The sequence below is a fragment of the Melitaea cinxia genome, chromosome 9 (assembly GCF_905220565.1).
Source record: "Melitaea cinxia chromosome 9, ilMelCinx1.1, whole genome shotgun sequence".
In the NCBI taxonomy this organism is placed as follows: domain Eukaryota; kingdom Metazoa; phylum Arthropoda; class Insecta; order Lepidoptera; family Nymphalidae; genus Melitaea; species Melitaea cinxia.
This window is the reverse complement of record NC_059402.1, coordinates 9714245-9786333: the sequence shown is the minus strand read 5'-3', so window position 1 is coordinate 9786333 and position 72089 is coordinate 9714245. Positions and strand designations below refer to the sequence as shown.

Below are 72089 nucleotides of genomic sequence, written 5' to 3'. Positions count from 1 at the left end.
GAGTTTGATGGCGTGGTGTCGCAGAATTTTGTGCATTAGCAGGATTTTACATTTTAAAGTCAACCCTTGTTCATGAGAATCATTTCTGTTAAGCATTTCTTTTTAATACAAAGGCATTAATACGGCATACTGAAACACTTTTAGGTGTCGTAGGGGAGTTTTTAGGTTGTTTGTGATTTTCTTTAAAAGAAGTCCTTCATGGCCATTATTTATTTTTTAAAAAAAGAAAATTTCTTATACTTATTTTCTATGAAAATTAATTGTCTGGCAACAAAATTCTTCATGCGTTCTGTCGCACGCGCAGTCTTTGGGTCTGTCAAACGTCAAGGATTGGTCGTAGTGTCATTCATTATTTTATTTTCGGTAATCCACTCGAGATGTGATCACCTAAAGTTATTTTTTTTTTGTTCGTTGGGTGAGTTTGTTTTATTTAAATAATTATTTGAATTCTTTAAACAATAATCGTTTGTACTAATTGCTTTCTTTCCTTTGTTTCTAGGCGTGAGCCCATATTTCTTAAATTTTAATATTCATAATGGCGTCTCCATAAATATGACTGCCATCATGTTAAAATGCAATCGTCTTATCCGGTGAGATTTGAATCTATTTTATCGGTTGATGTTTTTCTATGGGTTAAATAATTCTTTCCTAATATTGTTTATTTTTTTTATCCCGCAGCTTATTAAAAATTATATAAATGTTCCTTCCATATTGATAACAAAATAACCCTCATCTGAACTCACATGCCTATATAATAATAATAATAATAATAAAGCCTTTTTTATTTCCATGCACATTACATTGGGTTCAAGTAAAAATTAACAAAAAAAAAAGAAAAAAGGTGTGTTTAGGGCATGGCTCTTTCTCTGGATATAGGCCTCCTCCAACTGTTTCCACAATTTTCCAATCCAATCTTCACCGGCTACGTTTTTTATTTCATCGACCCATCGATCTTTAGGTCTTCCTCTGTTCCTTTTTCCGCTGGGTCCCTTCCATTTAGTGACTCGTTTAGTCCATCTTTTGTCTGTACTACGGGCGATGTGACCAGCCCATCTCCATTTAAGCTGTTGTGCGTGACATTCTGCGTTTATTAATTTTGTTTTCTTACGAATATCTTCGCTCTTGATTCTATCGCTAAGCTTAATTCCTAACGTACTTCTTTCTATAGCACGCTGACATGAACGAATTTTATGTTTAGTTCTCTCATGGAAAACCCAAGTCTGTGCTCCATATGACAGACATGGTAACAGACAGGAATCTACAACTTTCTTTTTCAGTTTTAATGGAAGTTTTGATTTTAGGATTTCTTTGAAGCTCCAGTATTTCCTCCAAGTTATGTTGATACGACGCTCTATTTCGTCTTCATGTCGCGATTTCTCTCTCACATGCCTATGCTGTGATATAATTTTTTAATAATACTGGAAGCATACTTATTCATTACATCTATTGATTCATGCCATCATTCTGTAATACTCCAAAATATGGGATGTCGGTGAAGTTCATCATGATCCAAGAGATCCAATCATTGTGACGCTGGCAAACGGATGGAACAGATAATATATATAGTAATTTAAAAAAAATAGCAAGTAGTGTATAAATTTGGTATTCTAAATTATAATTGAATTTGGTAAATGTTTCTTTTTAGTTAAATTTAGTATATTAAGTATCTGTTTGGAAAAATAATTTATAGTAGAACCACCCTCTTTTTTTGTAGCTTAACTACATTTCACCTTTTCTTTAGTTATAATAAATAATTAGTAAATCTGTGTTATGTATTTTTATTCTAAATGCATCATTCGTTAGTCGGAGTAATATCTTGGCGCCCTATTTAAAATAAATTTTAGATATTTATTCCGCTCCAGGATTTAGAAGACCTCACGTCCCTGTGATACTAAATTTGAAATTAATATGTATGTCTCATAGCTAATCCGGTCATATTTTAATGATCCAACGGGAAGCGCTGCAACGCCTAACCGTGAGTCGTTATAATACAACGAAATGGTTCTCTTAAATGTTATAGTAGACTATATAAATAAAAATGAATAACTTATGAATAGCTCGACCAATTCGACTAATTTCTTTTTGTATATTCCTTAAGGCCCACGGAAGGTTTTGATACTATATAAAAAAATAAACAATAAATAAGAAAAACAAAATTTTTACTATTAAATTTTGACAGAAAGAAGTCTATCCGCGCAGCTAGTTATAAATAACATTGTGTTTATGAAATAATTATGGTATTTACTGTTATTGTGACAGCGAACGCAACAATGACATTAGAGATTGAAACAAACGAAAATAATATCTGCTTCAGAGACCAAAAAATAAGAATGAATGTACTTATTAAAGTAACTTAAACATTATTAAACATCGAAAAAAATACACTTATCTGGTTTATGAGTTACGTTTTTACTATATAATTTTCCAGGTCCTAATCACAAGGCATGTAATAATTTATCGATCAACGAGAAAGTACTTCAAATAATATTGCGTGATTTCGTGTTCTTCTTTGAATTTTGATTAAATAAACGAATCTAAATGTACATTATATTGTAAATAATCGTAGTTAAGATCGTATCGTTATATTTCTGTGTGACTTGTGAGTTAATCGATACAATTCCAAGCAGTGGACGCTATTGTAAATGGGCGGAAGTAAAACACACTATAACAATTACCCAATCCGTAAGTCGAGACTAATTTACGTAGCGATAAAGTCATATTTTAAATATAGCAAACGTATGAAAATGATTTGTGAGAATAATTGTGTTTGCAGGCCAACGAAGAAAAACCGACTTCAATTATATAGACAAGTAATACAACGTAGGTAGACGAAAAAATAGTCAAGTAAGTACGCATTATCAAAGATTACTCCAAAAGTTGTAATCAGATCTCGATGAAATTTAAATGTGACCACATGATTAACATCGGCTTTCGATTAAATTAAAAATCATCAAAATCGGTACACCCAGTAAAAAGTTATGCAGATTTTTGAGAGTTCCCCTCGATTTCTCTGGGATTCCATCATTAGATCCTGGTTTCCTTATCATAAGTACCAAACTAGGGATATCTCCTTTCTAACAAAAAAGAATTATCAAAATCGCTTTATAAACGACGGAGTTATCCCCGAACATGCATAAACAAAATATACGGTCGAATTAAGTAACCTCCTCCCTTTTTAGAAGTCAGTTAAAAAAGAGGATGTATGAGGAGGAGTTTTTAGAAATAAATTGGAGTCAGAGATCTTAGGGAACGTTCATGAGAATTGCAAAGAAACGTGAACCGTTATTTAAGATTTTAAATTTAAATATATATAAACTCATAATTACACTTTTTTTTTCATTTTTCACACGCGGCAAATAAGCGTACGGTACAAGGTAAGGCACAGGAACACAACACAACGCAGTATTATTTAGCTGTAATCTTCATTAAGGTCGACAAACTTGCCCAGACGGGCTACTTCAAATATGTTTGTTTTTAAATAATGAGTTTGTAAATTTATTGATATGTTGTTTCATCCGAACACCGTCAGTACCTCAAAAGGTAAAATATCCCTATGAATTTTTATATGGGTGGCAAATGTTTACTCTTTCAAATATGCATGGCGACCGATACTTTGGAACGCAAAATAATTTTGGAATATAAATCTTGTTTGAGTTTGTTGTAAAGAATCGGCTAAAAGAATTCTGGTGATATTCATTACAAAGAGTTTCTTACTTTTCTCTCTCTTGATATTTTTTATGTAGATTTTATTCAATCGAATTCTGATCCGTACTATCTATTACGAGTTACCACAATAAATAAATCCTGTTAATAGTGCTTGATAGAAACATATAAACCTAACTAAGGCTTAAGACAAATCGAATTTGAACCAAATAAGCTTGGCTTGTCAAATAAGTGGCCCGTAGAAGTAACTTTATTTTCTTTAAAAGTGTATGAGCCTTTTTTTTCTATTCATCTCATCTATTCTCTTTATATTTGTGTTTATATAGTAGGCATATAACAAACTAGACCGATGCAATCGCACTGGTAATTAAGGCTCATAATATACTAATACCCAGTGTAGACTTATATCGTTTTCATATATTTCATTCGTCTTATGATTTGAAATCGACTAAAAAAAACGTTACGAGAAATGGATGAATAAAAAAAAAAAAAAAACATACGCGAATGAAAACGAAAAGGTTTTCGGTGGCATTACTTTCGTCGATTGTGTAACGACTTAATGATCTTTTTCAATACGTTGAAGAGGGTTCACTTTTTAAATTTTAAGAACGTCCATAATAAAAATTTTTTATCGTTAACAACAAAAATGAATCGACAAACATAATTTCCGAAGGACTGCGCCAAATTGGACTATTTTTCTATGTCCGTTATTATCAAGACCAGAATGGTACAAAATAAAATAAAATAAAAGTGTGTGTGTCAGCTCCGACACACGGCAGGATTTTACTTCTTCAAATCGATTGGTTAAATAGGCACAAAAAGGCTTACTAGTTTAAGAAAAAGATTAATACCATATCAAATGATAAATAATCAACTCACATAATGCCATCTATCGGAACCCAATAGGCTTTTGATAGATGGAGTTATGAGAAAATCTGTCGAAGATCGTGGCTTTACAAAAACGTAACGAGGTCATTCGTTCAGTAGATTTTACTCTCATATTTTTTCATACCTTTATTTATTTATTTATTTTTTATTACACTAGGTCGGCAAACAAGCGTACTATGGTAAGCGATTACCGTAGCTTATAGATACCTGCAACACCAGATGCATCGCAAGCGCGTTGCCGACCCAATCCCCAAGCTCCTGGGGGGAGCTCTGGTCACCTTACTCACCAACAGGAACACAAAACTGCTTGAAAACAGTATTACTTTGCTGTGATCTTCTGTAAGGTCGAGGTACTACTCCAGTCGGGCTGCTCCATATTTTGAGCAGGAAATTCCTACTGTGCCCTACCTCAGTTAGCTTTATGAAAATAACTCTTAAGGAGTAAACTTGAAAAATCCTATCTAACACAAAAACAATTGAATCATTTTTAAACCAAGTACAAAAAGGATGTTTTTATAGAAAATTAATATTTTGGACTATATTTAACTAATCTATAAAAAAAACATGCCAGGAAACGTTGGCTATTTATACAGGTATAATTTTACAATCATGGATGGTCGCAGTCGAATGCCCATCAGTTACGCAATTAAAGCGTATGAAACGGTCTCGTCCTCGGAGATTTGCATACAGATACACCATTACAGTGGCATGGTTTTATAGCTCAAGCTTGACATGTGCTATGAATGTTAACTTTTTTTGTAAATAAATCAAAAACCAAGAATTCAAAAACTTATTTAAATCCGTTACACTTTAATCGCAATTGCATCATTCGTTTTTGGTTATAAATTTCTTAAACTGATTATAATATGTAAAATAATATTGTTTTTTTTTTTATATTTATAAAGAATATGTTTGTACGAAAAAAGAACTCATAAATTTTATAACATACCTCCATATACACTCGCAATGTGTCGGTAAATTTTCAGTCATATACTCGTACAAAGTGATGTCTTTTGACTTGGTATTATTAATTTTGGGTAGATCAGCTATGTTATGGAAATAAAAGAGTTCTGAGTGTAATTATATTATAATTAATTTAATATAATAATAAAGTTAGATAAATGGGTACTTAGTGGTAAAACTCACTGCCATAGCTGGCAAAATATCTATAGATATATTTGTTAAGCGTCCTACAAACCTACGATTATATTACATTAGTTTTAATTAATAATCTCCTTTGTTTTTTTCAGTTCACGTTTTGACAGCTCAACACTTTTGTCTTGACGACTTGAATATATAATTCACTTTGGAAGTAAAAAATAAATAAAATAAATTAAAAATGTTAATGTGTGCGTGGAGACAAAAAATATACACAAAAACCGAAAACGTGAATCTCCTCAACAAAACCGTGTATCAAAGGATACTTTTAATTTCGAGTAATGGTTTGACTGTTTCCCGGGAGAAAAGCAAAATACTGTTGAGGCGAAAATCTAAAAATCAAACGAATAAAGTCACCAGTTCATTTACTGTGTAAAAATAAAAATAAAATATATATTTAATTTTATTGAATAAAGACCACCGAAAAAGGTAATCTTCTAATCGCATTAAAGGACATGTAATAAATTTACGTTAGTCTAACTTTGATCATGAATATACAAAAATTGTGGAAAGAGAGCCATCAGAGGGAGATGTTATCGATTAACTGACCGTTCGGAAGCTCAGCCCCTCGGAGCATGAATGGACCGGCCCCTTTGTAATCAAAACAGTAATCAAACGATATGAAGGGGGGGTGGGATATAACTTTATTAGAATTTTAAATAGAGAGTAAATTCAAAGTACAATTGAAACATTGATTTTAGTCTTTATTTAAAAAAGTATATAATATTTCCTATGTATTTTTTTTTGTAAGTATTAATAATCCGGCCCTGTATATTATTGAAATAGGAACAAAAATGAGTTTCCCCTAGTCTATTATTCTCATTGAATTCGTGTTCCGTATAGCGTTCAATAAATTTGAAGTCACATTCGATTCAAATAAGTTATACCATTTCAATTTTGCGTTTTAATATTTTGATGAAACCGATATTATTGTGCGATTTGAAATATTGAAAATTTATTGTTCAAAATATATGTGTATTCATATGTACTGCCAGGTTTATTATTTGAATAAAGCTGTAGTGTACTTTTGCTGTAGTTTTTAAAGTATTGTAAGAAGACTAGTTGTGTTTGAAGACTATCTCGTCTTCTAACTATATTAAAGTCAAAAGAATCAAACTAAATAAAATTACACTATTACTCAAATTTTCTGTGGTCGGAAGTACGCTATATTTTTTTCCATTTAGAAGACTTCTAAAAAAATAGACTATACAAATAGAGACTACACCACATCGATAGCTATTTTAATTCATTATTTTACCAAAAAAAACGCCAAACATTTATAGCGTTAATGTTAAATAAGTTCGGTTTTACATACGTCATATTATACAGTCGTTTGACTGATATTCATTGCCGTTATATACATTTTTTTTTACGGTCTTAGTCTCATATTTTTTTTTCAGTTCGGTCGCCCAACCAAATGTTAAGCCTGCCGTAAGGAACTTCGTTCCAAAAAATTAAGGTCAAGAACGTTTTTTTTTTCTTTGTTTTAAATATGTGTAAAGGCAGTAAACATCTACCAATTAGCAAAGGGGTATTAAAATGAGTGTTCACGCGACGTTTCGCGCTTTCGTAATCTGGACAACGCTCGCCAGCCAACCAATTATCTACGTGAAATAGTGTCCTTATTAGAGCTCTTCCTTTGTACCGGCTTAAACAGGATTACGCCGGCGTAAGTAGCCGTTTGTATACCGAAATTCGTTGAAATAATTTTAACTTTGTTATTGTTTATGTTTGTGTGCGGTGACTTTAATGTGATCCTACATAAGACGATAATTTTACACACTACTTAACTCTATAATTGGGATAAATGAAACTATTTTATTTTTCTTACTTTTCATTAAGTCTCCCTTAATGAACGTTGCTATCAATGGTGTGTCTAAGTTTATGGTACTTAACATTTTTTAATATCATATCAAAAATCGACCGTTCCAGTGGGGATCGAAATTGCATCTCCGACTGACCGTGTCGGTGCTGTAGCCAATTAAGTTATGGAACGATGTACCCGTTAGATCGAAACTTTTGATATGATGATTTTTATATTCGGTCTAAGCGACTTATGCTTATGGTACTTGTATTACATGCTTTTAGACATAATAGTACCAACTATTGTTCATAAATTTTAAAAGGAATTAAACGACAGTGAATCAGACGGTTCTGATTGCACTGTTAGTAAAATGTTACATGTTCGTAGAAAAGTAAAACACCATTGACGAATAGTGACAAATGACGCAATAGCTGACAAGAATTATAGGCGATGTGTAACGGAATCGCTTCGCGAGGTTGATAGTTAGTATGACGATCGCAATTTGTTTCAGTCCGGCGTCATGCGGGCGCTACGTGTCTCTGCGAAACGGTTGACTAAACAGTTTAAAAATACTGTGACGGATTTAGTATGATTTTTTAATGACTTAAGATATTTCTTTATATATATCTTTAAGATTTCCATACATCCGTTGTTCAATAATAATCGGCCTGCAATCACGAATGTCGATGTGTTTATTGGTAAAAAAAAAAACATAAATATGAATATCAATTGGTTGTTACTCAAAACATAGGCACATATTTATTTTTTTTATTTTTTAATAGAAAACTGAGTGTTTATTTAAAATATTTTATAATTTATTTAAAAAAAAACCTTATTTCAATAATTTTGTGGTATGTCAATAAAAAGTAAACATCGTATTTGTTCAAATGAAGGAAACATACTCGGTAGGGCTACATAAGAAGAGAAAATAATTTAAGAAAGTATCGTCCTTTTTTATTGTAAGAATTCTTTGAATATATTGCCAAGAGGACAAAAGGTAAATAAAAGATTCGTAGCCGTACGTAAATAACATCCTACCTTGCCTTAATTTTTTCTGCGGTGAGGGAATCTCTTCTAATAGTTCCCGAATGGCTCTTTATTTTAAGGGTTTATGTGATATACGAAAATGTTTTCTCAAAATGATCCTTCCTTAGTATTGACATAGATAATGTACTCTTAATCCTGTGAAACACGTTCGCCGGGCGGGCTCCAGGGAGGTTTTCTAAAACAAAGACATAAGAGGAGATTAGAGGCGATATATACGTACTTATCAGACGGCCTCGGAAATATCTTAACGGCACGGTGTAGATAAATAAAGAAGAAAATATTTTCTCAATCCTTTTATCTCTGTATACACTTAATCGTTTTTATTTTTTATAAATAAAACTCGTTGTTAACAAACAAAATGTAATGTGAAAAAAATAACTCTTTTAATTATGTATAGATTATTAAAATTTACCTATCATAGTTTGAAGTTTATAAAATGTATTTAAGCAAGTGTGTCAAGACAAGATATTTAATTAAAGATAACCTACTTGGCGAACTTCGTCTTAGTCACGTACTAAAATTACTATATCAAATAACTTTTATAATTCTATAAAATATTGTTTATTAGCAATAATATTCTAACATTTTATGTACATTACTACAAAAACATGAAAAATCATTAAAAAAAATTGAGTTCATATACATTTACTATAAATCTTATAAAATATTTACTGTATTAATAGTACTAATTTCAGAACGTAGGAATAGTTTTAGCAATTTAGTTACATCAAAATGTAAGTTTCCAAATATGAAAATATGTGCAGACAGCAAACAAGTGAAATACTGTGAACAAAAGCATCTCTCTTAGAGTCTGCAATTCTCGCACACAAGGTCCATTGTAATGACAGACAGATAGACGAGAAAAAATCTTGCATAATTCACGCCTGAGCCAGACAGGACGTAGAAATGACGAATATTTTATAATAACCTTTATGTTGTTTGTACGAAGAGTGATGTGTTTTTGTTGTTTAATGTATTGTCTTTTCATTTGCTTATATTGTTTAGCCTTAACACCATGTGGCATTGTAAAAACAGAGCGTCACTCTAGTCCCTTTAATCCAGAGGCACTTTACCCTTCGTTCATTTGCATAAGTCCCGTCCGTTACAAGATGGGTTGTTCACTTTAATAAGACCCAAATGTCTATTCACTTAGATTATTCAGTATTTAAAGTATCAATTGGGGTATTAATTAGTGAATGTTTTATATGAACGTACTTTCTCTATCAGTAGATTAACTATACTGTTACGGTCGCGTAGTATAAATTGGTTTTGAAATTTACAGGAAAGAAATTAATATAAAGATTTTCAAAGAGTAAGATTTAATTAAATAACGAAATTACATTTTCAAAAACGGGTCTAATAAGTTCGAAATATTTTTAGTAAAACGCTTACATAATTATTTAATACGTCAAAATGAAGTTAACTTAAGTAGGTACCTATATAATTTATAAGTATTATTTTAAACGACCACTTTGTTTTATTGTGTAACAAAAATATAATTTATGAAGAAAGTATAAGATTAGATTATATAAGTACACATACATAGTACATAGATAGTACATACATAGTACATACATAGTACATACATAGTACATAGTAAAGTACTTAACACAAAAACAACACATTTTACACTTGTCTCAAAACAATAGAGCGGAAGAAAAATATGAATGAAGGAAGTCAATTGAAACAACTATTGAAGCTACAGTAATGTTCAATGTTTCAACGTAAAACATAAGACGGCGATACAAAAATGGCTACAATTGGCAAAAAAGCGGAGTCAAGCCACAAGTTTACCCAATAAATATTCCTAACTGCTGTTTCGTAAGGAAGCGAATGCTCGAAAACACAATGATGGCCGCCAACATAATACAATACTGCTCAAAACAAGTGAGGCATGTCCAACATATTCTATTTGTTGAGAAAATTGCGGTTGCAAGGTTTATTACCTTGTTAAGTTTATTCCCTTTTGTATATTGTTTATTACGAAGCTTAGATTGAAAATGCCGTAAATATATTTTAAATCTAAATATGATACATTTCTTTTGTATTTTCTGAAAATAGACATAACTAAAAATACATATCTGTTTTCGACAGTACGTATTAGTAGTATTAAAAATGTTTGAATTTAAATAAATAATATATTTATTTTATATTTAGTATTAACATTGCACCCGTGCGAAGCCGGGGTGGATCGCTAGTAAATAATATATACGACGGCCTCGTCAATATTTGCTAACAATGAGTGCAACAGACGTGAGCTCATCAAAGAACTCAGACTCAGCTTCAGTGCGCAGAAGTGCATACGTTTTACAAACTTCGAAATAAAGCAACTTCATTTTGTTCTAATTTAAAAATTAAATAATATTGATATACTACGGCTTTAAGTACCTATATAAAACAAGATGAAAATGGAGAGAAATTGTTTGTAGTACAAAAAAAAATTGTCGTCATTTTGAAACTTAAACAATAAAATCTAAGAACGTATCAGAAATTGATTACCTTACATAGTCTAGTCAACAAGTTCAAAAACGTGTTAAATTGAGACAAAGCTCTTAAAAATAAGAGTCACAGGTCATTCGATCTGGAATGACGTGTAGAAAGTTGGGTCGGAAATATCTTCTAGCATGCAAATAATTGCAAAAGCTATTAATAAATTAAGTTGCAAAAAAAAGAAATCTTGGTTTTTATTAATAACTAAACTATTTCTATTACAGGGATTTTAAAAGATTCTTAAAGAGAAGGAATTTTTCACCACAAAAAGTCCTAAAATAAATTTAATTTAACGCTGAAAATAGGTCTCCGTGCGGCTATTAAGGCACAAAAAAATTTTAGTACTAAATATTAATTTACAAATTCCCGTTAGAAAAAAAATCCCCTTTTCAACAAATACGGCTATTGTTAATTTAAAAAAAAAATTATGGCCTCCGTTTTCTTTGAAGTTTTCGCTTTTAAATAAATATAATATATAAGAATATTCTAATACGATTACGTTGCTAAAGTTTTTAAAATCGTGGCTTTTGTTTATAATAATTTTTTAAGCTAACAAAAAATGAAAGGCAATTCATTAAAAAATTATCGCTTTATCTTTATTTGGCACGTTTTTTGAACGGTTGCTTAGACGAACAATATAAAAATAACTTAGTAACACATTTTTTGACAAATAAGATAAATTGCTAATATAAAAGACATGACTCTCCAGTCAGCGACGAAAGTTTGCGAAGAATAATGACAATCTATTTTTCTTCCTCGCTCATATAATTTGGATCATGTGGCTGAGCACACGATTAGGTAATAAGAATTCGAGAACAAATTTCTTTATTTGTAAAATATACTGTAAATAAATTATGAAATAGAATACAGTCAGGTCAGAACTATTACTATTATACATTTTTTTTGCATTGAAAACAGTTGAATGAGAGTTGGTTTGCAAACTTTGTGTTTCATGAAAATATGTACGTTAAGAACTGTAGTAATTTAGACTTGCTTTTTATAAACTTATTTATTTTAAACATGGATATTATTATTTGGCCTGAATTTTGACTCAAAGGAGCCTAATTGTGCTGCGTATAATTAGGCTGTTGAAGAATGGCACGTCGAAAGTAATTAGACCTATTTAGCGAAGCTATTATACACATGATGTGAAAAGGTCCTTGATGTTTAAAATACATAATTATTTAGAGACAAGTTACATAAAAATTACACAGATTACCTAAACTTTTTTTAAATAAAATATAAAGCTACAAAAGTCTTATCGCCTTTGTCGAATTGGTTATAGCTTCACATTAACTACAATTAATTTATTGAAAACATTTATAATTTTAATTTTTAAAATGACGATTGGAAACGCTTTTAAAGTTTACTTGAACAAATTAATTTTTGATTTTGGTTTCTTGATTTTTTGCACTGGTAAATAAATACCTTTAAGATTTTTATTTATTAACAAACATTATTTCCTGTTGTAATTATAAATGTTTTAAGCTGTAAATTTTGTATGAAACCTGATAAAACACATAATTGTTTAACTGAACCCGATCGTATCCTGTGTAGCCAAATTATTTTGTCCGGAACCTTAAGGTATTTGGTACCATTAATTTCATAGTTATTGTTAATTATTTATTATACGTGGTGGATTAATCTTTGATTCGTCTCTTACATGGATAAAGAGGAATATGCTTAGCTGTGGAATGTTACAAACTGAATTATCATAATTATTATTTATTATAGTAACTAGATTCATCATTACAGCCTATACAGTCCATTGCTGGACATAGGCCAAGTTTACGCCAAAACTAACGTTAACTCATGTGTTTTGCCCATAGTCACCACGCTGGGCAGGCGGGTTGGTGACCGCAGTACTGGCTTTGTCGCACCGAAGACGCTGCTGTCTGTCTTCGGCCTGTATATTTCAAAGCCAGCAGTTGGATGGTTATCCCGCCACCGGTCGGCTTTTTAAGTTCCAAGGTGATAACGGAACTGTGCTATCCCTTAGTCGCCTCTTACGACACCCACGGGAAGAGAGGGGGTGGCTATATTCTTTAGTACCATAGCCACACAGTACATAGATACACAGCACATATATAGTATCTAGATTACCTTTTAGGTAACATCCGCACTAAAGTTTATGACAAATGAAAACATACAGCTTACATCCCCAGGCAGGTGCCTCCTCTAAGTCGAAAATGATATATTGCAACCTAAATCTATTTCAGTAAACAATCGATCTATGACACAAAAATTATTTTAATTTGAATTGATTTTTATATCATTATATAATTCTCGTGTCACAGTTTTCGTTGCCATACTCCTCCTAAACGGCTTGACCGATTTTGATGAAATTTTTTGTGCTTATCCGGTATCTATGAGAATCGGCAAAACATCTATTTTTCATCCCCCTAAATGTTAGGGGTAGTCCACGCCTAAATTTTTTTTTTATTTTTTAGACAAAATTTTTAATTTCTATTTTTTTATGATACAACATTAAAAAATACATACAACCCTAAATTTTTACCCTTCTACCACCAACCCCTATTTTAAAATAGCGTTTAGCGGCAAGACAACGTTTGCCGGGTCAGCTAGTATCATTATAGATTACTTATGGTTATTATGTATTTTATGTTAAGCCCGGCGAGCGTAAGTTTAGGCGTGGTACACTCAGATCAAGATAAGTCGATCAACTTATTAATACCGAAGTTATTATGCTCTGTGCGTCTGAGTAGCTGCAGTGGAAAATTGATTGTCATCGCTAACGTCGACGACCACCTGGTGAACTGTGTGGAAAGGGTTGAAGTTGTTCGCGAGTATGTTACGCCCTTACTTAATATAACCGTTATAATTTGAATAAAGTTATTTTATTTTATTTTTGTTTGTTCCTGCTTAGTATCATCTCATTTTTAACCGACTTAAAAAAGGAGGAGGTTACTCAATTCGACCTATATTCAATATATATTATATATAATTCGATATATATTTTATGTATGTTCGGGGATAACTTCGTCGTTTATGAACTAATTTTAATAATTCTTTTTTTGTTGGAAAGGAGATATCCTAAGTATGGTACCATGATAAGGAAACCAGGATGTGATGATGGGATTCCAGAGAAATCGAGGGAAACCCTTGAAACTCCGTATAACTTTTTACTGGGTATACCGATTTTGATAATTTTTAATTCAATCGAAAGCCGATGTTTATCATGTGATCACATCTAAATTTCATCGAGATCTGATCTTTGATAATGCCTATTTACTTGACTATTTTTTCGTCTACCTACGTTGTATTACTTGTCGATGTAATTGAAGTCGGTTTTTTTCGTTTGCCAGCAAACACAATTATAAGGCTACTAATTTCAAAATGTCGGTCAAAGAAAACCAAAGTATTTTATCCGATAGTAATAATGATATTTACAAACAACTTTCCTCTAAAGCTTTTAACTTGAATTTTACGGATTACCCGTAATGTAATCTTTAGTAACTGTTTTATCAGCGACTCACTATTTTAACATCGTTTGACGAGCAGACACTGTCATTTTCTCCTCGAAGTCTTCGTTTACAAATTCGTAAAATGTTCAAAGATCTTGTTAGTGGATCCTGCAAACATCACAACCAGACTCACATCACTTTGATAAAAAGTAACCAGACATCTCATAACTAGACATCAGAGACGTGAATTATATTCAACAAAAAAGGACCGCCAAACTTAATACGTTGTTACCAATGCATTCATTATTTATGATGGGAACATGCCATATTCGTCTGTGATAACTTCATAAGGTCTCAAGATTAATACGTCATTTCATCAGTTTGATACAGTAAAAGTAGTATTTTGGTGTTATTATGTCTGTTGGAAGAAAAAATACTTTATGGTCAACCTCTTTTCTTATTTTTGGTCAAAACTGACGAGTATCCTTAAGCAATAACTTTAAGTTCAAATTGTTAATTTGGTTTATTCTATTAAATAGTGACATAATTACATTTCACATGATCAAATATCAATTTAATATTTAATCATTTAAGTAATAAAAATAATAATGTATAAAAACCACACGATTACAATCAGGATATGCTATACTCACCTGGTGATGCGTGTTACACATTCTAACCTTACGCACGAAGGCTTAACTAAAAAAAAAAAAAAAAAACAAAGATTTTAAATCAAGCGTACGACTCAATAACTTTCTCAGCTAGCAATCTGATTGTCAGGATTGGTCCACATAAGGGATTCAAGTTATGGCTCTCATAGTAGAATTGCAGTTTACCCTCTATTATCCACTCTTGCCCGAAAGGACTCGGGGGTATTTAGGAAATTTGCATGTCAATACTATTGGGAGCGAATCAAGTAAGAAAGTTTTGGGACTGACTTTATTCGCTAGTTAAAATATTACTCACAACTTTTCAGTTTTCCCTGTAGAGTTGAATAGTTTTTTCAAAAAGACGGAGATGCAAAAATATTCATATTTAAATATAATTACTAAACAAGTAGAGCTTTTTCCTCAACTCACATACGTTGCCTTTGAGGAAGTTATCAAGATGTAATTTAAGACAATAATACTGATTACTATTTTGATTTTGATACTTAAAACGGATAATTCGTTTATTTAGATAGTTGCATTAGAGTAGTACTTAACAATAAAAACAACACTAATTAGGCCTAAACTGATAAACAAAGTTATAAAATTCTTCGAAAAACACTTTATTCTTACTTATAAATACCTTATATACATTGACCTTGATTTGAAGTATCTTTAATTTTATATCCGCAGTCACAAAAACTTGAGAAAGTTTGACATAGTCCTTATCCATTATTAAATTCAAGGCAAGCTTAAGAGAAACGCAACTATCATGGAAGTCAAGTTTTCCACTCAACTATCTTTTAACGAGCGAAATGAATATAATTCAAGAGTGTTTTATGTTCGGGCACCAAGTTTCATCTGCGGTTGCTTTTGAATAATGTTCCACATTAATAAACAGGGTCGGTTTCACTGCAGTAAGACTGTAAGAAGATATAATTAATTATGTCGCTCAGATAGGGACATCTAAAGCGACAGAAACTATCACTTAGGACTTATATCGTGACAGACGCGCCGAGACACCAACCCTGACATTGGTTGCTAGTAATAATTAGTCTGAATTTTTCTTATGTTACATTTTTTTTATTTTTTATTTAACACCTAATTTCGAAATTCTCTGTTCTAACAGTAACAGTAATTTTCAACACTTGTTAAAGAAAAAAAAAAAGAAAAAAAAACATTACGTGGTTTTAATACGTCATAATGAACGTTTTAATTTTAAAAAGTAGACCAAGGAAATGAAATACATTATTCCACTAAACTACAACTAAAGATAGCACTGACTTTTACAAGCATTATATAAGATTTTTATTTTATATTCTGGTATATTATAATAATATGGAACAACGCCTGCAATTCCATTGCACATGGTATGCTACAAAGGATATTACGACGGCTGTTGTGCCTAGTGTATTGTTTTTCATAATTTTAAGCTAGTGTGTTGTTCGTTTGTTCTGTAATAGCAAAAACTAGGAGTAATATTTCAACACAATGCCTCATTTTTGATATTTATTTTTAATAAAGACAAATGGGGTTTGTTTTTAATTGAAATCGCATTACGAAAATAAATGAAGACGTTATAAAAAATTTATTTGAAACCTTAACAGTATTTACGTAATAAAATTCTATGCCAAGTAGTAATTTTTAATTATAAAATTGCTTGTCTTATTACTTCATTTAATCTCATTAGAAACCTGAACCAAATTGGGAAAACGTAAAGGATTTTATTTTTAAGTTTAAGAAAAACATAATAAGTTCATGTTTGTATGTATATAATGTTATGTAAAATAAAAAAGGCAGGTTTAATTTACGCAAGTACACAGATAATACGTCTTTTTTTTAAAGTTAACTTATTTCTTGATTTAAGGTCGTATCTACTTGATTAGGCAAGAATAATTTATATAATTTATTTGGCTAAAGATTTTGTTATAATAAAATTTTAATAAGTTTAGACAGTTACGTTGAATTCAGTTTTTTTTTTTTTTTTTTTTAAATCTTTATTTGTATAATGTAAGAGGCTTTGGTCGCTTAGCGACTATGTCAGCCCCATTGATCATAACAAAATCACTATACTCTTAAACTAACCAATTTTAAAAACATCCAATACACCTTAATCGCCAGTGCCGACGTAGGATCAGAAAGGATAGCATTACAAATTCCCACACATCTAAAGTCAATACCAATTTCCTTTTCCAAGCCTCTGCGTTCGGCTCCGACCCGAGCACACTCCACTAAAGCGTGGTATACATCTTCTCGCGTGTTACATACTGTACAGTTAGGAGACTGAACAATTTTCATCATGAACCTGAATGCATTTAATGGGACGTGCCCAGATCGAAGTCTTAAACTAGTAACCAACATTTGTTGACTTAATTTTGCATCATAAAACCAGGGTATCTTGGGCGGATCGTTTTGAATTGTTTTATACCATATACCCTTTTCAACCGATCTTTTGTTAAAATACTCTTTCCAGTTTTCTAAACACTTAATTTTAATTTCTCTCAAAAAATTGGTAAAAAAAGGTACATGGTTCACAGATATACCGTCCACAATCCCCATTTTTGCACCCATATCTGCCGCATCATTGCCAATCAAATTTATATGAGATGGGATCCACTGAAATTTAACATCCTTACCATAATCTTTTAAATTCAAAAATGTTTCCAATATACAATAAGCTACAGGCAGTCCTCGTTTACCTGAGGTGCACCGAGCTATATGTTGTAGGGCACTTTTAGAATCACTAAGTATAACAAATTTATTACCTTCGCACGAATAAATGTAGGATAAACATTCAGATATTGCAACTAATTCCGCTTCTAAAATTGAAATGTTGCTATTTAGCTTAAATTTTGCAGTTATATTAGCTTGTGAATCGTAAAATGAAGCCCCAATTCCATTATTATCCTTAGACCCATCCGTATAAATTTGATAGCAATCAGAATATTTTCGTTGAATAGTATTTAAAGATTTTTTTAATAATTTATCAGAGCTGTGGAATCTTTTAGATCCGTGTACGTCATCAATACATAAACATAAATGTGTCCTTATATCTATATTAGTAACCCAGGTTGGCAAAGAATACATTTCTAAGATTGGTGATTTTTGTACAGTAACATCAGACAACTCATTGAATAGAACAGAAAGCAAAGGTTTTCTTTTATTAATCCAATACCGAGAATTTTCACACACTGAAGCTAGTTTAGAAATTATTGCTATGGAATCCCCATTTTCGACAGACATAGATTTTAATAAAAATTTATAAGCCAGATAATTTCTTCGAAATAATAATGGCGGTAAACCTAATTCTGATTCCATGACGTGTATGGGACTACTTTTTATAAAACCACCTATAACTCTCATTGCCCGATTTTGGATCTTGTCTAATTTTACTAGATTACTTAGAGGACTGGTATTTAACAGAAAACTTCCATAATCTAACCTACTTCGTATAATTGAGATGTATAATTGTCTTAAATGCACAGGATGAACACCCCAAGATGCCCCAGCTAATACATTAAAAACATTTAAGAACCTACTTAACTTATTACATGTTTCTTTAATTTGTTTTCCCCATCTTAATGACTTATCCACCCAAATACCCAAATATTTAACCTCCTGTACATTTTCAAGATTGACATCTTCCATAGAAACCTTAACCTGTTGATGTAATCGACGCCTCGTAAACAAACATAACTTACTTTTATTTGGCGATAATTCTAATCCTAAATCTCTTAACATTATGGATAAGCTATTTAAAGCATTTTGTAATAAAGTCGTCATGAATCTTAAGTTTCGACCTGAGACATACAACACAAAATCGTCCGCATACTGAGAAATATAAACATCTTTAATATTTCTACAAATATCACGAGTTGCGATGTTGAACAAAATCGGGGACATGGGATCTCCCTGTGCCAGACCCTTGCAAGTCCATCTTGTGATGGATTTATTTGTTCCTGATTCATATATAGTTATATGCCTTTCCTTCAGATACATCCAAATATACCTGCATATAGACGACCCAACTTCCAACTCATCAAGTTTACGCGTAACCTGCACGATGTCAACATTATTATATGCATTGTTTACGTCAACAAAACATCCTAATGTTTCCTGTTTAGTTGAAAATCCTATTTGAATTTGAGAAACTAACCTGACCAAATTATCTAAGCTTGATTGTGTCCGTCTAAATCCTACCGTTTTATTAGTCAACAATCTATTCCTTTCTATATACCACTCAAGACGTTTTGTTATGATATTATGTAGTATTTTAGCCATACAGGATATAAGTGAAATAGGTCTCATAGAAGACGAACTATTTGCGTCACAACCAGGTTTCGGGATTAGAACAATCTTAATGTCTCTCCATTGCGGTGGTATATGTCCTTCAAATAATATTCTATTTAATACATTTATTAATATTTGTTTATTGGGAAAATGATATATCATAGAATACGAAATAGCATCTATACCTGGAGCAGTATCTTTCATTTTTAAAGTGTTTGTTAGTTCTTGAACGGTAATAGGTAACTCTAATTGCTGATTATTCGATTGAAATAAAGGTGTTATAGGTATAACATAATCTGGTGTTAACTGTTTTAATAACATACAAGCTTTTTCCCAATCTAAATTATTTTTAACGCTCTTATAACCCTTAAGCCATCGCATTTTTTCCCACATTTCACGACTAGTGGCTACATGTGAAATACCATCGCAAAATTGATGAAACGACTTAGTAATAGACTTTCGGATGAGTTTTTGAGCACACGAAACCTTTTGTCGAAAATTTATCAAATTATTAGGTGTAGGATTTCTTCTTAGTTGTGCTAACGCACGCCTTCGTTTAGCCACAGCTTGTGATAATTCGGCTGACCAGTAGGGTTTTGGTCTAAATTTAGAAGTGGGTTTTTCATAAATATTTGTAATAGGTATTGATTCATCGGCGGCCAAGTTAATAAGGTTTATAAATTTATTGTAAATTTCTAAAATATCACCCGTAATATTAAAATTTTGTAATTTTTCTTGTAAAATACTTTTATATTTTTGCCAGTCAGCTCGTTTAAAGTTACGCTTTATAATATGATTCCCCGTATATAACGCCATATCTGTACTCATTCAAACCATTAAATGATCACTACCCAAGCTTTCATTTAATATAGTCCAATCGAAACGAAGAGCAATATCTGAAGTAGCAAATGAGATATCAGGTGAACTTTTCTGCCAATTATTTAGTACAAATTTAATTCTGGTTGAATCGCCATTATTAAGGGAAACATAATTATATTCAATCGAGGCATCATATATTTGTAAACCCCTACTATTATTTTTAGTTGACCAATTAGAGTGATGCCCATTGAAATCCCCCCCTAAAATTGTTTTACTAGACCATTTAGAAAACAAATCTTTCCAGTCTTGGCCAGATGTACTAACGTTCGGTGGACAATATATTGCAATTACATTCTCTAGATAACAACAATTAAATATTTTAATATGTAGTGCTTGTATGTATCGATTAGGTAAAATAATATTATTACACTGCGCTTTAATAGATTTATGAACAACTATCGCGATCCCTCCATATGAGTCATCACGATCCTGTCTATATATATTATACGCATCAATTTTTAAACTGCAATTTGGTTCTAACCAAGTCTCCGATAATATACATATATGAATTTTTTCCTGAATTAAAATATTTTCAAAAGCATTTAATTTCGGTCTTAAACTTTGGGCATTCCATTGTAATAATTTCACTTTAATAATTTTGGTGTTATCCATTAATAAACTTACTTATAAACTCTAAAATGCAATTAACATATGGCCAATCAGAAATATTACCAACTACGACAAGTATTAAATATTCAAATACACATTTAACACAGTTATGAACTTTTTCACCTAAAGTAAAGTTTTTAATAAACAATATATCTTTTAAGCGTAATATGAGCTCGCTAAACTGAACCTTACGATCGTTGTTTATATTATTACTATGCGCGTCGGTGTCATCAGATGATCGCTGTGGAATGTGGTCCGGTTGGTTGCATCTATCCTGCTCTAATTGGTTTATATTGCTACTCGTATCGCGTTTATTGTTGTTATTACTCGACGATGACTTAGGCCGCTTTGGAGTAAACAATTGTGAGAATTCCGGTAATAGTGGAGTATATTTATGATTCGTATTTTCATCACATGGCAGATTCATAAAACTGTTTGAAGTAGTGATATCTTGATTTTCCACCGAATTTTTCATGGTTTGGTGTGGCTCTGCTATTGACTCCGGGCGCACATATAAGCTGCATGCTCTTTTATAAGAACAATTAAACTCTGCCATCAATTCTCTTAGTCTCTTTTCTCTCAAATAAACAGGACATATTCTGTTCAATGCCATATGATCACCATTACAGTTAACACACTTATATTGCATAGTTTCGCAATTTTCATGAGAACCACAGCATTTAGGACAGACGATCACGCGTGATGCACATCTAGCTTTAGGGTGACCGAACTTCCAGCATCTTGAACATTGTGTGGCAGGAAAAATATATGGCTCAACCCTAACTCGTAAATTATCAATGTAAATATATGCTGGCAAGTAAGAGCATTTAAAGTCAATACGCGCCACTTCACTCGGTATCCATTCACCAGCCTCGTTTCTTCGTTTTAACCGTTTAAAAGACAAAACCTGCACATTATTAGGGCACTTAATTGCTTCTAAAGCCTGGTCCTCAGTCAACTCAAGATCCACATGTTTTATAATTCCATGCGATACGTTTACATCCATCTCCCGATGTACTCTCCATCCTCTTTTTTCAAATTCCGAACAATTGATAACTTTAGTCGCATAATCCTCGTTAGGAACTTCCATCTTAATTCTATATGGGTTAATATATTTGATCTTAATTATGTCGATAAAGTTAAGAGCTGTAAATAACTTAGCAATCGCAAACTGTTTTGGCAATTTTTCTTTACTCGAAATTATAACTTCAATCTTAATTTGTCCCTGTTTCTTAATCTTTTTTTCCACCTTTGTCCATCCTATATCATCTTCCTCTCTCGTTCGCTTTGATGGTCTGTCTGTACTTAAATTCTCTTTCTCCTTACCACTATCCTGACATTGTTTACTACCTCTATAAAAAAGTGCTCCTGTTTTTCTTTATTTTTCTCCGTCGAAATTGGTGATCCCCAATCACGTAATTCTTCTTCCTCACTCATGTCAACATATTTCACTTCCTGATCACACTCAGTCTCATTCATTCTTAAACTTCAGCGGCAACCTGTTAAACAGGTGCGCGAATAAAACTAACTTAACTCACTTATTATCTACGATACTTATGATCGGCCGGCGCGTGCGACATACACGAGTATCGCGACGAGACTGTGAATTCAGTTTAAATATTGAAAGGATTTCAAGGGAACCTTTTATTTCAATTTCAAAGTATATGTAAGGAACTAAATTATACAGACAACATCTTATAATAAACATAGTTACTCTACAACTACTAAATTTAAGATCCTAAAAAGAGAGCTAGCTATAACTGTCTTGTAAATGTCAACTGAAAATGAACCCCGTGGTGCCATTATGAAAATAATTTCATCAATGATGCAAATCTTAGACGAATAAAAATACCAATGATATTTCACGCTAATGGTTTCGATTTTAATAGAAAGTCAATTTGTCTTCCTCTTGACAAGAAAAATAGAAATCGAACGTCTCTCTCATTTTTTTTTCACAGATCACATTCATTTATTACGATGCGTTTCCATTGTCAGGGGTTGTCGTGCGGACAGTTCCTCCCTCAGATCATTATCAACGCTTATTTTATCATTAATTTATCACTGTCCGACAAATTATCTGTTTAAAGAACCAACATCCAATTTGGCAGGAGATAAATTGTAAATCAGCAGATAAATTGTGAGCCTTTTTTATGTGCAGTACGAACAAAATCCTCGTTAATGGCACATGGTAATGCTTTGTTTTTGTTAAACTTTTTCGTTAATTAACATTAGCGTAATTACAGTGATTAATTAAAGTGTATAAGACATTAAACCGTTAATATATGAGATTGTCGCTGTTGTTTACTTACGACTAAAAAATTTACAAAAATAGCTTGAACGGTTATAGGAAATGTTAATTTATTATTTAGCCATCTCTACTTATAATTGCGTCATGTAAAAGGGTGTTAATAAAATTGTACACAAATTGAACATAAAAGAAATTGTTGCAAAATTAATATTATGATATTAAGTATTCAATAATGGTTTTGTTAATTATTTAAAGTTGGAAATAGAAAACAATCAATGTACATGTGTAATAATCGATAAACAGTACAAACGTAACTTAGTAACGTAAATAATAATATATAATATATGCAACAAGTTAAATGGTTAAAACTACAAACTATAATTATATTGGTATAAACTATAAAAACAAGTATTTTACTAGTTTTCTAATCGACTCCGGCGTTGTGCGAAACCAATCGAACTAACTATTCGAATGCACCGAACGGCAAACTATTGCAACGGTTTATCATTTCAACGTATAATCCGCGTCGCTTTTATGATGGAATTGCAAATTTAAACCCTTTGTAAGCACTTTGCATTTGAAAACACAAATTCGCTTTTACGGTAATTTGCATGCTGTGTCACAGTTGCGGCGACTTCCGAAATGCAGCACCAAAATTGTACACATTGTGCTCTTTATTAATATTATATGCAAACACCATTATTCTAAAGCGTCTGCTTTGAATTCTGTGTCAGGTTCGTTAAATTAATCTATTCGTTTAATAAAATGTAAGCCCGTCTCTGTATGAAATATTAAAACAAATATGTGTGTATAAAAGCAATGTTACAGTTCATAAAATAAAATTTTGACTGTTTTTAATTACTATTTAACTGATATCGAAAAAACGAAAAAAAACTATTGTAAAATAATAAGATGTCAAACATTGACAAAAATAGTGAAAACAACACAGATTATTTGTTTTTTTTTTTTGCAATATGTACAGTATCGACGATAAATAGTTTTTACTAATATCTTAATAAAAAATATTTTAATTCAGTATTTTATTAGGCAAACCGGTCAAAGAAAAAATTACGCTCAGCACGATTTTAACATAACATTTTAAGTCATATAAATTAGCCGAAACGCTATAATGCGTAAACTTTCCTCTCTTTTCTAAGAGAATAAGACAATTCTTCAACATCACAAGCGAAGAAACATGTAACCATGTCGGTAAAATGAGATGTTACAGTACAGTGCATACAAGGTCTGTTAATGTAGGTATGATGTAATGGCGTATCCATTAGCACCCAATTTGTTAATGTTACACTTGTAGACGTATGCGAATACGTAGCTAATCTGTATAATTATTTATATAAGACAGTTATGTTTTCTATATTAAATAAAAATTGTGACAATTTGCTAGTGACTAAATACTAGCGAAATTATGAAGTGAAAAATGCGAAGAGAAATAAATAATGTTAATTTTATGGATTATTTTTATATACTTACATGTGTAATAATATAGATACATATCGCCTCCTCACGAACTGCATTTGAGCTTGTATTGAACAAAACAACATTGCGCGCTGGCTTGTTCCATCTTTATGCCCTACATTAAATATTACAAATACCGAATATATACATAGCAATTATGAAAGGAATGACGCTATAAAGACTGTTAGCTTTGTTTAAATATATGTTTTTACTAGTATGAATAAATAAATGAAGGTTAGTACATTTCATAGTATCAATTTCGATGTTGTAGTTATTAAATGGAATTTAATGTTTTGAAAGTACGTTATTCAAGCCTTGTCAATTTTGTTATTAGGTAAATTTAATTTCTAAATTAAACATTTATTGGAACCACTTTTGTAAAAACAAATTCGTAATTTGGGATAATATTTGACTTTATTTATTAAACAATTATTTATGATTTTTGGAAGTTATTTTGTATTTTGCAAAATAATCTACGCGAGTATATAATGTTCACAAAATTAATTGATGATTACGGCATTTGGAGTGGAAACACTCAAACAGAAGGGGCCAGAAGCCTCTTCAAAGTGTTCTCAAATAACCATATTGCGTCCACTGTGAACCGAAAAGCTTGCAGTTACCGCGCTGCCAATGAACCAGGTCAGCAAACAACGAGGTAAATCCAGTACTTTTTGGAACTTTACTGCAGTGATTTCCATGAGCCTTATAGCCTTAGTCTTTAGATAGCCTTACTTATTGCAAATAATATGTTAATTTTTGTCAGTCACTTCGTTCACGCTAAAGCTTTATATTTATAGTTGAAAAATCATACGTGGTTTATCCCATAGGTAAATCTGTCCGAAACAAAATCATAAATTTTTAAGCGAGAAAACTTTGTCCTGTGTTTTTACAAATTAAATTATGTAACCTATCTCTAAGTCATATTTACATCTGTGCAATTGATCTTGCGTGATTTAGTAGCATTCATTCATCTAAAATTTCATAAATTTTTTTAATTTATAAATGTCTCCATTTTTTTTACATTTTTCATTTATTAAACTTTTTGTATAATACGTATAGTATTCAAATGTTTTATAGGTAGATATTAATTTGAAAGCATTTCGTACGTTTATTTCTTTCATTCGAAATCCATGTGATCAAATTCAACTAATTTGTTCAAGTTCCGTTATGATTAATTGTTATATTTTAAATAAAAAAGTGGTTTTTACAAAATAAAATAAATAAATACGATCCTAATATGTAAAAATCGTTATTAAAGTAAGCGTTTAACACAAAAAGCTAACGCGGTCGTTTAAAGTACCAGCAAATTATATTTACCCGGCACTAAAACGGCAAGAATGTCAATAACGTTACTCGATAACATTCTCCGTATTAGAAAAATAAATCAAACCATGTAACGCTTGCTCAAACATTACTCTGTCAAAACAGCTAGGCAGGGACACAATCGACCCTTAGTAAGTGGGGCAATCCATTCAGCCCTTGCCGACATGTAGAGACCATAAATAATATTGCACACCTGTAACTAGTTGATTGTGTGTAGATAAAGAAATTTAATATACGCATACATTCACTTGATTTACGACGTGGGAATGTGAACGAATTCAATGTTTTATCGTGACTGCGAAATATTTAGTAACGCTACTTTATTCTTAAATATTATCAGAAAATTTATCAAAATGATATTTTTCTCTATCTCAAGTACATATTTTTTTAAATGATAATAAGCGAAGTAAGATTATTATCGCTTGTAAATACCTCTAAGCTAGGTAATGTAGACCCCTCGAGCTACAAGCTTGCCGTTGGTTGAATGGAAAAATCTTATCTTTTTATGTTAACCGAAAATAAATTACGCTACATTCATTTTTAATAAAAACGAGGTAAAAATATTTCTCTTTAATAATACCCTATTTCATAGTTAAGCTTTTTATATAATAAACATAAAAATATAATAAAAATAAAAATATAATAAAAATATTTCATCTATTATGTCTCTTGCCATTATATTGTTCAAGGACGTGATCATTTACGTCTGAAATTGTAATCAACTCAATGAACTGCGACAATATTTGAATATTCTAGATAATTGAGAAATCCCCGATTCACGTTTTTTTTTTAAAGTTTTCTTCGAACATTTGTAATAACATAGTTCTTTCATATTTAAAATTTGCTTTATTATATGAATTAAGAAAATTATAGACACAAGGTATAATTTTTTTTTTTTTTTTTTAAATAACGCAAATGGTGGTTTGAGTGGTGTGCGCGATTAATAGACTTCGAGGTGATTTCAATTCGGGATATTTAATAAACGTAATTTTTATGTCCTGGGTAAAGCGTCTAAAGCGTGTCGCAAAGCGTATAACACAAAGTCCTGTTTTTTTATCATAGCCATTACTCGCAGACAAATTATCCGCAGTGGAGCAGCATAGTCGATTCAGTTTCAACTTTACTCTTAAATAGAGAAAAGGCCTATGCCCAGTAGTAGGACATTTACATACGAATCGACTAGCCCGTTGTCGCAGTTTGTAGTGTACCTGCTTTCTGCTCCGAGGGTTGTGGATTTGATTCCCACTCCGAGTCTGGGTGCATACTTTAGGACAAGACGACCGTGTATGTATTGTGTAGATAGTTATAATTACGACTCGTCCATCCGCTCTAGATTAAAATAAATAGAATAAGATACATAAAAGTTACAACAATAGTTTATTAAAAATTATACATATTTACAATTCACAACTTAAGAATTAAATATTTATAGATAGTTTTGGTATAAATCATGTCCGCGTGGAATTCTGTCAAGAATGCTGGCAGCATTTCCCCGTTGAATCGCTATGCCGATTCTCTGGGCAAAAAATGCACCAGCCCTCTTGTCACCATTGGAGGCAATAAGGCGAAGAGTTATATCATTTAAAAAATTTTTAGCACTGCTACTCCAAGGTCCAAGTGTTTCGACTGCAAACGGCACAAAGATGTAATTTGGAATTAGTGACGAATATTTGTGCCGTTTAGTCGTTTGAGCTTTTTCCGCTGCGGCTCCCGCTTTTAAGGCTGTTTCCCTGACATGAGACGGAGCAAGTGTGTCAACGCAGGTTGCGTCCCACAAAAGCGTCCGTTCCCTTTCCCAGGGAACCAACGTCAATCGATCAGGTCTCTTGCCATCATTGCGACTAATTCCAGTAGGCTCGATAAGAGCAGGAACGTCGATGGTGGCAAGAGCTCTTTTTATGGTATTGTTTAGGGAACCGTGGCAGGAAAACTTACCTGAACTCTTGTTACAGAAAAGGCCGTGTAGTCCAAAAGAATCGACCTATTTTCCGCACGGACATCTGTGTTCAAAGCACAGTGGAGCTCCCAACCGGAGACCGAGGGCAATTCTAAAACTTTCATTGTCTAAAAGTGTCCCAAGATTTTTTGACGGCATTGCGTGTAACCAGTGACCTGAATAAAAGCCTGGCACGGTTTTTGTCAATGTTTTCAATAAATATTTTAATTTTATTATCCAAAATTGGCTGTATGCCTTCATCAAAAAGTGGTGCACCTAGAAGACTTACATACATAAAATAAGATAAATAATATAATAATATTATACATAAAATAAGACTCATAGAACAAGCAAGAGACGCAAACTCAGCTTCTGGTCCCCCCCCCCCCCCCCCCGACATCCGCTGGGCCGAGACTGTGCAAGTTTTTAAAAAATGAAAACGCTATCCGTGAGCGGTACAGTTTAATAAAGTTTGTCAAATAATCCAAGGCCTAAGAAATTGTAGCTATATCTTATATACAGTCTTAAATAAAATCTGTTTACCTATGTCATAAACATTAAAACCGTACTTTATTAAATATGCAAATCCTCCATAAGCCAAGCCACGATACAGTCCATTGGTAGCGCAACAGGCGTAATGGAAAAGTTAATTTTAATCGAGCCAGCTTTACTACGCATCAGTTGGTCCTGCGATTAATGGGGATTAACTATGGTTAATTGTTTTCGGGGAGTCGGGTCACTAAAGTCCCTTATAATTTGTCATGAACGATCATCTATCTGTCTGTCACTGAATCACGTCTACCCAGACGTTAAACTATAACAAATGAAACGAGAATAATCTGTTACGTAACAAATTGTGACAAGTTAGTAGAAACATTAACTTTGAAATACATTAAATAAAATGTTTTATTTCTTATAGTTGTGTTAATAAAGGAAATTCCGCTACGTTGCTATAACATACGTTGCTATAACTATAAAGCTACGTTGCTATAACTATAAAGCTACGTTGCTATAACTATAAAGCTACGTTGCTTTATAATTCCGTAGCAGGCGAGTGATTTTTTTTTGGTGGCTGATGTGATGTTTATTTTTATACCATTATAATATATTAGTCGTTGATTTATAAGCGCACTTAGCTTTGACAGTATGTATCTCTTTTACCTTCTAATGAGGAATAAGCATCCTCGCCTCAATTACAACAGATATACAAACAGACAGCTGATGGATAACGCAAAACGTACTTTATACGCTAATAGGGAAACTGCTATAATTATCAAATAAAATTATAAAATACCTACAAATATTTTTAAGAGGTACAGAAATTGGTATGAGTTGGGTATGGCAGAAGAAACATGAAAGCAGAATAAATGCAGTTGAGATGAGAGCGTTAAGAAGTATGATAGGAGTTAAACCGAGTGGCAGGATAAAAAATAGTGAGATAAGGAAACTTTGTGGTCTGAACAAAAAGTTTAAAATTTAGAGTCAGTCAGTCAGTTAGTCAGTCAGTCAGTCAGTTCAGCCTATTGCAGTCCACTGCTGGACATAGGTCTCCGCAAGTTCGTGCCAGACATCCCGGTTTTCTGCAATCCTCATCCAGCCTACACCGGCAATCTTACGTAGATCGTCGGTCCAACGGGCCGGACGACGTCCCACGCTACGTTTGCTAAGACGCGGATCCATCTGCTCCAACGGCCATCAGTCCAGCGACACAGATGACCAGCCCACTGCCACTTCAACTTGCTAATTCTGTGGGCTACGTCAGTTCTTCGAAGTGAAGACTCGACGAAGCCTGCCAAACGCCGCCTAACTCAACCTAATCCTCCTATTGACCTCCTTCTCAAAGTTGTTGCGGTCTAGTTGGATAAAATTAAAATTTAAAGATGCTAAGTTATTTGATGAGTAGTTACGCTTAATGTATGCTTATGTTTTTTTTTATTATATTTTCACATAACACATATCAAGATTTTCATGTGAAATAAAACTGCTTCTAGGTGTTCTCAATTGCCTTTATTTTCACAACTTCATTCAACCAAGCCGTTGTTACCAAGAATGCACCACTTTTCTCTTAACACGTATTTTTATAATTCGAACAAAGTCAATTAATGTCTAAATAAATATTCAAATACATTAATTGCCAAATAACATATTCAAATACATTTCTCTATATAATATTACTATCAAATTAATTTAAACTGAATTTAACACTTAGATATCTAAAACAACTAAATCAAATTATAAAATTAATACATTTTCAGTAGACCATTAATATCTTTTTTTTTTAAATAGCCTGCTTTAAAAAATACTGAAATCACAAATTGATAGTTTATTTAAAATAGCGTGATACAACCTTGTGAATTTAATACACATCTGGTAGACTTTTAACAGTTTTTATGATTAGATTTAATAAATACATTTAATTTTGATGTTGTGCTCCGTTGTCATTGAAATCAATTTATAAATATGTACTATGTTGTAAATTTGTAATTAATGTTTTTATACGTCGATTTACGTTTTTTACCATCTCTAAATAAATAATAATTTTAGTGTATCTTGTTTCAGGTATTAAGTGATAATGAAAACGTCTTAGACATGAAATTGTGATGTTGTGACAAATGTGCTGTTTTTATGGACCAAAAATGAGTTTAATAAAAAGTTTTTACGATATATCAAATAACAGAACTATATTGTTTATGATAGTGTTACTATATTTAAAACTCTGCAGTCCTCAAGATGTAAGTGGTGATTTCAATGACGAGAACTTAGAATCTGATATAAATATGGTTGTGGCAGTTAAAAAAGCGAAGTTTGCTAGAAACGTAGCAAATCCTTGTAGATTAAGTGAACTTCTATGTGATACGGGGCAGTGTATATCATTGGATAAGTATTGTAATGGAGAGGACGATTGTGGCGATAAGAGTGATGAGCCGAAATCGTGTTCACGTAAGTAATATATTTATTACATTTATTTTGATCAATAGTAATTAGATTTAAATACTATGAGAACTACATACCTTTTCTAGGTTATTGTTTAAAGTTTCATACATTCGAAATTATTTGTTCCTATATAATTATCCTTTCTAACATAATTTTTCTACAAATTAAAATACTAACCGTGGGATTTTAACCTACATACTAAAGTAAAAGGGCAGTGAAAATTTAGCAAACGCTGCAATATGAGTTTTAATTGGATGACAATAAGTAAAATTGTTAGTGCAAAAAGAAACACCTATCCTTAATACGTATTACGTATCATCACCTATCCTCATTTACTCTGTGTGGTTACGGCATTAACAATATAGCCACCCCCACTCTTCCTATGGGTGTCATATAGGCGATTAAGGGATAACACAGTTCCCCTACCACCTTCGAATTTAAAAAGCTGACCGGTGGCGGAATAACCATCCAACTGCTGGCTTTGAAATACACAGGTTGAAGACGGGCAGCAGCGTCTTCGGCGCGACAAAGCCAGCCCTGCGGTCACTAACCAGCCTGCCCAGCGTGGTGACTATGGGCAAAACACATGAGTTCACTCCATTTTTGGCACGAACTTGTGAAGGACTATGTCCAGCAGTGGACTGTTATACGCTGATATAATAAAGATGATGATGATGATCCTTATTACTAGGGTGTTGATTAAAAATGGGGTACAAATTTAATTATTTTAGTTAGTGAAGAAAGTAAGTAGAGAGTGCTTAAATTTAGACTTAGAATTAAATACATATAAATACACCCATAAGTACTCACGTATTACATTCCGAAATTAGTTCAGAAAGAAAAGAAAGTTATTTTTTAAATCATAATACCAAATAGCTTTTAAAAGCCAATGCATACAAACAGATAATTTTAATACTCTATATTTTTAATATCTTGCAAGGATTTCAATTATATTAAACGTGGAGACATTAATACCTTTTATTAAAATATGATGAATAGATAATTAATATAATAACAGATTTTTTACCATTTAACAATAACACCACTCTATTTAAGTAATAGAATATTCTGACACTAGCTTACTCCTTACTTTGTTCTTGCCCGGTGCCAATAGGCCTATATAAATAGACTCAGAGGCGGCAATAACTGATGCCTTCGGTCTTCTTTTTCGGTTATTTCCCTGTGAGTGAGCACCGGACCTTTATTTATTAAACTTAAGAAAGGGCATGTGACAGTAATAAGAATCAAATATCGATGTCGATTAAGGAACTGTCAGACTTATAGATATTGTCTTTGGGTCTTATAAAATGTTTTCTAGACCTTTTATAATTTAATCAACTATCACAATGACTTAAGAAAAGGTTTCTAGTAAATGTGATGAATTTTTGGATTGAATTAGACAAACATATTGAAAACTAGCTGTGCCCGCGATTTCGTCCGCGTGGAATTTAACAAAAAACTTATTGTTCAGTTCGCAGTGTTATTAAATAAATCAAGTTCTAAAATAAAAGTAGCCTACGTTACTTCTTATTACATCATATATCGAGATAAGCAGGAATAAACAAACAAATTTTTTAAAATGTTATATTGGTATATATGTGTGAATTTAGTTAAAAGCGGTTATTTTAATGTTACAAACATACACTCCAATTTAATTTATTTTTATCGATGAAAATACGTAAAATAAACCCATGGATCTTTTTAAAGAGAAACTAGAGCAATTCGATCAAAAACTCGAGCCACAGAGAGTTGAACTGTACTGTGTACTAATTCGAATAAACAAATATAAACAAAAGTTTTTTCCAAAACTACTGAGTTTTGAATTTTAATGCTAACTCCCAATGTGTTTTTTTTTTAAATATTAATTGAACACTGAATATTATACATCACTCTTTGTCTATACATACATAATTATTTGGGTATATACACTCACATGTGACTGTCACGCAGTGAATGTAATGTCGCTGAATATTTTATGCATTGTTGAATACAAGAAATATAATTTCGTAAAATTACAAAGTAAAATTAAAAATTGTGACTAAAGTACCTATGACATTTCTTAATTGTGTTAAAGTATGTAACGATAAAAGTTGAAACTTCATTTTAAGTAAGTTTAACTTCTTCACATTAGTAACATACACGGTAAATTTAAAATTAAACCAATAAATCATTGCAATGTTTTAACAAACATAATAACAATACCATTATAATTTAAAAGCTATGCAATTTGCATAAAATAATATTAAAATTAAAAACTATACTAAATGTAATTTAAAATAAAACTTTGTTTTAAAAGTTTTGTTTTTCACAGTACCAAAGGTTTTAAATTCACGTGAGACCAGAAACTTTAAAGCTTTAGAGCTTTCGCTGTATGAGAAATTCAGTATAATTGGTTTAAAATTGTTTAAATTTGCATAAATGTTTAAAACAAGACACCACGTCAAAAAAATATTCCAATGTTCATATTCTTTATATGCAAAACGACGCGCTGGCGCAGCGGTCAAAGCAGTGGCTGTTGCGCTGGCTGTCGTGGGTTCAGTTCCCACTCACGACATTTGTATTGACCATATAGAGATTAGTCATGGTCTGGGCGTTGTGTTTGTGCATTGTGTGTGTTTCTGGACCCCCAAAACAGGAAAAAATCCTACTGGGGGATCCGTTGAATGTGAAGCGTTGAGTGTGAGTGTGAAAGTATTAAGTTAATAGGTAATTTAATTTAAACATAATCTTTATTGCAACAAAGGGGTATCATGTAGTATTTGAAACTTATTTTTATTTGAAAACATTGTCAATAGAGATATGTGATATGAATTATACTTTTCTAAATACACATTTCTCAAAAACAATTCCTAATGAAGGTAAATTTATAGCTTCGAAGTTTATTCAAATTACGACTAAAAGGTCGAATTAAAATTTAAATTTGCTTGCACGATTAGTTTAAGTTTTGAGGTGTTAATTTAAAACCTTTTTCGGGAAAACTCTTGACGTTGAAAAATACACAATATATTTATAGCAAATTGAAGATTGAAATGATCGTGTTAAATCTGTAAATTAGTTTTTGTAATTCTATTTGTTGTTACTTTAATTTTTGTTGCGTTTATTTACGTTTCGCCTGCATTGTACACAAAACTTCTATTTGTTTTTTGGACGCAGTAATGGACAATTTTAGCTACTTCGATTTTTAATTATGGTCCATTAAGAAAACTTTTGATAAGTAAGTTCACAGGTTACCTAATTGATAAAGGTTTTGTTTGCGTATAGTCCGCTCTGCTGTGTGGTTATGGCAGTAAAGAATATAGCCACGCCCTCTCTTCCCGTGGGTATCGTAAGAGGCGACTAAGGGATAACACAGTTCCACTACCACCTTTGAACTTAAAAAACCCACCGATGGCGGGATTATCCATCCAACTGCCGACTTTAAAATACACAGGCCGAACACGGGCAGCAGCGTCTTCGGTGCGACAAAGCCAGCCCTGGGGTCACCAACCCGCCTGCCCAGCGTAGTGACTATGGGAAACACACATGAGTTCACGCCATTTTTGGCGCTAACTTGTGGAGACCTATGTCCAGCAGTGAACTGCGATAAGCTGAAGTAATAGTCCGTTCTTAACGGTTAAGTAATTAGGATCATATATATACACACAGATATAATTAGGAAATTGTGCGTGTTACTTAATATTATGCACAGACATCCTTTGTTCTTGGCTTATTACTTGAATGCAATATTCATAAATGTTTACCAAATGTTTGCCAAAATACATTGGATTAAATTTTTCCGGACCTGTTAAAGTTAAGAAATTATAATTATTTCTTGGCATTGTTTAAGATATTTGTTGAATAATCGATGCTGTACTGAACACATAAAAACTTGGATACGATCCACAAAATTACTTTTAGTATCTTTCGATAGTTTGTAGAATTGGAAAGTAAAATTCCGAATTATATGAACAATATTGGCACTAGTTAACTGCTTTAAATTTTAATGCTTTTAGATAATAAATAATAATAGGTATAGTAAATTTTTCTGCTAATAAATAAAAAAATAAATAATCCTTGTGTATGTTCATTGAAACAAAATGGTTTTGTTTCGTATTGAATGACGTTGACTTAAGTAGAAGTTATATCTTATGACAAATGATTGGGCTTTATGTAGATGTTTTGTGTATTTCGGGACTTCTGACAGAATATTTTAATTTCTTAGGAACCACTGAGTAAACAAAATCAAAGAAACGCTTAGTATTTTTTTTGTCTTTGATTCGGATTAGCTCGTTGGCGCAGTTTGTAGTGGTGCTTTCTATTCCGCGGGCTGCGGGTTCGATTCCCGCCTGAGTCTGGGTATAATATGTCTATTCATATATTTATATATGAATTATTTCTATGTCTATTTATAAAAAAAAAACATTTAGATATAACAGTCAGCTGCTACCTGTAACACAAGTATTAAGTTGCTTACCATAGGAACAGACGACCGTGTCTGTATAAGATATTTATTATTTATTTAATTTTTTTTTTTGTAAGTTCGTAAAGTTTTATATCGCACTGACCCACTGTAGTTTTTAAGTTACCATGTACATTAATTATTGGTTTGGATATTAATTATTGTATAAGATTAATTTGCAGTATAATATTTGTTTACTATAACACTATACGTCCAAGAAAATACATAATACAAAAGAATAATAACCCAATTATGTTTCTACAACAAACAGAAAATACATAATATATCCAATGATTGAGCAACTAATCAAGTAATATTATAAGATAGTAGAATATATAAAGGTTATCTACATTTTTGTATACACATATGTAGGTACGTATATTTAAACAGTGGTGAACTTAACAAGTAAGTGGTAGAAAACTCTACCATTTTAATTTCTTTAGTCACTTTCTATATCTAACGTTATAGCTTTAAAACACCTAATTAAGAACAGACTTCGACGCTTTTTTGCAGCTTTTTAATGCGTTTTTACGTCAAAAACGTCCGGAATGATAATTGTCTTACACAAAAGACCGCGCAGATGTCCTTACAAAGGGGATTGAAAGAACTAGATTATTCTCGGTTTTCACGATTCTCGTGAGGGGACAACGTCGTTTGCAAAGATGGCGGACGCAACAGCCTCACTTCATTATCTTTCGTCGTTTGATATTCCTTTAAATTCTATACAAACCTGGAATATATTTTATAAAATAAACAAATTTTTCCTTTTTACAATCACTGCTATAATACAAAGAGGAAATATTTTTTTTTTTTTTTTTCTGTTTACGTATATTTAAATGTACTATTATGTGTTATCATTAAAAATATAATATTGTTTATCATTATCAATATAGTTGTTGATATAGTTTACGAAATGGATATATTGTTTGAGATGTCAATACGAAAGAAAAGATGAGTCCAATATACAAGTTCGTTATCATTTCATATTAAATACGTTATAATTTTATTTTACTACACTAGCGTAGATTACACGACAGATATTTCAAAATTTAATTATTGAAAATTCAATATAAAACGTACCATTATTTCATACGATTCAAAATTATGTGTCATATAAAAGTGTAATAACGGTTGTATACATAAAAGTTAATTTAGCGAAATGCTTTTAATGAAAAAACAGCTATGGAAATATTTATATTAAATATAAATCAATTAAATCTGCTTTTCATAAAAAAATATTTACAGAATTAAAGGTCACACTTTTTATTAAGAAATTTATTTTTTTATTTTTCTGACGCAACCATAATTAAGTCACTTGTGTTGATGGAACTGTCGCAATAATGGAAAGGAAATTGCTCATTCGTGTCTTTCTCAGCAATTCACTATTCACACACTCGTTACGTTTTTTTATAGAAATAATTTTAGTAAATTTATTTCAACTTTTGATAAAAAAGTCTATAAGAAAGAATTATATTACATTTTATATTAGTATTATCTCAATTGTATAAAAAAAGGTCGCCGTTGTGTGTCTGAGCTCTTCAAATAAAGATTTAAAAATATGTTTTTCTAGTTCTAAAAACTTTATTATCAAAAATGTTATATTACTATATTCTAAATATATTACGTACTTTTTACAATGATACTTGATATAAAAGTAAATACTCGGATATAGTAAAAATATTTAAAAATATTTCTAATATTTGGACAAATAAATATAACTCAGACCTAACACTCAAAAGAAATATGAAACTCGAAGTATATTTTCTAAGTCACGTTTGAAAGTCCACACGATTATTTTATTAACTGATAACTGTCGAAGACCCTTTGCCCAAACGCGGCCTTATGTAATAAAAACTTTTCTTTTGCATGTCTGTTCATATTGATAATATAAAAGTTTGAATCCCTTGGCATTCAAAGAAAGAATGGAATTTAGGAAAATATTGAATTAATGAAACTATACAATGCTTGTCACATCGTAAGAATGTAATAAATATTATTTAACTTGTAAATATAATTCAAATATTTTCACTTTATATAAACCGTGAAAAAATCCAATAAACACGAACTCTTAACATGAAAAATCCATAAAGCAAACGATTCATAATGAAATCCCTCATCAATTTAAACTCAAAAACTCAGGTGAACTATAAACCTTCTTTAATTACGGTGGTAGGTAAATGCGAGTTTTCGTTTTTATCGTTCCCACGTACGTAGTCATTAGCCAGAAATGTGGCTACAATTAACAAAAAAGTCGCCCACCGTTTAATAAGGTGTTAAGTTTACCGTTTCGTTCCGAAGCAATATAATCTGTCACGACATCCTTTTACGTGCTTAATTGTTGCTAAATGAACGGTTTTGTGTGTTTAGAAGCCTTAAAATTAGAGGTTGAGTGTGTAGTAAGAATACTAACACGTAGTTTACTTGTTTTAACTCAAAACTGTTAGTTATTTATTGTGTACTAAGCTATACACTGCGCGCGTTGCTACGCTTTTTTGGTCGTACTAATTCAAAAACCTTTGTGGGCTTATGCACAATACTTTGCTGAAGATCATGACAAGAACAAATGCATAGTTTACGATTCTATTAAAGACATACAGACAGACATTCATTTTTATATGTATATATTGATTTTTTTTTGAATATATTATGTTTTATTAATAATCTATAGTGTCTTATTTTATCTGAACGTGTTTTTTTAGTTTTATAATGTGTAATCAATATCATAACAAAAGAAATAAATACTATTATTAACACCCAGACAAATTTCATTAAATAAAAGTACCCATATTTGACGCTATTCCTGATTTAGAATTCCTTTTTGAAATATTTTATTAATGTACACAACTAAAATGTCTGAGGGCTCCAAAGATGTTTACGCTTTTATTGTTCTTCGTATACTTTTTATTTTTTATAATATATTTTTTATGTCAAAACAATTCTACAATATGTTGTAAGTTATAGGATTGTACAAACAAGTGTGATAAGAATGAACTATATTACAAAACGATTTTTAGGCCCATATAAATAACTTTAAGATATCGAAATAAATCTGGAATGAAAAATTATTCTCCTGCAAAATTTGGCGGTTGGCGCCAAGGTTGGCGGTTATTCCTTAAAATGAGTAACTATCGCTATCAGGTGTACATGCTAACATTCGGGACCGACAGCTTAACGTGCTCTCCGAGGCATGGTGGGCAAACCTACACAGGCTAACAACCAGACGGGAAATAAATATTTGTATAAGCACACATACCCACTCCGAGCAGGAATCGTACCCACGACCGTCGGTGTTTAGGCGCCGCTGACACGACACACGCACCATTACACCAGAGCAGAGTCAATCGGAACCTTAACGTAATTACATTATATTTTAATATAACATAAGTTTCAAATTTCAAGCATTCTTTTCTATTTCCCAAAAAAGTTGTAAAAATTATATTAGTACGTTACAAATGTACTTTTTTTTCTTACTTCTGTACAAGCGTACAAACCACCTGATGGTAAACGATACCGTAACTTATACACGCGTGCAACATCAGAAGCAGCGCAAGTGCGTTGTCGACCCTACTCCCAATCCCCCTAGTAGCTCTTGTTACCTTACTCACCACAGGAACAGAACACTGCTTGAAATCAGTGTTATTTTGCTGTGACCTTCTGTAAGGTCAAGGTACTTTCCCAGTTGGGCTGCTCCAAGTTTTGAGTAATATATTTTCTACTGTGCCCTACCTCAGATAAAACAATAATTATGTCGGTATCTGTGCTGTCGTATGCTATTAGCAAGAGATTTATAAATAACAGATGAACCGATCACGCCACCTAGCACATCGTTCGATATTCACCTACCCTCACTCATTCTATTACTCGAGTCATTCTGACGTGTATAAAACGATCGGTGCAACCACAGCTCCGCACTCGTTGTATCCTGCTAGTAGCTTAACCTAGACTCTTTCAATAATTAATTTGTGAAAACGAATGAATTGTTACACATTATATCACGATCTATAGTTTGGCTAGGTGGGGCGGACCACTCTTGTAGCGAAGGTGAGCGTTGATGTGCATCTCAAAGAGGACCTCCTTAAACCTACACCTGGGTCGCAATTCCTAGGATCTGCTCTGAGTTTCTCCCTCTGTCATACGATGGATCCGGCACCCGCACGGTGTATCCATCGAATGCTAAGAAGTTCATCACCCCCCCCCCCGTTGACTAATGACTACTTTGTGTTACCTTAAATTGTAATTAACCAGTCCGCCCTCATTCTCATCGCTTTAAATATAAACTGAAGCTTTGAAGAATTATCTTAGCCCTAAAAAACCTTAGTTGGTTTCATGCGATAAAAATAGAAGGCAAAAGAAAGGTAGGCTACTCTCAATCTTATTATAAATGTATTGAATCTTTCTGAAAAAAAAGGCTTTGAGACTTATGTGCTTTGTTACCTTAAAACTTGAAAATAGAATGGAATGGAATGGTCTCTAAGTCGTCATAACTCTCGACATAAGTGCCTTTGTCTTTGTAAGACTTGAAAAGTTTACATAAGAGGGACAGTTATTTTTATTGACTTTTTTAAAATACAGTACAAGCTTCTTTCAAAGTAATTAAAATATAATTGTAGCCTTTTTATAAACCTTCTTGTATTCAAACTTAAAATAAGTACTATCAACTAATTTTATGTCAAAATTACATGCCTAATAAGAATAAGTTTTGTAAAAGTCAAATGCCATTAACATCACACGTCATTTATACTAATATTATAAAGCCGAAGAGTTTGTTTGTTTGTTTGAACTCGCTAAACTTAGTAACTGCTGGTCCGTTTTAAAAAATTATTTCATTGTTAGATAGCCCATTTATCGAAAAAGGCTATATATCATCACGCTAAGATCAATAGGAGCGGAGCACCAATGAAGAATCTTTCAAAATCGGGTTTTTTTTTCAAGTAACCATAATACGCGGATGAAATCGCTAGTAGTAAGCTAGTTATATATTAAATTTAAAGAACTTGTTACAAAACACACTTATCCTAAGACTCCCAATGGCTAATTTCAAAGTAAATTTATTTACTGAAAAAAGTAAGTACTTACTATTTTAGTAGGGCCATGTAACATGAAACAAATGCAAAACAGTAATTGTAAACTTTAATAAAAAATAATTAAAATTTTCAAGAACTGAAAATACTTTAATCCCTCATACGCCAGTCAACCTTGTGTTACGTAAGCACGACCGGGGTTTGTACATAATTAGCGCCGTTCGACTTTGTTTAGTAAACACGTGTATCCTGAATGTCTTTCAATTACTAGATAACTATTTCGCATTGTACTAACAAAGGAATTTTATGCAAAAGTATAATTTGGAAGCTATTGAGATGTGTTTTTGTTTTAGTATTAAATAGTCATGCTTATATTTTTATTACTACAATTTCATGTTTCAGAAAATTATATATGGTAACTAGCTGTGCCCGCGGCTTCGCCCGCGTTATAAATAGTATGTCACAAAGTTTTCCCGGCAAACTTCCAGTGAAACTCTCATTAAAATCGGCTCAGCCGTTCCGTAAACCTTCCTCTTGCCAATGATGGAGCCCTCTCTCCAATGGTGAAACCGCATGAAAATCCGTTCAGTAGATTTTGAGCGAATCGATCACATACACTTTTGGGGACTTGGTTTTATAATACACTAACTGTTGCCCGCGGCTACGTTCGCGTGGTTATGAAGATATGTATGCATTATAAAATATTTATTTAATCATTTCTGATTAACTTAATCAAAATACGAATTACTTTGTACTAAGTAAATTTATTTTTCACTTTTTAGTTTCCTGTTTGAGTCGGTTTTTATTTTGTTAAGATGTTTAACGCAAATTGTTTTTTTTTTTATTTCAGTCAATCGTTCAAGTTGAAATCAATCAGTTGAAATGCTTATCAAACTGAGTAACTTTTTAAAAAGCACAATTAAGTATAATTTAATAGTTATTTTTATAAAACCTCTCTATACACCACATTTTTAGTTTTATTTTCAAGCTGTATATGTTTCATACAAACTATCAACCCCAATTAAACTCCCTTAGCGATGGAATATCGTAAAATCCGTTCTTAGCGGACGTCTGCTAACTATAATCTACCTCCCTGCCAAATTTTATCTTTGTCCAACCTGGATGGATAGACCATCCAGCGGTTTTTGAGTTCTCGTGATGAGTGAGTTAGTGACCTTTCTCTTTTATATATATAGATTACGATGCATTATTTGGACACCTCCTCACCATCTATAGAGCATCATCATCTTCCTGCCCTTATCCCACTTATGTAGCGTCGGCATAACATGTTTTCCTCTTCCATTCCTCTCTATTATTCGTCACTTCAGCGCTTACTCCTTTCTCTCTCATATCCTCACTCACTCACAATCCATCCATCGCTTTTTCGGTCTGCCGATCGCTGTTCGTCCTTCGACATTCATCCCTAACATTCTTTTACCGACATAGCGTTCATCCCTCATCATTACATGCCCATACCACGTTAACCTATTGCTCCTTATTTTCTCTGTCACGGGTGCTACTTTCAAACTTACTCCACACATTCATCTTAGCATTCTCATCTCGGCTGCGTGCACTCTTTTTTTGTTGCCCAACATTCTGATCCATACATTACGATATATATTTTAAATTTCAAGTCTATAGAGCATATATTTTAAATTTCAAGTCTCTTACTTCAAAAACATAGTACTTTCATACAAACTTCCAACCCCCGTTTTATCCCCTTAGGGGTCGAGTTTCGTAAAATTAGTTCTTAGCGGATGTTTACGCCCTATAAGGAGCCTACTTGATAAATTTCAAGTTTGTAGCTGTTATAGTTCCGGAGATTTCGTGATGAGTGAGTCAATCTACCATCCCCCGTTTTAAACCCAAAAGGGAGTTGCTTTCTAAATATACATTATTTGGACACCTTGTCACGATCTATAGAACATAAATTTTAAATTTCAAGTATCTTACTTCAAAAACATAGGACTTTCATACAAACTTCCAACCCCCGTTTTACCCCCTTAGGGGTCGAATTTCGTAAAATCCGTTCTTAGCGAATGTCTACGCCCTATAAGGAGCCTAATATGCCAAATTTCAAGTTTGTAGGTATTATAGTTTCGGAGATTTCGTGATGAGTGAGTAAACCTACCATCCCCCGTTTTAACGCCAAAAGGGAGTTGATCTAAAGATACACTATTTGAACACCTTCTTATCGTCTATAAGGTATACATTTTAAATTTCAAGTCTCTTACTTCAAAAACACGGGACTTTCACACAAACTTCCAACCCCCGTTTTACCTCCTTAGGGGTTGAATTTCGTAAAATCCGTTCTTAGCGGATATCTACGTCCTATAAAAAGCCTTTTTGCCAAATTTCAAGTTTGTAGGTGTTATAGTTTCGGAGATTTCGTGATGAGGGAGTCAACCTACCATCCCCCGTTTTAACCCCAAAAAGGAGTTGATTTCTAAAGATACATTATTTGGACGCCTTCTCATTATTTATAGAGCATACATTTTAAATTTCAAGTCTCTTACTTCAAAAAAATAGAACTTTCATACAAACTTGCAACCCCCGTTTTAACCCCTTAGGGGTCGAGTTTTGAAAAATTCGTTCTTAGCGGATGTCTACGTTCTATAAGGAGCCTACCTGCCAAATTTCAAGTTTGTAGGTGTTATAGTTTCGGAGATTTCGTGATGAGGGAGTCAACCTACCATCCCCCGTTTTAACCCCAAAAAGGAGTTGATTTCTAAAGATATATTATTTGGACGCCTTCTCATCATCTATAGAGCATACATTTTAAATTTCAAGTCTCTTACTTCAAAAAAATAGAACTTTCATACAAACTTGCAACCCCCGTTTTAACCCCTCAGGGGTCGAGTTTTGAAAAATCCGTTCTTAGCGGATGTCTACGTCCTATAAGGAGCCTACCTGCCAAATTTCAAGTTTGTAGGTGTTATAGTTTCGGAGATTTCGTGATGAGTGAGTGACCATTCGCTTTTATATATATTATAGATTATAGATTATAGATGATCCACACTTTATCGTACCTAAAATTTATGATCAAAAAATAATTATTACAGAGCGGTCCAAATTCATCTTTGTGAATTATTTTTAGCTTAAATTTCTTCCGACCAATAATAAAATTTAAACGTTTCTCTTTAAGTCAAAGGCTTTCTTAAAACGTCGTTCTTAGTCTTTTCGTTTGAGTACTTGGAATTCTTTAAATCTAACTTTTTTGTTCTATTACACTTGTAATATGGTAACACTTTATGTGTATTAATAATAATCAATAATATATTGTTAGGTGGCAACAGCAGCATTTAATTTCAATACAGCCATGCACATCCTATATGCAGCCGTGAATATGCCAGCTTTAAACGAATAAGGACGATTTAAAAAAAAATAGCATCTGCCTACCTTATTTCTGAATAACCGGAGTTACTAACTATTTACTTTTATAATTGCAAAAAAAAAAAATTAACGCAAAAGAACTGTTCACTCATATTTGGTTTTTAATATCAAATAGTACATAATTATATACTAAAATTCATTTAGCTCGTTTGACGTAAATTATTTGAAACATCAAATGTTTGTTAGGCTAAGAAGTTGATTCCTCCTATCAATAACGTCGAAAGAGCAAATTAGTAAGGATTACCAATCGCGTACTAAATCAAAACTTACCCGAGTACTAACCTTCGCACCTTATGAACTAACTATGCTATAGTGCCAAACTATTTAATTTATATTAAATTACTAAGCCCAACATCTACTAAAATACGTTTGACATTGCTGTTCTTGAATCTATAAAATTTTATTTAAATTATGTTGTTTTACTAACGAATAAAAAATAAATAAATAAATAAAAGAGTGAAGTAGAAGATCCAATCTGTATAAAGTATTATTTTCTCATTTCATTTTTTATAAATTTATAATTTTCATTGTCTTATGGATTTATGTATTAGATGCCTTAGTAATTTTAAAATATTATATTATTTTTAGTCATTTTTTTAAACCATAAATAGTTTGATATATTTCTAATACACATTTTATTTTATTTATAGATCCATTATTTTTTTTATATTTTCAAATTTTATCGTATTAATCGAGTTTAATTGTCACGTCTATATTATTATTATATAGGTAGATGAAACCATTTCTATTGATACCCAACTCGATGGATATGAGACTAAAAGTTTTTGAATCTCACTGTATGTCACCTCAAATCCTCTGTCTTTGCATCCTTTGGTTCTTTATGAAACATGGATCCACTACGGAGACAGTGAAAGTAAAATTCAGTCCGAAATACGTAAACGTTTGTTTCAGATCACCTAGCAGTCGAAGTTGTTTTGACTAACAGTTTAAATTGAATAAATGACGAATATTACATACATTCATACACACATACATTGTAGTACATTTTATTAATTTTTTAAGAAAATCGTTATATCATGAAATAATGTACCTAAGTCATAAAGAATGAAGAAAATATATAGTCTTAAAAAATACTAGAAACATATTTTCTAATATTCATTTAATGTAAAAATAAACTGTAACAAATCACTTTTTTAGAAAGAAAAATTTTAAGCCACAAAAAATTATAAAAAGTAATTTCTCGTCTTAGGTTTCACTGGGGATTTTTCGCAAACCTGTTTTCTGTTTTTCAAAGCTCTACTTTGAAATTAACAAATGTGTGGAGAAATAAATTTTAGCAACAAAAAAATTACAGACCTGTCCCGTTCCGGAGGGATAAATTTTTTCAACCCGTTGCATGCCGACGCTAAACAAATGGTCCATTTTACTAGAGTAATGGCATACTTAGCTTGTATACATAGTTATATGCATTCTTCAAAACAATTGTACTTTCTTCGTAATAATCATTTATTAACAGTACAGTATTCGGGTACGATTGATGGAATTTTAATTATAAATGATTAAACGTTTTTGATTTTGAACAAATGAAAAATCTCTTTTGTATTTTGTATGATAGTTCTAATTATAATAACGCTAGATGAGCAAGTGATTGTTATATTCGATTAACCTTGACTAGACTAGGAAAATTCGTCCGTTTTTTTTTTCAAAAAGACTAAACTCCATCACTAATTTGCCTATTCCGTTAGCGCATTTTGGGTTGTGGGTTCGATTCCCAGCCCGAGTTGAGGACATATACATATATATATATCGAATTAAGTAATATAATATTTTAGTACAGATACATATAATAATTTAAGTACGCATATTTCCTTTGTTTGAAAATTTAAATAGTTTAAATCAATCGCATCAAGTTATTTAATTTACTTATCTAGTTTATCTAGACAAGTAAATTTCGCTATATCTAATATTTAGGTGCGACAAAGATAGCCCTGCGGTCACCAACCCGCCTGCCCAGCGTGGTGACTATGGGCAACACACATGAGTTCTCGCATTTTTGGCGCGAACTTGTGGAGGCCTATGTCCAGCAGTGGACTGCAACAGGCTGGAATGATAATCTAATATTTGCTTCAAAATTGTGTTGCAATAAAAGTTTGTAATAAATATACTATCATGATGTGAGCCATATGATACAAGTACATACTTATAATATCCGAAAAAAAAATCTTTTTCTACTTTATTTTATGGTTTTATATGTTCATCGTATACATGAGCTTAATTTTCTAACAAGTTTAACACACTTGAAAATTTTGTAGTGCCAACCCAAACCAGAATTTTACATTCATTACCCAACAGCCCATTCACATTTATTTTATGAATAGATGATTCAAGTTCGATTAATAGTATTATCAACAAAGTTGATATTTATCATTTCATACGATTCATCATTTTAAAAGATGTTATATTATATAAGATAATTATCTTATACAATATGACATATTCAATTATTTATAAGACACATGTATACCTAAATTGTATTTTTTATTCACAACAGCTATGCTCTTACATTGATGTCAGCAGGTCATTTTCCGCAATGATATCCAACACAAACATCGTAAATGACGACCGTAATAGAAATTAAGGCTTAAAAAATATTAAAAGCGAACAATAATATTCCGCGGCGAAGTGAACACTTGTCTTATGCTGTGTACTTAATGCTCTGTCAGGACAGACAAAAGGCTTTTTAAAAGATTGTAAAAATATGGCTGACTCCCCATTGTACGGTTCACTTTATTCAAATTCTTTTCCCTTCTCATTTCCCATTTTTTGTTAAAAGGATTAACAATAGTACAGGTACCGAAATTTATATTGTTCGCGGAAATTATTTCATTTTTTCTGTACCTATCAAGCTCTACAACTTGTTATAATTAATTACCTATCAAGTTGGAGAACTTTTTGAATCAACAAGACGAGTAGTTAGTGATTTATAAGACTAATTTAAACAGGTTTAACTTGAAATTGTTGCAATATTAGGTTTACATTGTATTCTATTGTAATTCATTAATATAAAATTTGTTTGAGTGCATATTGCATATTATTATAAACCTTAGGTGCAACATATAACTATTGACAATAATCTTTTCTAACTATTATTATTCAAAATATAGCGAGTTAAGAAACATAACCCTCAAAATACAAAAATCTCTAAATTGTGTAAACAATAAAATCTTCGGCAAGTAACATAATTGTTATATCATGTCTACATATTTTCTTATTTTTATATACTATATAATGTACTTTGAATGTGTATATACATATATGTAGTTGTCAGGTATAAGGTCAAAGCTAATGTGTTTACATTGACCATTAAGAATGGCATTGTGGTGACACTATGGTCTTCTTGCATTTCTATAAAGTGATCATAAAATTATTTTTTTTACTATATTAGCACTAAAATGCTGTTTGTAATAAAAATATGTAGAAAAGAAAACCTTATTTACATTATATAACTGTATAACACCTTACCAACGTTAATACTTAAGATTGACTTTGATATGAATATACGTTGTTAATAAAGTACTACTAAATTACAAATCAAATAAAAATACCTGTATTCGAGTAGGTTTTAAAAGCACTTTTTAATCGTAACTGTACATTTATAATTATAATAACGACATTACTGAAATGTGGTAGCATATTTGATTAAATAAAAATCACTCACTCACTTCCTTCTAACTACAGTCCACTGCTGGACATAGGCTTCCATAAGTTCGCGCCAACAATGGCGCGAACTCGTGTGTTTTGCCCATAGTCACCACGCTGTGCAGGGGTGACCGCAGGGTTGGCTTTGTCGCACCGAAGACGCTGCTGCCCCGGCGACGTGCGTCTTCGGCCTGTGTATTTCAAAGCCAGCAGTTGGATTGTTATCCCGCCATCGGTCGGCTTTTTAAGTTCCAAGGTGGTAGTGGAACTGTTTTATCCCTTAGTCGCCTTTTACGACACCCACAGGAAGAGAGGATGTGGCTATATTCTTACTGCCGCAACCATACAGCATAAATAAAATAATAAAAATATATAGTCTAAATTATTTTTTGGGTAATAAAATAAATAATGAAGTTTGTTGATATTATAGCGTGCAACAGAACATACATGGGCGACGTCGGTAGAACGTACGAATTGGAGGTCCGCAGGCCGAGAGAAGACCACCTCCCGTTCGTTTGTCACCTAAACTTTACTGCTAATGGCGGCAGCTACGGTGATATTATTCAGGTAAATATGAAATTCACTACATTCTTTTTATTAAAAAACAAAAGTTTTATACAAAACTTATTGCCTCATTCTTGCCAGTCTATAATATCATCAAGCTGAAATTTTTTTGTTTGTTTAAACGCTCAGCATCTCAGGAAAAACTGGTTCGAATTAAAAAATTCTTTTTGTGTTGGATAGGCCATTTACAGAAGACCATTTCTTTTTTCTTCAAATTAACGACTGTGAAAACGTAGGATATAGCTAGTAATTTTATAAAAACTTTAATACATATGAATATTGTACACGTTGGGAATATACGTACCGGTTTTTTTTTGTGAGTAGTAGTTTTTAACATGAATTAATATTATTTATAAATTAAATTATGGAAACTTAAATAACATTTAAAATATTTTAGAGAAATGTTTCAATGTATCTTGTAATTTTTTGTACGTAAAAATGTAATGAAGGCCTTATAATTTTTATTGGGAATTCTTTTGTCCTTTTGTTAGTTTTTTTTATCTTGAGCAACGCTGCACTAAAAGTATTTTAATACTCACAAATATTAAGGCTCTTGCTGAACTTTTTGTCTTGGTGACCGTTTAAAGCCAAATCGCAGTTTAAATTTACTTAAGAGTAAAGAATGTTCCAAATTTAAAACATTTAAGTCATTCAGCATAAAATTTAACTATTTTCTGGAGAAGTAAATAAAAGCTATGCAGTAATATAAAATGAAATGGTAAACTCTTATTTATTTTTTATTTTTGTGCGTGCTTGAGCTTCAGGAAATAGTATGTTTAAAATATTTTCAACTACAAACTTACGCGTTCAGAATTTATCGCGAGGTGGTTGTACCACGAGCCATAATCCCGTCACTAAAAGTTTAAAAATAGTAATCGTACAAAAATGAAATAAGTAATAAATTGTATAATATTTCAAAATTTTAGCATAATATGCGGTTTCAATGGCGTTGAACATGTGCAAAGTTTTATTGGGGCATTGCAGGCCAGCAAAAAATCGACGTTATTATTCAAACAATTTTGAAACTTCGGTTGTATCCTTCATAAGAATTTTAGTTGCCAAATATATCTCCAAAGTATTACGTAGATATGTTATGAGAAGGTTGCAAGTTTTGAAAACACACACTGAATGTAACGTGTACTAACAGTAACATCTGCGAAACATTTACAAAGCGGACTAACTGAATCGTAATATTCCTAACTAACCACGTAATCTTGTTTCAGCTAACATTCGACACGTTCACGGTGGGTAAGTTCGTGTCGTTTACCTCGGACGGGTGTCCAGATGGGCACATGACGATAGTGGAGCGGAGCCCCGCGCCACCCACCGGCCAGTGGTGTGGCTCCGCGTGGGGCTACACGGTATACTTCAGCGAATCCGACTCTATCAACATGACCCTGAGACTGGATAGACTCAGTCAACAGGTTTGGCTTATCTCAAACTTAACTACTTTATTCCTGATTGTATCTATATTGGAATATCTTTTATTATGTCAAAAAATAAATTGTTTAATTTTAAAACGTTCCTTTTCTAAGAAATATACTCTTATATTGCATCAGATGTATAAACCCATAAAATATAATTGTTGTTTTCATAATAATGACACTATAATAGTCTCCTAAAATTGCATTTTTATTTACATAACTACAGAAAATATTTCCATAGTATAATTACCTTGAATTGGACGGAATAAAAGCTTTTTTAGTAAACCATAATATTTGATTGAGAATCCAAGACATACGAGTAAATAGAACAAAGTATAGATAATTCTATAGTGACCATTATTTATTCGGGTACGTCAACATTAGTAATTATAAAGTTGTTATGTAGGTATAATTAAGCCAGGATCGATAGAACTGCCGTGGTTATGTTTCCGAACTTTATGTAGGGTGAGTTGTTAAGGTTGTTTTATTAATGTTACGTCTGCGCTTATTGCTATGATGTAAAAGGAAAGGAAAAAAGCGTAAGTTAAATGTCGTTTTATAAAATATGTGTACATATATGACGTAATTTTTCTACTTTATTAGAAAATAGGGATGCTTTTTTCTCACAAAACTGTTAGTGGTATACAGAAAAATATATGTGTTTTTGCTGTTAATGTTGACTACATGTCAACGCTACTTTTTATGTCAATTAGCATTAGAGCCTAAAACTAAAAGCAATAGACATTGAGTTATGTTATTGAAGCTGTAATTTATTTGAAATATCTTATTTTACCTAAATGTATATAGTGATTATTGAAATACATTTTCGAACAATATTTTTATGCTTCTGTTTTAACAAAATATAGTATCACATAATAATGACAAGGATTAGCTTTAATTTTTTACTCATTAATTCATATATTTTTTAATTATTTTACCAAGTTTTTAAAACAAGCGCTACATAGAATTACAGAACTATAAATAACATTAATTAATCTTAACACTTAAAACTTGGCGCGCAACATATGAGTTTAAACTACATAAACAAATTGCCTTCACAATCGACAACGCGACCTTTTAGACAATGTCGCTTGCGTTAATTAACAGTTTTGGCACATCGCAAAGTTAATCCATATAAATGAACAACAATATTTATCTTCATTAAGAGTATCTTACTAAGCATCCCTTTATGTTTTACTGACGTGACGTAACTAACTACATGTTTTCACTTGTGACTTGACTAATATTTCACATCGCCCGCTTTTAACGGTTCGGTGCCCTTCCTTTATCTCGCTTTAGCAGGCGTATTATCTGAACTAAGGGTTGAACTTTCGATCAATTAATTAAGCGATGATTACGAACACCCTCCGGACCGCTGGATACGTCCAATTACGATAATGAATATTATTATAGCCCAATTCGATAATTTAATAATGGAAAATTTCATTCGCGTCAAAGAATCCACTTAAAATATCTTCGTTCAATGGGATTTTTCGGATAACTCCACATCAATTATTATAATTTCTGACGGTCAGGGATTAATATTCGGGTCCTTTGGTTGTAACTTTTACTTATTACACTTTTCCAGTAAAATAAATTACTACATAAATTGTTTTGTGTATGTATTTATGAGTCAAATAAAGCTTAATAGCCTATTACCATATAATTATTTATTGATTTAGATCTAGAACGAGGTAAAGAGGTCAAACTAATATATTATTATATTCTTAGCTTCTCTACTTTTTGAATACTTTTTTTTATTTGCATAATGTTTAATTGAATAAACATTCGCATTTACACATAATGTGCTTATTATGCATTTATACGTGTAAATACGAGGCAATAAGATAAACATTTAAAATTTATTTATTTTGTAAAATATTTCAAATTAGAAACAGCTTTTATACACGTAAAACGTGACACGTATAACAACACATTCTCTCGTAATTACTGTTGACAATTATAACACAGTGTTATAAAGAATAACATCGTTAACACGTTTTCGAGAAATTAAATTAATAAAATACTGTAATTAAAAAATAACAAATGCAGTGGTAGAGCAATTAAGCTTTGCACAAACACAAGTATAAGTGACAGACGCTCTAGCAATTAACAGTAACGTCTTTGGTTTTAGGGTGTGGGGTACAATTTCGACTTCAAGTTGGCGTACAAGTTTCTAAGACGGAGTGAGGCGCGCTTGCGGTACGGTAACGCGACACTGGGGGCGTGGAGAGGGGAACGCGTTCAGGGCACCTACTGCGACCGCATACTCAGCGATTGCGATCTGCGCGCTTGTCGCATCCAGTCACCCAACTTTCCCGGCGTATATCCACGTAATGCGACGTGTACTTACCGCATTGAACACACAAAGGTAATTGTCATGAATGACAAAATATCCTATATTTTTTGCAAAGATGACAAGAATTGTTTTTTTTATATGTTGTAAGGAAATTTGGGATCTAAAAATTTTAAAGCATAACGTTATGTATAGAAGAGAGCTAAATCCTGTTGCCACACTTTTGTGTTGATTATATATTATACTAGCTATGCCCGCGACTTCGTTTGCGTGGAATTTAACAAAAAAGTTATTGTTCAGTTCACAGAGTTATAAAATAAATAAATTTGTAAATAAGAAGTAGCCTAAGTTACTCCTTATTACATATTAGAAACAATTATTAACCTCGCCAACATGATCAAATTTAAATTATTTATATCCAAACAGGGATTGATGATGATGTTTTTGTATTCTCATAGATGGCGCTGGCTTAAGTGTCTTGATACTACTTATATTAATTTAATTATGTTTATCGACCTAAGTTACTTATATTGCGTGATTTTTATATTGTGAAGCTAGCTTATAGCATGGTTATTAACATAATAACAACAAAATTCAAATATGCGTCGTTAGATTACACGTTGTTACAGAATGCGTTGAAGAAATAAAGGTTCATTGCTCGTTCCCCGTATGTGATAGCGTAATAATATGTAGCCTATATGTTGACCCGACTTCTTAATAACATTCGTGCCAAATTTGAAGTAAATCCATGCAGTACTTTGTGAGTTTATCCCGGACATAAATACACACAAACAGAAAAACAGACAAAAATTCTAAAAACTATATTTTTGGCTTCGGTATCGATTGAAGATCACACCACAAGTATTCTTTAAAAAAATATTAAATGTACAGTTTTGATTTTCCTACCATTTTATTATATGTATAGATGTTGTTGGTTGGAAATTGTTATTTGTGTTTCCGAGGAAGAGCATTATGTACATACAACGTCGTTCCTGACGTGATATAAAGCTATAGTGTAAAATAATTTTACACGTTGACTACAATTTGATTGTGCCCTATGCGTTCTAACAATACAAAGCTGCATTTTCATAAATTGTGGTTTAAGGTACAAAATTTTCCTATTTAGTTATAAAAAACATGTTCCCACTGTATAGGTTGTTAAGGAATATAAAATAATTACGAATGTAAGAGTGATATAAGTATTTATAAAAAATCTGAACATGTATCAATATTACCAGTAGAACACATATTTCCCAAGTGCCGACTTTCAGATGTCTTACACAACAAGCGTAAAATTAAAAGCCGCCATAAACAGATGTATAAAATTACGAAACCCTTACATTTGGGTTAAGGGTGTCGCGAATTTACATTAAAACGAGCATTTCACACATCGTGTAGGTTCGTGTGGTTCATGCGGCTGTTTGTATTAATATTTAATTTAAAATTCACACCAGACTCCCAACACCCCTATACCTATACATACAATGAACATTACTTATGGACGACATCGCTCTCCACTCACAAAGCCTGAACAATATTGACTTTAACGCGATAAAAATAAAATGTTCATTTATCCGGCAAAAAGTTTCTATAACATTTTTTTACAGATACCCGCAGATAAACACGTTCTGCTAGCGGTTAGGCAAACAAATAGTCACAAGATACATATCAAAGATCAGATCGTTAAGTATGACAGAAGTCAGCGAGTACTCAAGTGAGTATTTCCTATCTACTATTTTATATTATTTAGATATTATATAATAATGCTGTATACACCTTATCTGTGAACATTAAAAACTGATTCTGAACATTATAGAAAGTAAACGTATGTACATTATAAAGTTATGTGAATTACCACATATTTATACAAAAATAACAATAAAAAAATTCAAATATTGTATCTAGGTGGATTTCAGTTTTTTAATATTAACTTTTCTTAAACTATATGTCACAAGTAAATAAAGCCTTTGGCACTACTAAGTTAGGTAGTTTAAAATTCATAACTAAATAAAGTGGGTACCTTATTATCTTAATGATACAGTAGAGTAGTTCTATTATAGAAAAAAATAGGTAATTTCCTACGTGACCGTGTCATCAAATGATAAAATATTCCATATCCAATGTACATAGATTTGCATCGAATCGTTTTCTGAAAATGACGTTGACCTGGTTTCGCAATTGTGTTTCTGTATTGTTCAAAGATAGTATATATAAAATAACTATTTTATATCTACTTTTATTGTCAGTTGAATTTATAAAAAAATTAAAGATTTGATGCAATAAAATATTTAATAATGGTATTCATTTTATTGTGTACATTGTTTTTGTTGTATAGTTCTTTAAACAATCTGAATATATATTATATCGGTTTCGAGATTGTGATATCTAAGTATCTGAAGATATTAAAAGGTTAAAACATGTTAGTTAGATATTGGCTGCATAAAACTTTATTTTAGGATATGGGATCAATGCAACGTGGTACAAGATTATCTGACAGTATGGGACGGTCCTACACGAGACTCCCCTGTACTTGTGCGTCTTTGTGGCGGTGATGCAGTGCCAGATATAATTACCAGAGGACCTAATATGCTGCTCGAGTTTCATACTTCGCCATATGACAACCCCTTCCACCCGGTTCCATTGAGCTATCTGCCTGGTTTTGAGCTAGAAGTCCAGGTATGTTATGTTATGGCAAAAGTTTTGACCTAAATTAGGTCAATAACTTTATTGTCTTATGGCAGTGACTACTTATTTTGCATTTAAAAGTATCAAATCTATATTATTTATTATTTAAGTATTTCGTTTTATTTTTTCGACACGTGAACTTTGTATTTTACAGAAAATTCATATTCGGTATCCGATAAAATGGGGTTACAATTCGAATAACCTGATTTTTCAGGAGCGCGAAACTAAATCTGATATTTCGATATTTGGTATTAAATAAAAATCGTTCTACATTTATTCCTACATCAGTCCCATACCTACTATTAAGCAAGAAAGTTTTACTAAAAAATGTTTGTATAATAATAATGTTCATATATGAGGACACAGAACAAAGGGCTGATAGTTTGGACTAGAAAACATTTCATCAACACTAGTGAAGCTTGGTCTCCAGGGTAATAAATAATACGCTAATTAATAAATGACACTTTACCATTCTAATATTTTATTGAATAAAACATTATTTCATTTTTAACCGTCTAAATTCTAATTTTAAACTAGATTTTTATAGTTTAGCGATATTGTCTAATAATATTTACAGTTTGTAGTTTGTTTGTTGTATATTTCAATGAATAATTTCGTTGCTATCCATTAAAAATACCCAATCGCTTTTAAACCGAGGATTGCTTTCGATATTTCAGAGGTTGAGTGAAAACCTTTGCACAACTAGTTTATTCGTATCAGAAAATCGGTGAAAATTCAGATACGTTTGACTTTGTCAAAGAAGAGTCAGTTACTATTATTTTCCAAGGTTTTCAACGACTAACGATAGTCGAAGTGTCAATTAACTGGGCGTTTATTGAATGTTTCGTTTTTAAAAAACTTCAGTATAGGTTGCTTGACTACGTTATTGATAACAGGATTTTTTTTTCAAAACGCTTGTTACAGTTCAATGAAAAAAATAAATCAATTCCATTTAGAAAAAAATAAAATAAGGTTCGCAAAAAGTCGCATATTTTAAATTTAATTAACGAAATTTACGCAGTTATAATTATATACGAAAGGAATTTATGTATACATAATCCAATTTGAGAAATTATGATTTTTATGTGTACACAGTGTACATATAAAGCAATATTAGAATTTATTTAAAGACTAAACAATACGAAACTGAAAAATTTCACCGATACGGAAAGAGGAATGCTGTCCAATCAGTGACAAAACTAACTCGTGCAATAAATAAAAGGAGAAGCTCCTCGAACAAATGAAAGTCACGGAGTGTTTGTCTTACAAATATAATTCCTGGCAGGTGTTGTACGTGGATAAAGATTCGCACTCGTACGTGAGCGCGGACGGCCGCTGTCGGTTCGTACTGCGGTCCTCGGACAAAACGAGCGGCGTCCTGAGGAATCCGCGACACTCCTTACCCCCGAACACCTCTTGTGTCTATTATTTTCAAGTGAGTACTGATATCTAGTATTGATTTTGTTACTTACTTCGTCTTCGATGTTCACATATATACAATTTTTAATAATAATAATGTGTGGGAAGATATAAGTCATTTTTTAGATCGATTACATTTTATATAAACAATATCTGGATAGCGTTTCTTTATTTAAATTTCGTGTTATAAACGGACTTCTGAAATATATTGTTAGTGAACAGAATTCCTTTAAGCATTATTTGTATTGGTTTGATTGTATTTAAGCTGTAGACTTAAAAAATATAAGACATAACTTATATAAGTTTATATATATAAAACGAAGTACATACACAGGTTCAACAATACAGTCCAAGAAAATTATATTGAATTTGCAACATTAGAATTGCTTACACCACCTTTAAGGCTTTAGTCCAGTACTAGCAAAAATTTGTACAAGATCGTTTAAGTGTTCAATTTTATGTTTTTCTCACACTTCCAAAAACAATCACCATGAATTTTAAGTTTTAATTAAATATTATTTTTAGTGTGCTTAATCATTTATGTACACCAGGTAAAGAACATAGTTTCAATGAAATCATTTAACAGGGTCGTCCAAATGAAATAGTTTGGGTTTCATTCGTGAAGTATCACGCAGCCGGGACCGAGCCGGCAGGCTTCGACCAACAGAAGGATTGTTCCTCGCAACTCACAATATGGGACGGAGCAGCCCCAGATGCTGACCTGGATAGAAAGGTAAAAATTTTATATTTCATCTTTGCTATGTCTAAATATTGTGCCAGTTTTTGTCAAAACTGGATCATTTTTATTACAACTTTTTTTTAATTCAAATGCTATTATCATTTTCACAGGCAATTTATTGTGCCATTATAGTAACGAGAATTACCAATTCCGAAAACTTTAAAATATTAGCCAACGATTTTCATAGCAAAACCGAAACTAGTTCAGAGTAATGAAATGTGGAATAAGTTAGCGCGCTCTGAAACTTTGGTAGTGCGGAAGACTAATGCGATGATACAAATACGAATAGCGATATAAAATTGGGTGGCGTTCTCACCGCCTTTATTCGTGCCATTTCACTTTGCCAACTACCACTAGCTACTTGACGTCGGGAGCCAAACATTAATTTCCTTTAATGTGTCTGAGCACTCTTAGTACTCTTACTGACTAGCGACTTCTCTCCCGACTGCACTGCGGTGTTTCGTTCTATTCATTCGACATTTCAGAGTTTGCATTAAGAATAGATGCGACGCTCAAGTTATTTTTTGTTGGCACTTTAATCAGAAAAGTTTCCTCGCCAGCAGATAGTCTGAGTAAATAGTGCACCTGGCTGGAGCAAATCACTTCCTGTCCGTAGATTGTGTACTTCGGAAGTAGGTCACGCTTTATTCTACGCTAAAGAAAACATTATTGCAACCGTGTTTAAATATGGCAAACTGTTACAAACAAGAATGTGCTTTATCGTTCTCCTTGTGGACTTAAAATTCCTAACTTTCTTGGTACCGTTGGAAAACTTGTTTTAATTTAGGCCTTCAGAACACGTCTTGAATATAGATTCACTTGATCAATACTTTTTTGTCTAAAGTTGGAAATGAGCGACAAAAAGTTGTTTCTGGGATCGTTTTGCCGAGAAGAATCTCCAAGACTATGCGACCACGCTCTGTTGTCTAACGCTACTCGAGCTACAAGACCTTGTGCACCCAGTGAGAGCTATATTACGACGGGGCCAGCCCTGACAATACTACAGGTAACTTATTGTGCTGAAATATATAAATTAGAAATTATTTTGCCTGATGTCTTTTTTTTTTGTCGAAGATGATACCTATTTATTTATTTAATTAATTTATTTAATAGCAATAAATAATAGCTAACCTCGTTACTAAGTTTTTGGGATTTTCATTCCTAGCCGAGCCTTGAATAAACCCACTACTTATAATACGCTCATGAGTTATGAACTAAACAAGATGCTGTAGAGCACTTTGTATCAATCACGTTCATGTCGAACTGCAAACTGTGCTCGCCACAATTAATGTGCCTTCAATGTATTACAGCCGTATGTTTAAGTGACGTTGGAAATTTTGATTTAACTATCAAGAGTGACAAATGCCACATTGATGGTAGTACTCTAATAGCGGAATTTGTCCGCTTAGGTAAAGTATAAATAATTTGAAGTATATGTCTAAATTACTAATATCTATCACGAATACAGTCAGTGTGATTTGAGTGCTATTTAAATTGTGAACAATTTAATATAATAAAGTGTTCCAGAGGCAAGTGATAGTTTGACACTCTAAATTAATTCTTACATCAGAATTTTAAGCATATAGCTGACTAAATACTTGGTATAAGAGTGACGTAGTTCTTACATTTTTTCAAATTCATTCTGATATTTTAAATTATATTTATACATGTAAAATTTTAAGTTTTAGTTTGAATAATCACTAATTGTGTCTATTTGATGATAAAGGTACAAGGTAAGGTACTTTTTAATTACACATAAAAAATATTCTTAATATTTTTGTCCATAAATTAACATTTTTTTAATTAAAGTTAAAAGTCTTAAAAAATCTTATGTTACGTTTTCTTTTAACTCGATGCGGTGTTGGTTAAAAAAAAAAACAAAGTGGATCCAAAATACTCGTTCCACAAACGGGGCTGTATAAAAATCCTTCTTTGAAGGTCTTTTGGAATCTTTTCATTACATCGCAAACATTGTGCTTCCATTTTGGTTCACTCAGCTATGCATAGAGCGGCTTGGTGTAGCTTGCACCTTTATGAAAAATATAACGCACAAACACAAGTTGTGGATGTCATTAGTTTCAAAGAAGTTGCAACGCTGATGTTTGTATGGAAACGTGGGCTGTGTTTTATGATCACGATGCAGTTACATGTACTAAGCATCACGTAAAAAAGCAAATAAATAACGTGTAATGCAATAAATAACATTTAAAAAATAAATAAATGTGCGCATAAAATATAAATATAATCCCGTAAGAGATTTCGTAGAATTAAGAATAAAAGTTGGAGTTTCAATCCAACACGGAAAATTGTCGACATTCTTCCCACAATTTTTCGCTGACATGATTTATGAAATAATTATACGTATTATACGTAAACAATTATTTTTTTTCAATTTTGCACTGTAATTTAATATTGTATTTTTATTTTAAATGACTGCTATATTAAAGTTACAGTTATTAAAAGGGAATTATTAGTTATAACTAATTATTGAGAGGAATATGTAAATTATATTAAAATGAATACTCATAAGGGATATAAGCCGCCATCGGTTTCACTTAAAAATATCGAAGTTTGTTTTTTTTAAAGTAAATGTGCAAGGTATATATTTCTATCACATAACTGCGAACTGAGATTATAAGATTAATGTTTAAGTTGACAGATAGTAAAAGTATAAAATTTGAAAGTCAGTAAAATACATTACGTGTTATATGCTCTTAGTTAAATATTAAAATTCTGCTGATCCATAATATAAGTCTAGCCAGATCCACGCACGAGACAAGCCACAAATCGTTCTCAACGCTGACATATTTCCCGGCTTTTGTCGATTACGTGAGCGGAATATTATATAGTATTCAATACCGTTAAACTGTTTTATTACGTAATCGTATTCTGTATTCTATTATAAATTGTGAATGTTGTTTGCTAAAATAAATCGTGGCATTGTTACGTGGATCGAGTAACGAGGTTTTATTTTCTTCTGTTATAACTTTATTGGATTAAAAACAATCAATAACCTAGTTCATTTTCTGTGAATAACAAGGCAGTAAAGTATGCCATAATAATTCATTTTTAATACTGATCATTTTATTTTCAGGTATAAAAACGGTTATTCACCATATTATTTTTCAAGTTATTATTTTTTTTGTGTTATTCATAAAAAATGAGTAAAAATTTGTTTTCAACGTTAAAGTATAAGTTTGAGAAAGGACATTTTTCAAGTTGTCTTTGTATGAAAAGAATTTTTCTAGTGAGTGACATTCAACGGTAGAGGAAAGATAAGTCACGCGCAGACTTATATTCGCCACAGTGAATAATGCAACGAGCACGTGAACTCTTCGCTCTTAGCTATCTGATGGAATGCCTTATAGCTTTCGCGTTATCTCTACTTGTTCGGCTAAATGAAACATAATATGTTGAATATTTTAATTTTTTACTGAATTTTTCTTTAACTGGCTTTTTATTTTAAAACTAAATAGGTAAGGATACAGATGTTTTTTCTTTATCATGTTTCTTTGGGGTATTTTTCTATTTAAAGTCGCTTTATCTCAAACATAAAATACATATTTACTCTTATCAGTTATAAATATTTAAAATAGTATATCAAGAGGGTAAACAGTCAAATGTAATATAAATTTTTAATTAATATGAAAAATACCAGAGATGAATTAAACAAAACTTTCCCTATTTATTTATGTTATTGATTTATTGTTATAGAAAAAATACGTATATATGAAATAAAAAATAAAGCATTTCCACAGAAAAGATCATATGAAATTATATTCGTCTGATGGACTATAATTGTGTTTGCAGGCAAACGAAGAAAAACCGACTTCAGTTATATCGACAAGTAATACAACGTAGGTAGACGAAAAAATACTCAAGTAAATACGCATTATCAAAGATTGCTCCAAAAGTTGTAATCAGATCTCGATGAAATTTAAATGTGACCACATGATAAACATAGGCTTTCGATTAAATTAAAAATCATCAAAATCGGTATACCTAGTAAAAAGTTATGCGGATTTTCGAGAGTTTCCCTCGATTTTCGTGAGATCCCATCATCAGATCCTGGTTTCCTTATCGTGGTACCAAACTAGGGATATCTCCTTTGCAACAAAAAAAGAATTATCAAAATCGGTTCATAAACGACGAAGTTATCCCCGAACATACATAAAAAAATATATATATACACGGTCGAATTGAGTAACCTCCTCCTTTTTTGAAGTCGGTTAAAAACAAACCTCGTTAGCAATAGTATTATTAGTAAGTCAACGAAGTAGTGCGTTCTATTTAATGTAGGAAACCTGGTCTTAAACAAGTTGTTAAAGTCATAACTCGAGAACTGCTCTATTATTAAATATTAAATTCAACGTAGAAGGAATGAAGCAAGTTTCTTAACTAAATATTTGAAGTTCGCAACTACGAACTAACTTGATATTATTATTGATCTATGGCCACCTTAAAAATTGGTCCTTTCATATTTCCTTTACGTTTTTATACTACGTCTAATACGCTGAGTCATTCTACAATAATTTGCTGCGAAAAATGTTTGCTCATTTTGCCAACTGTAACATTTTACACAACAATAAATAATACGTGCGTACTTTACACAAAATGGTGATTTAAGAACAAATTCAAAGTAAACAGATAATTTGTTTTCTATGTAACCCTTTATTAATGTTTACACAGATGTCAGCTAATTTAACAAAAGCTAAATAAGTAATATTTTCCCGCAGGAATTGCGCCAAGGCTCGGCGTTGTATCCCGTTTCATTTCTACTACGGTACGAGTTTGTAGATGTAAGCGAACAGGGACAGCCGTTAGCGGACTCACAATCAGCATGCGATAGAGTTTTCAAATCAGCTCTCACTTATTCCGGAAGATTTCAAGCCCCACGAGCCATATTCTATTATGGAAGAGGGGGTGCCCAGAATCTTACTTGTATTTTGAGGTAAATTACTTTTATAATTTTAGTCTAAAGTATTTTAAAGATCTATGTAATAAAGTGAGTTAGTGAGATAGATTACGTTATTAACAATACTTTGTCTTACAGATTCGAAGCAAAACATGGAGAAAGAATTCAACTAACATTCACAAATACATATTTTGGAAATAAAATATGTAGCACTCATAAAGATTCTAGAACTAGCCGGTGGAAATGTGATAGACCATCTAGAAGGATTGTTGGTGGAGAGGGGTTAGCCCAAATTATTATCACTGAGTATCCTTGGGAAGGTATTCCAATCGAAAGAGACTGTTTGTGTACCAACCGGTCTGAACCTTTGAATGTGCATACATTAACAGCTCCCGTTGTTGAAGTAAATTTTACTGTTACAATGATGAATATTACCGAAGATTACGATGATTTTGCGTTTGAAGGTGAATATAAATTTATTCCAACCGGACCTGGTGATGACTCTATTTGTTCAACTGGTTGGGGTGAAAGACGCCTTAGGGGTAGCAGTGGGGAAATTAGGTTATATGATAAAAGGGAAGCTTCAATTGCACCAGACATAGTTGGTGATAGAAATGTTATATCGGAAAGTGTTCGCGCTGAAGTTGCTTGTATTCACAGGCCATGGTTAATAGAACCCGGGGGTGATGATGTGACTCCGATGCAGGGACGATATTTATATGTTAAAGTTCCTGGATATGAAATAACTTCAAATTCTCCATTTTGTCCAACTCCCAATCGTCTTTATATATACGAAGCACGAGACACTAGTTTGTACAAAGAAATTTGCCCTAGCACTACCAGTTCTTTGGAATTATACTCCCCTGGATGGAAGTCTGCGCAAACGACAATAGAATCAACGCTAAAACCTCATGCCCGAAGCTATGTCATCGATTTCCTACAACATGAGCAGACTGATTACTCGATTAAATGGATAGAAATCATGAAGAAACCTTCAATTGAACATGACCCGGATTCAAATATTTTACCTGATTCTGCCACTCTTGATTGTCGTTACAAGTAAGTATTTTTCTACCAAGTCAGATCACTACGGTATAAACTTTAATGAGTATTCCCCACTTACTACTAGTATAACACTATTTTATATATATGTAGCTTTTGAAACATTATACAAATTATAAAACAAGTGTATTTATCATCTCTAACATAACATAATAATATTTTTATAATTATCATAAGAGAAAAATATTTTGTTGCCCCAAAGTAAGCAACAAAATAGCAAAAATTGTTTATTATACAATGCCAATGATATTGATATTTTCACTTTATCACTAATTACGGTTATTTTCTCACTATCATATTTCCAAGACTTTTTAAATTTCTGACGTATAGATAATTTTAACGTAATGCAACATGTAGTGACAAAATAGTTCTTGGAATTCCAACATCCTTTTTTTATTTTCAGCTGTCCAGAATTAAATGCTTGTATACCTCTGACCCTATGGTGTGATGGAAGTGCCCATTGCCCTTCAGGTTATGACGAGGATGATTCTAATTGCTCCTTCCGATTATCGCTACCACCACCTTACGTAGCAGCCGCTGCTGGTGTTGGTCTTCTAATATGTGCTATAGCCATTGCTCTATGTGCTTGTAAAAGAAGGCGAAAGAAAGACAAAGAATTTAAAGCAAGGCTCGACGGAGCGTTACCACCTGAAGAAAGACCTTACGATCGTGCTAAAACAAATGGAGTACCAGAAGCAGCGAGACAGTACGCTACTGTTCAGAAATACGCAACAATTGATAAATACAGTTTAAGTCAAAAGTATAGTGCGGGTTTGAATGATGCGAGATATTATGATGAAGTGGCTCAAAGAGATAAACTAGCTGATACAAGATACGCTAGCTTAGGTCGAGCTGGACGTAATGTTAGAAATGAAAATAATAGAGGTAACGGTTCAAGGAGACCGATGCCAGATTTAAGCTATCCCGATCTCAAAGATGGTTTCTGTTGACCCTCTCTGGATCTTCCAGAAACATCCGTTTAGCAAGCAGATTTTCATTTCAAATCAATAAGTTTACGTTTATCTTGTAAAATTAATAAAGACTGAATCGGCATAAGTGCCTACCTTACAGTTTTGACCCATTCATACTCACAAAATATCGCGATATATTAAATTTTCAATTGATATTCCTATTAATATATAATTTTAAGGCTTTGAAATAAGTAACTGAAAGCCGTACCTCATCTAAATTACTTTTTGTACATAGTTATTATAGACAAATTGTTTGACTATCAAATTAATTTTTATTTTTGATTCATGCTTTTATACTACAGCATAACTTTATATGTATATTAGTATTCTTCTCATCAAATTACATATCTGAATGTACATAAAATGCTTGACAATACATTTTTAAGATACAATTAAAATCATTATAAACGTAATACTATTAGTGAATGGTTAGCGTCTAAATTTTTCAATTTGTATACACGGATTCTTCGACACGGTATTATTATTTTATAAATGCGAATTAAATTCATCGCAATATTCAAACATCTGTAATAACTAGTTATAAAATGAAATGTGATATAGGTTGTAAAAATGTAGTTAAGTCAATGAGAACTGTATAACTTGAAGTGGTTTAAATATTTCCTCGTGTACCATATAGTTTCTTGAAATTTGTGAAATGTCACAACTGATTGTAAATAAATTATAGAATAAGAATTTTTAAAGTCTGTAAGTAATTTTAGGTAAAATGGATATTAAAGTCATTTCTAAAAATAAATTGAATATTATTTTATTTCCCCGATAAAATTCTCATTTTGATGTACCTAATAATCAAATAAAGTTTACAAATACAAGAAGATTGATATGCATCTTTATCACTCGCTAATCTATAACGCATAATTGTCGATGTAAATAACTCATTACATTCCTTTTTATTTTATCTTAAATAAAATTACCACACATGTAAGTATTAAATAAATGGTTGGATTTTAAGTTTTAAGCACATGGGTCTATTGCTAGTGTTCTCAACGTAGTAATTAGTAATGAAAGAAAACAGTTTTATTCCATTCGTCCATCCATGTACACAAGCTGAGAGGTCTGAAAATTATCTTTTTGATTTATATCGCAATTTCCTTCAGCTGGGAAAATACTACTTTTTTTATAAAAGAAGATGATTGAAGGAAAGGTGGAACTCTATTCGCCACAGGCTTCGACTGCATAATAATTAGTGTTACATTTACTAATTACAATTAATTCGAAGTCACTTAATTTGTAGGACATAAAAACAAAACAACTAGATTGTTAGTTTTAATTAAAAGTGGAGGTGTTACAATCAAAATATCCGTTCAAAATCCGAAGAGCTGTTGCAGCTGATTTGTATTTGTCTCTATATACAGACGTGTTAGTTACAAAAAGGATTAGTTCGTAAAAGTAATGTTTGAACAAAATCAGCAGAAGAAAATAAAAAAAAAATACCAGTAATATAATATAATAGTTTAATGATCACATTTTCTTTTACTTTTTAAACATATAAAATTAACAAGCTTATTTTTTATCCACAAAAGATAAATCTTGACCAAGTGCTCGTATACAAATAGTCACTAGAATATTTTTAGTGTCTAGCACAGCGAACGTGGTGTCGTATACACGATCAGAATTTCCATATCTAAATGGGAAACGGCCCTACACAATCAATTTTGTTCCCACATTCCATTTGAAAGTGCACCTGTACCTACTGAGGATATATACACTTTTTTGCTTTTGTTCAAATTGGAATTGAGGATTGAAATCTATGGTTTACACACCTTTGCTATATTGGGCTTTTCGGTAAAAATCGGTGTTATTTTTGCCCTTATTCGAATATAAAAAGAAATAAAGAAAATTGTACCTACTTGGTAACTATTAAGAGTTAAATTACGTGTCATAGTGTACTCATTTGAACACTTATTTTACATTTTAGTATAATTTATCTTTGTCTCTGGACTGACTGGAACTGAATGATGTAAGAGTGTTAGTAAATTTGTACATAATATTAGTGATATAATCTGTAGCATCTTTTGGCGATATTTAATAAAAACAATAAAAATATTTAAATAAACTATAACACACTTATCTACAGAAACTATAAACAAGCCTACGACTAAATAGGCAATATTTGCATTAATAGTAAAAATTTTATTATCTCCAATATGGTTATTTAAGCAGAACTAAGCACTTTAATCAACGAAGTGCTTTTATCGCTTATTACTACGCTGATCGAATGGAGCACATAACATGTAATGTTCATCGAAACATTTCAAAGTATCTGACTCTAAGTCTTAAAAACACATCAATTAAATTGGCTTTATCGCGATTGTAAACTATATGTATACAAAAAATATTCTTAAAGTTTTTATTTGGAAACGAATTTAGATTAAACAAAATTTATTTTATAAAATATTTGGCCAGTAGGTATGAGACTTTGTAATTTGAGACAAATGTATTTTATTTTTATAATTTGTACATTTCAAATTTCAATGTTAAAAGTTTGAAATTATTAAAATTTATATGAGGACGTCGTTTTTGTATTTGCACAAAAATTCATAACAATGACTGCACTTCCATTATTGCTCGCTATAAATCGCCATAATTAAACGTATCATTCGATCGAGTGCGCAATATTTCTCTTTGATGTTGCTGTTAAATGAATATTTCGATGCGGTTGCTATTATTTTGTTAATTACAAGCATTACGGAATGCAATATACGCCTACGAAGTGACCTTTGTGGTAAAAATATACAATTATATGTTTTTATGTTATTTCAATTTACATTTAAAATGGTATAGACATAAAAAATTAGTGTGCTTTAGGCCACACAACTGAAGTAAAACTTCTTTAGGAATAGGCCTGCACAATAGGCCTGCACTTGGTCTTGGATATACGGAACGCTTGCACCTCACTCTTTTGCTCCGTTCGCCTCACCCAATCACACATTTCTTAACGCTCTCATCATTCATTCACCAGCTCACTCCCCAAGTCAAGCGTGCGTAAAGAAGTACTTCAAAAAGGCTACGCGTTAGGAAGCAACATGTTTACAGTGCATATAAATGAACTAAACTGTTCACATAAAGAATTATTACAAGTAGGTTATAGTTACAAGATCGATCGTATTTGATGGTTCTTGCTTTCAGTGGAACCCTTTTTCCGTTAATAACAAATTGTTCGACCGCAACTTGAACTTTCGACTAAATGTAGCATGTGCTTAACCACGGCCATAATTTCAGCGTAACGACCTACTACGTGAGGGAGATAAGTCGAAGTTTTCGACAGGGAAGGTATTTGACTGGCTTATCGCACGCACGTCGGAAGAAATTTTAATGAACGCGTTACAAGTCCGACACGTACTATTAGTTCGTATCACCCGGGTAATAATGGGGCTCTCATTACAAACAAATATGTTATGATAATGGTAGTGGTACACGCATGGCTATATAGTGTAAATAATTTTAATGTTGATTGAAAAACAAAGTAATAACCCTTCATTTATTTTTTAACATAACATGGTTCATGGTATGCAAATGAGCTTATGGTACGAGAGCTAGCAACCTCGGGAAAACAAGAATTTCGGGTAGACCAGTTATTAGATATGTTATCTATCTCACTCTCCCGAACATCATACGGATTATAGAAAAGATCGAAAAAAAAACTCTATGAGATCAAAGCAGTATGTACATATATTTCAGGTATAAAATTTACGAAACATATTTTTGGTATATATATTTTAATTAATAATTTTAACCTTATGGATACAATATCATTAGCATAATTTTGCTGGTCTGTAAAGTTTACATAATATATTTATGAGCTAAGGATTCCAGAACAACCTAAGGTTAAGTTTCTAATCAAAAGAAGATTACGAAGCGTATTTTTAGCACACTAACTAAATAACCTCATTAAGCTTTATTGAGATATTACGTACTAATTAGTTCAATATTAATTAATTATTCTTATCTTCTATCGCGTAAAAATGTAATAAAATTACCTGTGTAGGTAACTTTACGAAAACGTTACAACGGCGAACTAGTTTTAATTGGTTTCATTAGAGTGTAAATAATAAGATTATTAATCACGATAAGAAAAATAATTATAAAAAATACTTATGAAATTTGGTATCAAACAGTTTGGTCTGTATTGAAATAAATATAATACAAATTATATTAATATGTATCAACTGGCTATCATCCTTTAGGAGTGAGGAATAAATATCCGGTAAAATATATGCATATATGCATAGTATAGTATATGGTCTGGTATAGGAACAATTAGACTACTAGTCACTATTGTTTTCTAATGTTTACGCGAATTTTACTCATTTAATGAAACAACTTTTTTCGGATTTTATCGCGGTTTATTATTAACTTTTGATTCCCGACGTTTCGGATACTTTACAGCAACCATGGTCACGACGTCTGACACCTCAGTCCTCCCGTGACCATGGTTGCTGTAAAGTATCCGAAACGTCGGGAAACAAAAGTTAATAATAAACCGCGATAAAATCCGAAAAAAGTTGTTTCATTATACTAGTCACTATTTTAATCGAAGCAAGTATCTATCGATATCCAACATAATCACACGTAAGTGTTTTACAAATCACATGTAATGAAAAAAAAAATGTTAGTCTGTAAAGTAGGTTTACGGACGATAGTTTAACGTGACAACGTCATAACTAAACATCTCCTCGGACGCAGGCCAATCGAATGGAAGAGAGATAGATGCGGCGCAAGCGTACAATGAACGTAACGGGACAATGAACGTAACGATACATTGAGCGTAACGCTACAACGAGCGTAACGCTACAATGAGACATCCTTTTTTGTGCATGCAGACGGCGTTCATCGATTTATTAGACGTTGTCACGTCAAAAAGCATAAGGTGGGATAAATTAGTTTGAAAAATAGAAATATATATTTATCATCTCCCCATGTTTAAAAATAATTTTACAAACACAACCATAACACCTAACAAAGTTTAAAAATTATAAATAGATATCTAATAAAAAGTAATAAAGTGGATTGAAACCAATAAATACAATATTAAAGGTATTTAAATGTAAAATTGAGTTTCGACAAATTAATTTAAAAATTGTACTTAATCTGAATCCACTTTCAGCTGCGAGGCGAACCACGCATTTACCGAAGCAGTTACAACAAAATTTATAGCATCAGGTCTATTGCGTGCTTCTGGATTAGCTACATTGATTTATAAATGGCATTGATAGCATTATTATGTCTTTATTTAAATAAGGGCCAGGAACTTGGGCCCGAGAAATTCATGTATGGCAAAGGTTATACGAAAATTACTTTTATGAATTCTATACATAATTCATAATACTTTAAGCTCCTATTTTGGTGCAATATTCAATGTAAGATTAAATAATCTTCAATGTAGGATTAAACATTGAAATTATTTGGTATTATTTTTATAGCCTTGGTTTGAAATCTAGTTTTTATTTATTTTTTGATTTACTGAGTATCACTAAGATTCTTATCGCTAAAGCTTTCTAATGTAACTTAAAATATTATAGATAAATAATTGTATTATTGCTTATAGGTTGTTGAAATATCTTTTTGTTGTTTTGATTCAATATAAAATGCAACAGTATTATTATATTTATATTTAATTTTATATATATCCCACCATACAAATATCCAAACACAAATATAACCACGATAATGTAATATCACTACATAGTATAAAACAAAGTCGCTTTCTCTGTCCCTGCATATGTATGTACGCTTAAATCTTTAAAACTACGCAACGGATTTTGATGCGGTTCTTTTTAATAGATAGATTGATTCAAGAGGAACGTTTATATGTATAATAACACCCATTAAATAGTGGAGAAATACTGTTATTTCTGAGTTTTCTAATGTTATGTCGTAAATAATTATTTTTTTTTTTTTCGCTTAAATTGCAAACGCAGGCTGAACCCTACGAGATTTATCAAAATAATGTACTAAGTATTGTACACATTGAAAAGGTCTACAGAAAACTCCGCGATGGTATATACCTATCTCTTATGGATATCCCACAATAACATTTTTTTGTCATTTACTTTTTACGACAAATAATGGCTAATTTTCGAAGCGATTTTAACCAATACAGCATTAATCCTTATCCAATTAAATACCTTAAATATATTTTTTATTTAATATAGATCTATATGGCCCTTTACAGCAAATGATTTAAATGAATATTTTCGAAGATATTACAGATTTAAAAATCGTGGTACGTAGCGTTTGCGGCGGTTCCGGTCGGCTTTTACTCTAAGTTAACGCGTGCGGATCACGGGCAGTAACGAATAAATCAAAACTACTCGATCGATTTTAATCATTTTTTCAGTGAATGAAATAGGCTATAATTATATTTTATATATATTGCTAGTAATATACATAGTATAAATATATATAATATAAGTTTAATATTAAAAATCGTTGTGCATGTGTTTACATATACATGTATATAATTGAAACTGGTTCATTTTACCAGCGGGTAATGAAATTTTATTGAGGCGTGAGTTCACTAAGGTATGAGAGAAAAATAAATAAGTTTTTTTTTTTATGTCACTAGGTCGGCAAACAAGCATACGGCTCACCTGATGGTAAGCGATTACCGTAGCTTATAGACACCTGCAACACCAGAAGCATCGCAAGCGCGTTGCCGGCCCAATCCCCAATCCCCCCAGGAGCTCTGGTCACCTTACTCACCAACAGGAACACAATACTGCTTGAAAACAGTATTATTTTGCTGTGATCTTCTGTAAGGTCGAGGTACTACCCCAGTCGGGCTACTCCATATTTTGAGCAGGAAATTCCTGCTGTGCCCTACCTCAGTTAAAAGTGAAAGTTAAGTTAAGTTAACTGGTTCATCAAACATGTTAGTGATAGATATTAATTTAAAAAAATGTGAAAAAAAAGAAATCGACTTGTTCGTTAGGGGCAGTTTGCTGTGACCACAGACCACAGAATACTCCGTGGAAGTGACTTTGCTTTTTGCTCAGAGTGTTGTGGGTTCGATTCCCGACTTGAGTCTGGGTGTAATATATGTATTTATTTATTTATATAAATATATATATATTTTTACGTATGTCATTTACACGCAAACATATAAAAACATTACATTTATGACAAAATTCAACCCTAAATGTAAAATAATACATATGTGGCGTTCAATCAAAATCTAATATCAATAGACGTCGCTGAAGTTATAACATTCATTTTTCGAATTGCGATGTCAAAATTTAGAGCTTCACAAAGAAATGGCACCTTGTATTTCGCTGTTTTCTTAATATTGTGTACGCTCAGGTGTACCAAATAATCTAATGCGTTCGATGAAAGATGTATACAATGGAGTTGCCATAATTTTGTTTTTCAGTTCTAATTTTTTTATGTAATAAAAATATAGAATAAGAATAGAAAATATTTTAAACATTTCTATCATGTTGTCAAACTTAAGTCGGCACTGTTTCAAGTCTATTCTGAGTAATCAATTTAATTTTTATCTAAATAATGTAAATAATAAATAAACGTTAACGGCTGTTAAAAATACGCCTGTGGCCCCATCATAAATTTCCCGTTTCTAATTTATATTTTCGCTCACTAATACTTGAAGCACTTTCGCTATTGCAAACGTTTTATTTATTTATTATATTCCATTCGCACTTTACCACCCTCCTTTAAATAAATAATTAGAGTGACATTCTAGGTAATTTAGATCGGTTTCTTTTGTTGCCCCTCGACATAAATCAGTATAGAACGCGTAAAGCGCATCAAAAGGTATAAATAATGCAAGGGTGTAAGTGAAATGTAGTAGGCACGTGTCCCGTGCTTTAGCGTGAACAGATAAGTGCTTTAACTGTTTGATAAACATAAAACGTTTTCGTTCCATTTTTTTTTTATTATTAGTTTATATTTGAATACGTAATATTTAATGAGTAATGAGTTTTCATTTTATTTATAACCAAATAGCTTTTACCAGCGGCTTCGCACACATTGAATTTTTTTTTAATAAAAAGTATCCTATGTTACTTCAAATACCTCCAAGAACATGTGTACAAAGTTTCATGATGATCGGTTGAATAGTTTTCGCGTGAAAGCGTAACAAACAAACTTACATTCACATTTATAATATTATAGGGACTTATAATGAAACGCCAGATATGAATTTCGAATAGAGAATCATTAATAGCACATTTAATACAGAGTATAGCATACAACTACTGCCACAGATAACATATTAATATTATTATAATAACTAATTTTAATCAAATTAACTTATTCTGGTATAATTACAACAAAATTAAAGTAAATGTGCTTAATAGACATAGGTGCTATTGGATCTATTCTGTTATGCTGTAGTATTATTTATAACCTTCCTAATTTTATCTCAATAGTCCCGCTTCACTTAACGTCAAAAAGTCTTTTTTATATAGCACAAGGATATTCTAAGTTTAAATATACGAAAAAAAAAAGAGTTATAACTTCCATCTCTTCACCATTTGATACCAATAATGAAAGAATTTATTCACGATTTATTTTTTAGATAAAATTCTTTCACGCCTCACTATCGACAGAGTACCTGTTCTCTTTTCCTTTAGAAAATTAAAAGTCTAACATTCTCACTACGTATATTCACGATAATGTATCAGTAATAAATAAGGGTTATAATAGTAA

The 72089-nt window shown here is 31.9% G+C and overlaps 1 protein-coding gene across 1 annotated transcript; it reads left to right on the top strand.

The window, feature by feature from the left end:
* Positions 1-30480: 30480 nt before the first annotated feature.
* Positions 30481-64155, top strand: LOC123656443. The gene is made up of 12 exons (XM_045592129.1): positions 30481-30820; positions 47757-47893; positions 49114-49314; positions 51449-51685; positions 53218-53324; positions 54067-54286; positions 55581-55730; positions 56301-56447; positions 57298-57459; positions 61190-61404; positions 61507-62427; positions 62834-64155. Exons 1-12 carry the CDS (start codon positions 30493-30495, stop codon positions 63378-63380), a joined length of 3372 nt encoding a protein of 1123 aa, XP_045448085.1. The 5' UTR covers positions 30481-30492; the 3' UTR covers positions 63381-64155.
* The last annotated feature ends 7934 nt before the right edge of the window (positions 64156-72089 follow it).

Bases quoted from the DNA above. Each gene is read 5' to 3' on its own strand.
- LOC123656443 (XM_045592129.1), top strand. From the start codon at position 30,493: ATGTGCTGTTTTTATGGACCAAAAATGAGTTTAATAAAAAGTTTTTAC. The intron at 49,315-51,448 runs GTTTGGCTTATC...CTTTGGTTTTAG, and splicing joins TGGATAGACTCAGTCAACAG to GGTGTGGGGTACAATTTCGA. The intron at 51,686-53,217 runs GTAATTGTCATG...ATTTTTTTACAG, and splicing joins ACCGCATTGAACACACAAAG to ATACCCGCAGATAAACACGT.